General features: G+C 37.0%; 1 pseudogene; it reads right to left on the bottom strand.

The window, feature by feature from the left end:
* Positions 1 to 25,444: 25,444 nt before the first annotated feature.
* On the bottom strand, positions 25,445 to 65,338 carry LOC149264769 (cell division cycle 20.1, cofactor of APC complex-like; annotated as a pseudogene).
* Positions 65,339 to 72,089: the final 6,751 nt, after the last annotated feature.

Here is a 72,089-nt window from a genome sequence, read left to right as displayed (position 1 = left end):
ATGAATGGAAAGAAGCGATGCAAAAGGAGTATGATGCCCTCATAAAGAATGGCACTTGGAAGCTGGTTGATTCTCCATTAGGAACCAAACCAATTGGCTGCAAGTGGGTCTACAAGAACAAGTATAAAGCTGATGGCTCACTTGACAAGCACAAAGCTAGGCTTGCGGCAAAAGGTTTTCCACAAAAGGAAGGGGTCGATTATGAGGAGACTTTTGCCCCCATAGCAAAATGGGCTACCATCTGGACACTCTTTGCCCTAGCAACTCAGAACGGTTGGAAAGTCCATCAAATGGATGTAAAAACTGCCTTCTTGAATGGAGATCTAAAAGAGAATGTTTTTATGTCCCAGCCTGAAGGATTTGCTGTGAAAGGACATGAACATAAAGTATGCAAACTTGTGAAGTCCTTGTATGGCCTCAAACAAGCACCGCGAGCCTGGTATGAAAAAACTAACTGAGCATCTTCTGAAACTCAATTTCAAACATTATGATCTTGATGATGCAACTTTATTTGTCAAGAAAGTTGGCAAAACAATTGTATATCTTGTGGTATATGTAGATGATCTTTTGATGACAGGGAACAATGAAAGCTACATTGCATCCATAAAGAAGGAATTGGGGAAAAGTTTTGAAATGACTGATTTGGGCTATGTTCACTACTATCTTGGTATTGAAGTAACCCAACATCTGAAGTCCATATTTGTTTCTCAAAAGAAATACATTGGAGATCTGTTGAACAGGTTTGGCATGACAGAATGCAATCCTCTTACTATTCCAATGGAACAAAACTTAAAGCTCACATCTATTGAAGGAAAAGAATTTGAGGATGCAACAAAGTATAGACAGCTTGTAGGAAGTCTCAACTACCTAACTACTACCAGACCAGACATTTCATTTGCTGTTGGAATCCTCTCCAGGTTTATGCAAAAGCCTTGTGAGGGACATTGGTCTGCTGCAAAAAGAGTTCTAAGGTACTTGAAGGGAACTCAAGACTTTGGAATCAAGTATACACAGGTGGACGACTTTAGCTTGATTGGATACTCTGATTCAGACTTCGATGGAGACAAAGAAACTGGGGTATCTACTTCAGGATATGCTATGAGTCTTGGATCAGGAGCTGTCTCCTGTAGATCACGCAAACAATCAGTTCCAGCAGATTCCACAACTGAAGCAGAATATGTGGCAGCAGCTGAAGCAACAAAAGAAATTGTGTGGCTCAGGAAAATTCTTGAAGATTTGCAGGTAAAACAAGTACAATCAACTCCACTCATGATTGACAATACCTCTGCAATAAAGTTGGCCAAGAACCCAAAGTTCCATGATCGAACGAAGCACATCAATACTAAATATCATCTGATTCGACATCATGTTGAGGCCAAAACAATCCATCTCTGTCATTGTTCCACTAATGAGCAAATTGCAGACATCTTCACCAAAGCGCTTGGAAGAGAAAAACTTGAACGATTCAGAATGATGCTTGGACTCACCAACATCCCTTCAGATTAAGGGGGGGAATGTTGACACCTAATCATCAGGATTGGGTGAATATAATGTAAATAAATAAATAAGTAATATGAACAGTCATCGGGAGATGAAGTGAACAGTCTCTCCCTCATGTATATAATGAAGACCTACCTGAAGGAATAAGATATATGAATCAATTTTGGTTGAGGAGTTACTGCCTGGTCTGACATTTTTCATTGGTTTATTGGAGCAATTTTCCCTACAAAGTTTAAAGTCCATTTTTCAAATGGCTCTATGAGTACCTAAGGTTGTAGAGACATCTTATTGAATCGATCTTTCCATTTTATGACAATGATCTCATCTTTTGACCTATTCCTTGGCATCCTTGAATAGTATGTGATACCTCGAGATAGAAATCTTTTTATACTATGGAAGTTGCTGCTATTTGTTTCTAATTGATTTTACTTTTGAAACATACTTTGCATGCTAAAAAAGGAAATTGAATTTTGGAAGTTTCTCTTTTGTAACAAGAGCTATAAAAAAGGGGAATTCTATCTATCAGAGACTAGTTTTCAACCAAAATTCTTCTACAATGACGCCAACGACCTAGTTTTCATGACTATAATTTATTATTTGATATTTTTTTATAAGAAAATTAAATTGAATTAGGAAGGGGAGAATAATTGTCCCCATTCACTAATTCCTTATCTGAATGTTAAAGCATATTTTTATAAATTTCTTCTCTTGTTAAGGGCTTATGATATAACTTCAATCTAGGACCATTAACAAGAAAAGAGACACCCTCATCTTCAATGGTATTGATTTGAACTAATCCATTATCATAGACTTCCTATATTTCATATGGACCTAACCATTGTGTTTGAAGTTTTCATTTAAAATTTTCAAATCAAAAGTCAAATAGGAGGGCCCAAATTCCTAGTTTGAATTTCTTTAAATTGCTAAAATTGTCATGCCATTCGGTCCTTTGGTGGTAGATGACATTGGTTATTTGAATTGCATTTTTTCGAACCTCATCTATTTCATTGAGTTGAGCTAAACTTTGATTTTGTGCCACTCTCATATCTAATCCGAATATTGTTGATATTCTAAAGGTCTTTATTTTAAATACTATATGAAGAAAAACTTACTTTACATATACAATTTCATATCATGTGTGACTAGTAGTGTTCCACCACATAGTTTAGTATGTCGAAAGTGTTTCTAGAAGCCTATCTTCCTAATCCTTGTGTTGTAGTTGAACTTTCTTTGTCAAAATTACTTCAAGGACTTTGTTTGTTAATTCTACTTACCTATTCCCTTGTGGGTGATGGATAAGACTTTCGATGATTGATATTGTACTACTCCACAGTCTTCTGGACAAGCTTAGATGTAATGTTTGCACCCTGTTATGTAACATTTCTCTTGGAACACCAGAAGGAGTGAATATATCCTCAAAAAGAAAATTTAAACATAATTTTCAATGGCATAAACTAAAGGTTTAGCTTCTACCCATTTGGTTACATAATCAATACAAACAAGAATATACCTTTTTCATTGGTTTATTGGAGCAATTTTCCCTACAAAGTTTAAAGTCCATTTTTCAAATGGCTCTATGAGTACCTAAGGTTGTAGAGACATCTTATTGAATCGATCTTTCCATTTTATGACAATGATCTCATCTTTTGACCTATTCCTTGGCATCCTTGAAAAGGGTAGGCCAATAATATCCATAAAAAGGGACTTATATAGAGGTATTTTGATAGTAAGATGTCCTTTGCATGGTTCATCATGGCATGCTTTTAATATATCAATCACTTTATTTTCTATTACATGCATTCTAATGATTATGTCATGTCTACTTTAGAAAATTGTTCCATCTATCCAAGAGTATGTTGCATTGGGTTATACAATCCTTTGTCTTTCTCTTTTTGTTAATTTTTGAGGCAACTCCCATGTTGATAAACAATTATCAATATGTACATACTAAGGAGTTTTAGTAACAATTTTAAATAAATGTTCACTTGGAAAGATATCATCTACAAGAATTAATGTATTCTCATTTTGGATTCTAGAAAGGAAATTAGCTAATGTATTTTCTTTCCATTTCTATACAATATAGAAATATTAAATTCCTATAATAACAAGAGCCATCTAGCAATCCAAACATTTTTTATAGGTTTGTTCATTAAATATTTAATAGCATAATTTTTAGTATGGATAAAATTTTCATACCCAGTAATATAATATATGAACTTGTTTATGGCATGGAACGACTACAAGAAACTATTTTTTTGTTACAGTGTATTTTAACTCTATAGGAGTTAAATTTCTACTTACATAATAGATAGTATAAGGAGTTTGATGCTCTATCTATCATAGGAAAACTCCTAAAGTTGTATTTGAAGCATCTACAGAAATGTGAAATCGAAGAGACAAATTTTTTCCTCTTAAAATAAGTTCTTTAAAATTCTTTTGTTTCAGAGTTTTAAAAACAAGTTGACATGAGGGATTCCAACAAAATTTATTTTCTTTGATCAATATTTTAAATAGTCGAAAAACTACTTTGGTAAAATTTCTATAAATTTTCTATAATTATTTTCATGTCCAAGAAAATTTCTTGTATCTTTTTGAGTCTTAGGTGTCGAGAGTTTGGTAATAACTTCAATATTTGTTGGATTGACTCTAATCCCATCACCCAAAATGCAATATCGCCAAAAAATCCCTTCATTAAGAATTATATGACATTCTTCATGACTTAAAGAAATGTTAGTCTCTTAACATCTTATAAGATTTTTTTCAAGTTTTCCTAAAGTTTCATCAAAAGTATTCCCATAGATTGTAAAATCATGCATACAAAACTCAACACAATCATGGACAATGTCAGAAAATATACCTAAAATAGCCCTTGCAAAAGTAACAAGAACATTACATAATCCAAAAGGTAATACTTTGTAAGTGTATGGTTTCCATGGACATGTAAATGTTGTCTTGCCTTGATATTCTAGTGCAACATGTGATTCATTATATCCACTAAAATCATAAAAAAAAAGAAAAGAAAAATATTTCTTGCATACTTGATCAAGTAAAAGAATTGGAAGATGATATTTCATAGTAGCCTTATTTAGTTATCTATAGTCTAATGAAATTTACATTTAACAATTTTTGTAATTCCTTCTTTATAATTTCCTTCATAGTGGGATTCATCCTTCTCTAAGGTTGCCTAATTGGTCTAATATTTTTCTGTTTATATATATATCTTAGGATTTATACCTCTCATATCTATGTATTCCCATACAAAAGAAGAGGTATATTACTTGAGCTTTTTGAGACTCCTCCATGTTAGAGTTAATATCTAGAATTTTCAGGCATTGATCTCTACATCAACACTACCATTTTTTTTGTAAATGTTTCCTTTGATTTCTATTACTTATCCATATAATAGTTTACATGGAAAACTTTCTAAAAGCAAACTTTATGAAGATTTCCAGATGACTTGGTAAATCTTGATTGACCCAAGGTTTTGCATGAGTATTCAAAAGTTCTTTCAAGAAAACTACCAACTACCGATGAGGAAGTTAAGATTCGTCACCACTATAGTTATTGACAATTAAATATTCTTGTTGACCAGTCCTACCAAAAACTATATTTTGTACCCCATTACATAAATGTCTTCTAAAGACTAGTATTTGCAAAAAAATAATAAGATCGTTTACAAAAAAACATAAACTTTCAATATGAGACCCATAGAGCAGTTGCAAAGTGGACTTTTTAGTCCAAGAAAATTACTGGTGACGTTGCAAAAAAGTTGGCATTTGGATATGCTGGAGTTGGATCGTTGATGACTGTCGACACATCACGTTGTTCATTATATTCAGTGTCTGAATGTGAGACCACGTAATGTACAATGCTAGACAGTCTCACCACTATATCATCCAAATTATATATGATGTCTCGAAGAATTCTTTTTATCTCTTCTCGTCCCGTAAACAACTTGTAATTGTCAATTTCCTTATCTCTAATGACCATTATGAGCATAGTATCCAGTTGACGATGATGAGTGATGGAATGAAGAAAATTCATTCTTCTTTTACAGAACTTTCCCTGTGAGGAACCCATTTGAGACTATTTTTGCCAATTTTCGAGTCAAAGAAATAAGCACATTCACCAAATTCCTTTGCCTCTAGATGGTGTATTTCCTTTAGCAATTCTAGTAGGGGTGCATCAAAGAACCCTGCAACTAATTCCCATTTAAATAAATAATGTCCTCTCGTGGAGGAAGGGTCAGGAAAGTTCCCACCCTTGCGATAGGGAAGACACTGTCGTGGAGCCATAAAACCAATGAAACTGCAAATAAAACAAACAAGGATCCTGGCACAGAGACCCACTTGGACTAGTCGAGGATGTGGATACATATGTTCGAAATGAGCCTCAAACTATAAACGAAAAAGAAGACGAAAAACGATGAGATGAAAGTCCTGATACCCTGAAATTTGTGTTACAAAGTGTATGAAGGAAGGTAGAATACCTAACCACACAGTGTTTGGAGCCTGAACCATGAAACAAATACCAAAAATTTGACCAAAGATCAAAGCCACAACCCTACCAAAACCAAATGGAGAATGTACCTTGATAGGTTTGGGTGGAGCTCTCTTTTATTCTCTCTCTCTCATGAGTTTTCTGGGAGCACTCTTAGAGGGTGTGGCATGCTTTGATTTTGGAGAAAGAAGGAAAAGGAAGAGCAAGAAAGTGCAAGAGGGCATTGGGATCAGTAGCTACAACATTTTTATTTGCAGGTACCGAGTTGCATGTTTGTTTTCGTCACTAGTTTTGGCATGCATGTGGTTTATTGGTTATTATATGTGACTGGCATGGAGGATTGCCTAGATTGATAGCGGATTTGCCTAGCCTTGCCATTTCCTGGATAGCCATGGAGATTTTTGGTTTATTTCCTTGTTTTTTTTGTTGGTTCTCATGTTTCCTTAGCTTGGGTTGATTTATTAGTTCTTGGAGGCCTTGGTTGGACAAATCCTCTGGAAGCCTTGTAACGGCTTAGGTTGAGTTGCTAGTCCCGTAGCCTTGGTTGGACAAACGCTCTAGAAGACCTGTAACAAATTGGGTTTAGTTATTAGTCCTGGAAGCCGTGGTTGGAAAAACACTTTGGAAGCCTTTAGTGGGTTGAGTTACTAGTCTTGGAAGCCTTGGTTGGACAACTGCTCTAGAAGCCCAATAATAGTTGTGGGTTGAGTTACTAGTCCTAGAGCCTTGGTTGGACAAATGCTATGGAGTCTAGCAGCAACCGTGGGTTGAGTTACTAGTCCTGGGAGCCGGGTTGGAAAAAATGCTCTAGGGCTCTGGAAGGTTGGGATAGATACCGATCAAATGATGGTTTTGGTGATGTTTGATTGTGAGGTGGAATCATTGTTTCATGGGTTGAGGTGGATGGCCTCTACAATCCCTCGATGGTTTTTGATTGATGTGTTCTATGAGATACCACATTCATGCTTGGAATATGAAACGAGGGTGAATGACCGAAGGGAGATTTGGTTCAGCGATTCTATGGTCGGGTGGAATGTGGAAGTCCCATTTGGTTTTTGATTTTGCATCATTAATGAAAGGTTATTTTTCCTGGTATTTCTATGAGTATTATGATGGATTATATGTGGTGTATATGCCTGTGATTTCATTGATATTTCTTTCCCTATTATGATGGTTATGTATATGTTTTATGACAACAATTATGTATGGATCTCATCATGTTTATACCTGTAAATGAATGAACAATGTATCTATGACCTAATGGATGTAATGGCAGTTAAAGTGATAAGGAAACAATGCTTCATAGAAGATCTCAGATAATTATGAGACCCCTATGCTCAGATATGTTATTTACACATGTAGGTTGCACATTTACTAAGTGTTTGACAAAATGTCTATCATGGTTAGGCTTGGTTAGTCCAAGGTTTTGATCAAGTTCTTTATTAGAGGCTTTTCCTTGGTGTCATTTATTGTCTTGGAAAGTCTCATCAAGTTCTATGCATTGGTTTGGAGACTAGCCCTAAAAAAGTGGCTTAAATCTCGTAGCCTCTAGCACAAAACTAGCTGAAAAAGACTGCAGTCTCTCCCTTGCAGGTATTATGGGAGTGACTATAGGGTTCCAATTGCATGCATGCCTTGTCATGGGAGCGACTTTGGGTTTAACTCATTGAAATGCTAGGTTAACTTAGGGGTTGGGCACCTGGAGTGGTGGATTAGCTCCCGGGGGTTCTGAAGCACCCAAGGGAGGTCTATAAGGTCTTATTTTGTCAACTCCATTGCCTTAAGGTTACCTAGGAGGTTGAGTCTTATCATAGTAGCCTCTCACCGCATATTTACCCCAGATGGGCGATGCCTTGGGTAGATGTGGGAGGAGGGTGTTCAGGAATTTACTTTTTCACTGGAATTCTAACAGTAATATCTATAAATATGATCATTTGTAATGTAACAAAGGTTGGATTTTGGGGCCATTAAAGGACTTGTAATCTATATTTTTGAGCTCCTTATTTTCAGTATATTTAATTAAGGGATTCTTATTTCAACATGCAATAGATTATCTTCTTTGTGAGTACAATTTCTAGTAATTTTCATAATCCATTTCATCTTGGAATTATTTAAATTATATGAAATCCTAGAGAGGCTAAATTGAGGTTCAATTTAACTTGATTCCTTGGAAATATTATATTCAACATTGAGATAGTAATAGTTATAGGATATTTCTATTATCCATCTTCATTGTTAGATTATTTCCCAAGCTTCATATAGTTCTAATATGCTCTTTTGTTGAGCCATTGAATTCCATTTCATTAGATTTCACTCTATATCAGATAGAAAATATATTTAGATTGGATTTGAAGTTATTTGATATATTCTTTTAGTATTCTTTCATCATTATTATCATATCGAATTTGTGAGGGTTGAATGCAGACCATTTAGTTGAAACTTTGAATGGTTAGGGATTCATATCTTGAAGAAATAAGAGTTTGAATCATAGCCAACATCTTTCAACAAATACCTCATATTGATGTCTTGGCACAGTCTCCCAACCATAGATTTTCTTCAAGGAACAACATCAAATTGGCACCATTATTGGGGACGAAGTAATGAAGTTAACTTTCCCTAGGTGTACGACATGACTATATCTATTACTTGATGGTGAACAAGATTTATACATCGAATATTTACTACTTAGCATTCACCTTGATCCGAACTTATGCAGGAATGCAACAATCTTTGTAGTCTTGGAGTACTCTACCTCCATAGATTAAAACCTGTGTTCCTGTAGGATAACCAGTATGCTGGTAGATGTTGTTCTTCAAAAACAATATTGATTTGGTGATCTGTACCTAGGCCAAATGTGTCCTCCTGTTAGGGGTTTTTATAAAAACTTGATAAGGAAGAGGGCTTACCAGCGATTTGGGTTCTAGTTGTATCTGAGAGTAAGATTTCCCATCTGCATTAGATTCGCCGCACATCTTTTTATTCCCATGGATTTTCTTTCGGGAAAATTGAGGTAAATTCTGAGGGGGCGAGATCTGGTCCCGACAGAGTTGCTCATGATACAAAACCCATGCACAAAAGCATAGGTAGGTTCGCCCAGATATTATAGGGCCCATTTTTTTTTTTTGGGCACCGTCCTGGATCCCGTGTAGGGGGCTATCGCCTCATTATCCCCTTTATTGTTGACTAAAAGGATGAAAATTTCAAAAATCATTTGTTAGACATATGGAAAATGCAGTGCTAACTTGCTAAGTACCAATCAGCCATGCATAATAAATTACAGATCATCTGCAAACTCTAAATAAAACTAAGTGACTAAATGTTGCCACATTAAATTTAAGAAACCTGACAAGTATCTCCTTTTAATTACCTTAGAACTTTACGAATATCGAAAACAAGGTTTTGATCTGGTTATTTCTTACTCATCAATAAGGGTTTTGTAGTCTTGGAGTACTCTACCTCCATAGATTAAAACTTGTGTTCCTGTAGGATAACCAGTATGCTGGTAGATGTTGTTCTTCAAAAACAATATTGATTTGGTGATCTGTACCTAGGCCAAATGTGTCCTCCCATTAGGGGTTTTTATAAAAACTTGATAAGGAAGAGGGCTTACCAGCGATTCAGGTTCTGGTTCTATCTGAGAGTAAGATTGCCCATCTGCATCAAATTCGCCGCACATCTTTGTATTCCTAGGGATTTTCTTTCGAGAAAATTGAGGTAAATTCTGAGGGGGCGAGATTTGGATTGTGGAGGAGAACCACTTAATAAATATTCTCAAAGATTGCGAAGGATAGCCACTTAATAAATATTTTCAAAATCAATTCATGAAGATTGCAAAGGATAACCAGTCAATAAATATTTTTGAAGTATGATAACCAATCGTCAGGACTGCTAAGGATAATGGCCACCAGGGTAGGAATTTCAAATGTGACGCATTGGTTAAATTTAATAATTTATTTAATTTAATATCCGTTTCCATCATTTAAATATTTAATGTTTCAAACATTTTAATACATAATTTTCATGAGTTGAAAAACTAAACTATATTTGACTGATAAATAACCCAGTCAAATTTAGAATTTCAAATTACCCAGCAAATCACCCTGTGCATTTTGTCAAATCCCATCTCTGAATAGATCTTTTCAAAGTATCAAATCATCAGGAATGCGAAGGATAACCACTTAGAAAATATTTTCGAATTTTCAACACAAAATGGGAGAATCCGTTTTCCATGTTGTTGCTTTCTTTTCCACTTCCCGTGCTATTGCTTTAGCGTGGCCACATGGGAGGAATCATTCACTACTCTTGATGGCTATTTCCATTTCAAGCATCAAGTCATCTGACTCAAAAGGCCATAACCCATCACTATACAAGATCATATGATTTAGAGGAGGTGAATATGACAAGATAGGCTGCAGGCCAATGTTAATCCAATGCATAGTGAACAAGGTGTAAACATTCATCCCATCATCTATATGAACCTGCAAAGCACTCAAAATTCAAACTGTATCTATTGAATTCAATTTATTTACTTTATCTAATTCCTTTTCTCCAAAATATTACTTAAATAATGAATGAGGACATAAAATGAACAAAATTAGGGTATTCTAAATTTTCATAAAACTTTTTAAATATATAGTTTTTTTGCTTACAAGAAATTTTTTTGCAAACTTTGTGAATACTTCCTCATTAGGGGAAGATGGTAAATGAGGTAAATCAAGTGTTTAATTTTGAAGTACTTTATGTTAAAGGATCAAAAAAGTTGAACTTATGATTTTTTCAATTTTTTTCCTTCAAGTTTAAGTCATAACCATTTAAAGTAATTTTACGAACTTAAAATTTCTCAGCTACTTAATATATAAATATTAATAAAATATTAAATCAATTTTTTTATTAATTTAAAAAAATATATATAAAATCTTTATAATTTCTATTTTTGATTTATAAAATTCAAAAGTGCATTTTTATATTATTAGCATAGTAAATTAGAGTACAAAATTTACTTTCATGGCTTTATTGATTTTGATTAGACTAGATATGATAGCAAGGGGAGTCGGAGAATGCGGAAGATATAACCATACAACAATTATTCCCGATAGGATAAATAACCTTACATAACAAAGAACAACAAAATAGACAGAGAACCTGAAAAGATCATGTCACAGAAGAGGTTGAGTAGGAAGCCCAAAAGGTGTTGCAAGGAAGCCATCTCTCTCATGCATGTGGAAGTCAATATGCTCCACTCGAGCCTCCAAGTTGCACAGATAGTTGTTGATGCATCATTGGTTCTATTTTACCATTTTTTTTTCGAGTAATTTTAGGTGAGTGAAAATTTGTTACATTTGAATGATTGTATTTTCATAATGAAAATATTTTGAATATCCTATAAAGTTTATATTTTAATCATTCATATCTATTATATTTTCGTCATAAGTATTTATTTATTTATTTATATAGTTTTATTTATTAAAATAAGAAATAGATAATTTTGTTTTTTTCCTAATTGATTTATTTTTTTTATATTAATTTGTTTTTAATAAAAAAATCATCTTTTTAGATTTTTTTTTTTTTTTCGTGTGCTTTGATTAACCTCAATTGGTTTTTATAATTTCTTAAACATTCATATATTTTATATGATTCTTCTTGGGTTTTATATTTTTTAATAATATAATATATGAATTTTATATTAGTGATTTTATCTTTTAAAGTATTTATTTATTTATTTAAATTTACTATTTAATTACTTAATTGCACAATTTTTATTTATATGTGTTTTTATTGTATATTGAGAAATTATTTTATTATATACTAAACTAGCTTAAGCTAGAGTAGGGTAGGCAAGGCTAGGCTAGGTACGGTGGGCTAGGGTAGGCTTGGGTAGGTTCGGATAGCCTAGGCTAGGGTAGGATAAGGTAGGCTAGGGTAGGCTAGGTTAGGCTAAGGTAGGCTAACAACTAGACTTGGTTATTGTACGATAGCCTAGGGTAGGTTAGGCTAGGGTAGACTAGGTTAGGCTACAGTAAGGTAATCTTGGATAGGCTAGGGTAGGCTAGAGTAGGGTAAGTTAGGCTAGGCTAGGTTAGGGTAAGTTAGGCTAGGCTAGGTTAGGGTAGGCTAGAGTAGGCTACGTTGGGCTAGGGTAGTGTAGGCTAGATAGGGTAGAGTAGGGTAGGGTAAGGTAGCGTAGGCTATGTTAGGCTACGCTAGGCTAGACTAGGCGAGGGTAAGCTAGGTAGGCAACGCTAGGCTAGGTTATGCTACAATAGGCTAGGTAGGGTAGGGTAGGGTATGCTAAGTTAGGCTAGGCTAGGCTATGGTAGCGTAGGGTAGGCTAAGTTAGGCTAGGCTAGTCTAGGGCAGGCTAGGCTTGCTAGGCTAGGCTAGGCTATGCTAGGGTGTGATAAGTAGGCTAGTCTAGGCTAGGGTTGGCTAGATAGGCTAGGGTAGGGTAGGTTGCGCTAGGGTAAGCTAGGGTAGGCTAGGTCAAGTTGCGTGATGTTAGACTAGGGTATGATAGGCTAGGGTAGGCTATGATAGGCTAGGCAAGGTAGACTAGGCTAGGGTAGGCTAGGCTAGGGTAGGCTAGATAGGCGAGGGTAGGCTAGGCTAGGTTAGGCTAGGGTAGGCTAGGTTAGGCTAAGGTAGGCTAGGGTAGGTAGACTAGGCTAGGCTTGGGTAGGGTAGGATAAGCTAGGGTAGGCTTAGCTAGGTTTGGATATCCTAAGGTAGGGTAGGATAGGGTAGGCTAAGGTAGGCTAGGGTAGGCTAGGGTAGGATAGGCTAGGGTAGGCCTTGTTAGGCTAGGCTAAAGTATGGTAGGCTCTAGTAGGCTAGGCTAGGGTAGGCTAGGGTATGCTAGATAGGCTAGGGTAGGCTAGCTAGGCTAGGGTAGGCTAGCTAGGTTTGGCTAGGTTTGGCTAGGTAAGGCTAGGGTAGGCTAGGATAGGTAGGCTAGGCTGGGCTTTGGTAGGGTAGGATAAGCTAGGGTAGGCTGGGCTAGGCTTGGGTAGGTTACGGATGGGCTAGGCTAGGGTAGGATAGGGTAGGTTAAGGTAGGCTAGGTTAGGCAAGGTTAGCCTAGGGTAGGCTATGTTAGCATAGACTTCGCTATTGTAGGATAGCCAAGGGTAGGCTAGGCTAGGGTAGGCTTGGATAGGCTAGGGTAGGCCACCGTAGGGTAAGCTAGGATAGGCTTGGCTTGGCTAGGCTAGGTTAGGCTACGCTATGCTAGGTTAGGCTAGGCTAGGGTAGCATAGGGTAGGGTAGGGTAGGGTAGGCATGCCTAGGCTTGGGGAGGGTAGGATAGGCTAGGCTAGGCGACGCTAGGGTAGGCTAGGCGATACTAGGCTAGGCTAGGCTAGACAAGGCAACACTAGATTAGGCTATATTAGGCTAGATTAGGATAGGTTACGCTTGTCTAGGTTAGGCTAGATTAGGCTAGTTTAGGCTAGGCTAGATTGGACTAGGCTAGGCTGGGCTAGGCTATATTATGTTAGATTAGGCTAGATTAGGCTAGGCTAGATTAGGCTAGATTAGATTAAGCTAGATTAGGCTAAACTAGATTAGATTAGGCTAGATTAGACTACCTTAGGCTAGATTAGATTAGGCTAGGCCATGCTAGATTAAATTCGGCTAGATTAGGCTAGATTTGGCAAGATTAGGGTAGGCCAGATTAGGCGTGGCTAGATTAGGCTAGATTAGGATAGGATAGATTAGGCTAGGCTAGATTAGGTTATGCTAGGCTAGACTAGGCTAGGCTTGGCTAGATTAGGCTAGATTAGGCTACACTAGATTAGACTAGGCTAGGCTAGATTAGATTAGGCTAGGCGAGGGTAGATTAGATTCAGCTAGATTAGGCTGGATTTGGCAAGATTAGGTAGGCTAGATTAGGCGTGGCTAGATTAGGCTAGATTAGGATAGGATAGATTAGGCTAGGCAAGATTAGGTTATGCTAGGCTAAACTAGGCTAAGCTAGGTTAGATTAGGCTAGGCTAGATTAGCTTAGATTAGGCTAGGCTAGGCTAGATTAGGCTAGATTAGACAAGATTAGTGTAGATTGGGCTAGGCTAGAAAAGACTAGATAGGCTAGATTAGGCTAGGCTAGATTAGACTGGGCTAGGCTAGGTTAGACTAGGCCACGATAGGTTAGATTAGGTTATGGTACATTAGGCTAGATTAGGATACACTACATTAGGCTAGGCTAGATTAGGTTAGACTAGGCTAGGGTAGGCTAGTCTAGGGTAGGCTAGTCTAGGGTAGGCTAGATTAGGCTAGGCTACATTAGGCTAGGCTAGATTAAGCTAGGCCAGGCTAAACTAGGCTAGATTAGACTAGGTAAGCCTAGATTAGGCTAGGCTATACGAGGCTAGGCTAGGATAGGCTAGGCTAGGCTAGGGTTGACTATGCTAGATTAGGCTAGATTTGTCTTGTTTAGGCCAGATTGAGTGAGATTAGGCTAGGTGTGGCTATATTAGGGTAGGCTAGATTATCCTAGATTACGCTATATTAGTCTAGGCTAGATTAGGCTAGGTTGCATTAGGCTAGATGAGGCTAGATTAGACTTGGCTAGGCTAGATTAGGCTAGGCTATGCTACACTAGGCTAGGCTAGGCTACGCTTGGGAAGAATACGTTATATTAGACTAGTATAGAATAGACTACATTAGGATAGATTAGGCTAAGCTAGATTAGACTAGGCTAGGCTAGGCTAGGCTAGATTAGGCTAGGCTAGGCCAGGATAGGCTAGGCTAGGCTAGACTAGATTAGACTAGATTAGGCTACATTAGGCTAGGCTAGATTAGACAAGGCTAGCCTATGCTAGGCTAGATTAGACAAGGCTAGCCTATGCTAGGCTAGGCAAAGCTAGAGTATGCTAAATTAGGCTACGCTAGACTAGGCTAGTTTAGACTAGGCTAGATTAGGCTAGGCTAGATTAGATTAGGCTAGATTAGGCTAGGCTAGATTAGATTAGCCTAGGGTAGGTTAGTTTATGCTAGATTAGATTACGCTAAGCTAGGCTAGATGAGATTATGGTAGGGTAGGCTAGGGTAGGCTAGGCAAGGCAAGACTAGATAGGTTAGGCTTTGGCATGGTAGGATAGGCTACACTTAGATAGGTTAGGATAGGCTAGGGTAGAGTAGGACAGGGTAGGCTAGGTTAGGCCAGGATAGGCTAGGCTAGGCTAGTCTAGGTTAGGCGAGATTAGGATAAGCTAGGTTAGCGTAGGGTATACTAGGTTACGGTAGGGTAGGCTATGGTAGGGTAGGCTATGGTAGGGTAGGCTAGGCTAGAGTATGCTTGGGTAGTCTAGGCTAGGCTAGGCTATGATAGATTATGCTAGTGTAGGGTAGGGGAGGCTAGGCTAGGCTAGGCAAGGCTATTCAAGGCAAGGCTACCCTAGGGTAGGGTAGGGTATGGTAGGATTGGATAGGTTAGCTAGGCTAGGCTTGGGTAGGTTAGGATAAGCTAGGCTAGGCTTGGGTAGGGTAGACTAGGCTATATTGGGCTAGTTTAGGCTAGGCTAGATTAGATTAGGGTAGATTAGGCTAGGCTAGATTAGGCTAGGCTAGATTAGATTAGGGTAGATTAGGCTAGGCTAGATTAGATTAGCCTGGGGTAGGTTAGATTAGGCTAGATTAGATTACGCTAAGCTAGGCTAGATGAGATTATGCTAGATTAGGCTAGGCTAGGGCAGGCTATGGTAGGCTAGGGTAGGCTAGGCAAGGCAAGACTAGCTAGGTTAGGCTTTGGCATGGTAGGATAGGCTATGCTAGGGTACACTTAGTTGGGTTAGGATAGGCTAGGCTAGGCTACACTAGATAGGTTTGGATAGGCTAGGGTAGGGTAGGATAGGTAGGCTAGGTTAGGTCAGGATAGGCTAGGCTAAGCTAGTCTAGGTTAGGCGAGATTAGGATAAGCTAGGTTAGTGTACAGTAGGCTAGGTTAGGATAGGGTAGGCTATGGTAGGCTAGGCTAAGCTAGAGTAGGCTTGTGTAGTCTAGGCTAGCCTAGGCTAGGATAGATTATGCTAGGGTAGGGTAGGGAGGCTAGGCTAGGGAAGGCTATCCTAGGCAAGGCTATTCAGGGAAAGGCTGCCCTAGGGTAGGGTAGGTTAGGGTAGGATAGGATAGGCTAGCAAGGCTAGGCTTGGGTAGGGTAGGATATGCTAGGGTAGGCTTGGGTAGGGTAGGATATGCTAGGGTAGGCTTGGGTAGGGTAGACTAGGCTAGATTGGGCAAGATTAGGCTAAGCTAGTCTAGATGAGGCTAGATTAGTCTAGGCTAGACTAAGCTAGATTAGGCTATATTAAGTTATGCTAGGGTAGGCTAGGCTAGTCTAGATCAGGCTAGTTTAGGCTAGGCTAGATTAGACCACGCTAGGCTAGGTTAGGCTAGATTAGGTTAGGTTAGATTAGGGTAGATCAGGGTAGGGTAGATTAGGCTAGATTAGATCAGGGTAGGGTAGATTAGGCTAGATTAGATTGGGCTAGATTAGGCTAGGCTAGAATAGGCTAGGCTAGATTAGGCTAGATTAGATTAGGTTAGATTAGATTAGGTTAGATTAGACTAGGCTAGGCTAGGCTATGCTAGATTAGGTTAGATTATGCTAGATAAGGCTAGATTATGCTAGATTAGATTAGGCTAGGCTAGGCTAGATTATTCAAGGCTAGGATAGATTAGAATTTCCTAGGCTAGATTAGGCTAGGATATGCTAGGAAAGGCTAGCTAGGCTAGGCTTGGGGAAGGTAGGATGGGCTAGGCTAGGCTTAGGTAGGGTAGGATAGGCTAGGCTTGATCCGGATTTAAACAGGAACGCAACAAATTACAGAGATAACCATATACACAAAGATGCAGTGGAAATAATACTTCATTTCATTAATGGAAAATACTCAAATATGCTTACAACAGAAATGGAAATAAACTAGCTAGGGCGATGGTAGCTTATCTCTAAGAAGAGATGTGATGGCTACATGCCTCTGAACTGTCTTACAATGAGGCTCGGAGGCCTATTTATTGTTGAGAAACAATAGAAAACCCTTCACATTCCAAAACCTAACCCTAGAAGATGAAACGCCAAATTGTGGGCCCCGTTTTTTGGGTAAGTTGGTACATCAACTTCCCGGGGTCGCGAATTGGTCATACTATCTCCGTTTGACGTGCATGATAGCCCGTTGGAAAGATCTCTCTGAGGACTACGACGCAAAAGACGATTTTTATCAAAAAAATCGCTGGGTAGATTTCCCAAAAAACGTCGTTTAGGGCCTCAAAACGGCTCCGGAAGTTCAGGACCCGAAAAACTGCTAAAAATAGTAAGTTGTGCTACAATTAAGGAAACTGAAAATGCTGAGAAAGACAATGGTGGGGGTCCAAGTGGACTTGGCAGGTGGCCACCAATATCCACCTGCATCATTCCTCCCCCCTTAGGAAGCAATGGTCCCCATTGCGTTGAGATCCTCCATGAGATGAGGAAACTTCTGCTGAACTTGTTCCCTGGTGAGCCACTTGCCCTGCTGAAGGAGTTGGCCTGCTTTGACAACTCGATACAGTTGGATATTATGTTGGCGAGTGTTCTTGATCTGTGTGTCCATGATCCGATCAGTTGTAGCTTGTTCCATGCAATCTGGATTTAATTCTGTGGGTTTGAGCTGTTCTGCAATGTCGGATGTGTCTAGCAATGGTGGAAAGTATGGCCGAAGGCGGTCCACATTGAACACTGGGTGCAGGCCAAGGAATGGGGGAATGCTGAGCTCAAATGCATTGTCTCCCATAGCCTTAGTAATGGTGTAAGGACCATATCGGAGTGGTCTCAATTTCCGATAGGCTCCAGTAAGGCGTTCCTTTTGCAAATGCAACCAGACTTTGTCGCCCACCTGAAACTTGTGTGGCACCCGATGTTGATCATGTCGCTGCTTGTACTTGGCATTTGATTTCTCAAGAATTTCATGGACCTGCTGGCGAATATGTTGGATGCGCTCAATGAAGCTGGTGGCCTTATCTGTTTCGGACTGGACATGAGCTGAATTCATGTGAGTAGCTGCAAGTGGCATGGCCACATCAATGGGGCATAGTGGCTGGAATCCCAAACCCACCTGAAAAGGGCTATGGCCAGTGGAGCTGTGAAGAGCTCGGTTGTAGCTATGCTGAACATAGGGGAGGCTCTCGTCCCATGTGCGTGGATGCTTTGAGTTATACATGCGCAGAATGTGCACAATCATCCTATTGACAACCTCTGTCTGGCCATCAGTTTGAGGATGGAAGGCTGTGGACTTCGTGAGTTTGGTGTCCATCATTGACCAGAGACTGGACCAAAATGTGATGAGAAACCGACTGTCCCGATCTGAGATGATAGACTGTGGGATCCCAAAGTGCACCCACACTCGTTCAAAGAAGAGTTTAGCAGTGGCTTCTGCTGTGATATTCTTCTTGCAGGCCATCATAATGGCCATCTTTGAGAACCTGTCGACGACCACAAAAACACAGTCATTTCCATGCTTAGTGGAAGGAAGCCCTGACATGTAATCCATGGAGATGGATTCCCAAGGTCGACTAGGGGTGGGCAACGGGGTGTAGAGGCCTTGCTTCTTAATGGTCGGTTTGGCAATGGCACAGGCAGTACATGATCGGATGTACTTCCCAACATCCTGTCGAAGATTCGGCCAATAGAAATAATTTTGTAGTACTGCCACTATTTTCTCGACCCCGAAATGCCCAGCAGCCCGACTGTAGTGTGCTTCCCAAATCATCTTGGCACGCTCGCTTGAAGGAACACAAAGGTGACCGAGGTGGCATAATAGGGCATCCTGGAGGTGAAAATCTGCAACCTGCCGACCCTCCAAGAGTGTCTGGTATGTGTGGCCGAATTCTGGGTCGCTTTTGTAGAGAAGTGGCCAATCAGAAGTCTCGTGCCCGCAGGAGTTGAGCACGGTGGTTAGCGCCATGATCGGTGGTCGACTGAGGCAATCTGCAACATTATTGGTGCTGCCCTTTTTGTACTTGATATTCAAGTGAAACTGTTGCAGGTATGTAGACCACTTCTGATGGCGATCATTTTGCAATTTCCCTTGGGTCTGTATGAACTGCAGAGGTCAGTGGTCTGTGTGGATGACCGTTTCCTTCCCCAAAATGTAATGCTTCCATTGTCGGCAGGCCTGTACAATGGAATACATCTCTTTATCATAAGTGGGGTACTTCCGGACTGTGTCTGAAAGTGTTTCACTGTGATATGCCACTGGATGTCCATGTTGAGTAAGGACTGCCCCAATAGCATAGTCAGAGGCATCTGTCTCGACCTCAAATGGTTGTTGTAAATCTGGTAACGCGAGCAATGGTGCCGTGCAGAGGCGATCCTTCAACTCCCTGAATGCCTTCTGTTGAGATTCAGACCAAAAGAATTTTGCTTTCGCCCCGCCCTTGGTGACTTGACTCAAGGGCCAAGAAATATGAGAAAACCCCAACACAAACCTGTGGTAGAAGTTAGCAAGACCTAGAAAGCTGCGTAGCTCTGTTAGAGTGGTTGGAGAGGGCCAATCCCGAATGACTTGGACCTTGGCTGGATCGACATGCACCCCCTGTTCATCAATGATGTATCCCAGATACTGAACCTCGGTCATGCCAAAAGTGCATTTCTCCAAATTGGCACATAGCTTGTGTTGCTGCAGTGTTTGGAGAACCTGTCGGATGTGGTGGAGGTGCTCTTCCCAACTCTGGCTGAAGATCAGAATGTCATCCAAGTATACTACTACAAAGGAGTTGGTGAATGGCCGCAAGATGTCATCCATTAGCCTCATAAAGGTTGCAGGAGCATTCGTCAATCCGAAAGGCATGACCAACCATTCGAAGAGGCCCTCCTTGGATTTGAAGGCAGTCTTCCACACATCTGAGGATTGGATTGGTACCTGGTGATATCCTGACTTCAGATCGATCTTGCTGAAATATTTCGCCCCCTTTAGTTGGTCTAGGAGGTCATCAATCCGTGGGATCGGGTACCTATTACGGATAGTGATCTTGTTCAGCGCCCGATAGTCAATACAGAGTCTCCACGTCCCATCCTTCTTCTGTACCAACACGATCGGGCTCCCACAGGGCGATGAACTCGAACGGATGTGACCTTTCTGCAGGAGCTCCTGAATCTGCCTCTTGATTTCATCGTTCTCCAGAACGGAGCGCCGATAAATTGGTCCATTGGGTAGCGGTCCACCTGGGGTCAGATCGATGGAGTGCTTGACTTGACAGTGCAGAGGAACCCCTGCCGGGGAGGTGAATATGTCCTCGTACTCCTCCACAATCTTGTCCATCTGTAGTTGTCGTGCAGAGGGGCCCCGTTTGGAGGCCGCGGCCACTGTCTTCTTCTTTCCTTGAGGGCGTATCATCAGGAAAACAAATTTTCTGGTTTTGGAAATGATCTTACTGCATTGTTTTGCAGTAATCAAAGAGAGGGCGGAAGGTGGTGCTACCTCTGGTATCCTGAACAACTTATTTCCCAATGTAATAATAACTGCACGGGGCCTCGATTCATACACAGCATGTCGCTTCCACAAGTATGGTTGTCCTAGTAATACATCACAAACTTCAAGGGGAGCAATGTCACACAATACCTCATCCGTGAAGGGCTTGATGTTGTATGGAAGGCGACACTGCTGGCTCACGCGAAGATCTCGTCCTTGGTGAAGCCACCCAATGGTGTATGGTTGTGGATGTGATGTGGTCGGTAAGTGCAACCGCTTCACGACCTCTGCCGAAATGAGGTTCTTTTGACTCCCGCTATCAACAATGAACTGTATCGGGGAGCCCTTTACCCACATCTGGGAGTGGAAGAGACGCTCCTCCTCCTCTGGATCTTCGGGTTCATTTTTCTGGATCTTTGCGGTAGCAATAGTGGCGCTGGGGTCCGCATCAATGATCTGCTTCCCTTTTTCATACCCCTTATCGGGTTCTGACTCCGTGTCGGAACATGCATCTGATTCTGAAACCTTTAGCTCAGCCACCAGTGACTGCTTGGCCCGACACTCACTTGTGTTGTGAGTGGAGCTCTTATGGAACTCGCACCATTTTCCAGTGTCCTTTCTCGGCTTCGCGGCGCTGTTCTTTGCTTGCAGCTTCGGCTGGTTGTCTTGGGCTGTCCCGCCTTGGATTTGTCCTTTGTTCTGTGGTTTAGGGGCACCTTTCCCCTGCTTTGGATTCACAGATCCAAAGTCTCGCTTCTTTTGTTTAAACTTCTGCTCGACCTTGACGGCATACCGGTATGCTGCGCCGAGCGAGGGGATGTTTAGGAATTGTATTTCTTCCTGGATGTACTTGTGCAGGCAGCCACGGTATTTGAGTATCAAATGTTGCTCTGAATCCTTGATACCCAACTTTGTGCGAAGGGTATGGAAAAGATTGGTGAACTCCGGCACGTCTTGGTCCCTTCCCTGCCGCAGCGTGGTCCACTTTATGTATTCATCCTCATAGCTCCCGACAGGGTAGTACTGCTCCTTGATAGCATCCCGGAACGAATCCCAGGTGGGTGCGGCTGAAAATAGTGAGCCAGTACTTTCATCCTTCTGCTCGCAGTAGGTTTCCCACCAGTCCTTGACGTGGGGGGCTGCTTTGAGGAGAGCAAAAACAATCTTTTCCCGACTCGAAAATTCATGAACAGAAAAATAACCCTCTAGCAGATTTAACCATTTATCTACGGCATCTGCGTCTATCTGACCTTCGAATATGGGGATTTCAAAATTAACTTGTACCTTAAAGGGTGTGGCGTTTCCAGAGTAGCTGCTGGAAGCCGATGCGTTGCTTCTCGGTAGCCGCTGAAGGATCTGGGCAAAACTGTCCATCATCGCGTTCCGTTGTCGCTCGAGGGCTTCTTCGAGCAAGATTTTGATGGGATCTCCTGCCCCCTCGTCTTTCTTCTCGTCCGCCATGGGAGGCCGTCGGGATTTGCGAGGCTGGTCTTGCAAAGGTTCAACCAGTTCAAGCCCTAACTCCTTATATCCCGACCTTGTTGGGGACATGCAAAGAAAAACAGAGAAAAAGCAGACCGCTCGTATACCACTGATCCGGATTTAAACAGGAACGCAACAAATTACAGAGATAACCATATACACAAAGATGCAGCGGAAATAATACTTCATTTCATTAATGGAAAATACTCAAATATGCTTACAACAGAAATGGAAATAAACTAGCTAGGGCGATGGTAGCTTATCTCTAAGAAGCGATGTGATGGCTACATGCCTCTGAACTGTCTTACAATGAGGCTCGGAGGCCTATTTATTGTTGAGAAACAATAGAAAACCCTTCACATTCCAAAACCTAACCCTAGAAGATGAAACCCCAAATTGTGGGCCCCATTTTTTGGGTAAGTTGGTACATCAACTTCCCGGGGTCGCGAATTGGTCATACTATCTCCGTTTGACGTGCATGATAGCCCGTTGGAAAGATCTCTCCGAGGACTACGACGGAAAAGACGATTTTTATCAAAAAAATCGCTGGCGGTAGATTTCCCAAAAAACGTCGTTTAGGGCCTCAAAACGGCTCCGGAAGTTCAGGACCCGAAAAACTGCTAAAAATAGTAAGTTGTGCTACAATTAAGGAAACTGAAAATGCTGAGAAAGACAATGGTGGGGGTCCAAGTGGACTTGGCAGGTGGCCACCAATATCCACCTGGATCAAGGCTAGGGTAGGATAGGGTTGGCTAGGCTATGCTAGGCTAGGCTAGGGTAGGGCAGGTTAGGGTATGTTAGGTCAGGGTAGGATAGGCTAGGTTCCAGTAGGGTAGGTTATGGTAGGCCAGGAGGCTAGATTAGGTGAGATTAGATTAGGATAGGCTAGGATAGGCTCGATTAGGTTAGATTAATCTAGATTAGGCCATGTTAGATTAGGATAGATTAGGTTAGATTATGATAGATTAGGCTTGATTAGAGTAGGCTAGGATAAGTTAGGCTAGGATATATTAGATAAGGCTAGATTAGGCTAGGCTAGATTTGGCAAGACTAGGCTAGGCTAGATTAGGCTAGGCTAGGCTAGATTACACAAGATTAGATTAGGCTAGATTAGGCTAGGCTAGGCTAGGCTAGCTTAGGTTAGATTAGGCTGGGCTAAATTAAACAAGTCTAGGGTGGGTTAGGCTAGGCTAGGGTATGCTAGGTTAGGCTAGGCTAGATTATGCTAGATTAGATTAGGCTAGTCTAGATTAGACTAGGCTAGGCTAGGCTAGGTTAGATTAGGTTGGATTAAGCTATGCTAGGCTAGGTAAGGGTAGGCTCAGATGGGCTAGGGTAGGCTAGTGTAGGTGAGGGTAGGGTAAGGTAGGGTAGGGTAGGCTTGTGTAGGCTAGGTTAGGCTAGGATAGATTATGCTAGCGTAGGGTAGGGGAGGCAAGGTTAGGTTAGGTTATGCTAGGAAAGGCTAGGCAAGGCAAGACTACTCTAGGCTCGTGTAGGGTAGGCTAGGCTATGGTAGGCTAGGCTTCGGTAGGGTAGGATAGGTTAGGCTAGGCTAGGCTAGGCTTGGGTAGGGTAGACTAGGCTAGATTGGTCTAGATTAGCCTAGGCTAGGCTAGATTGGTCTAGATTAGCCTAGGCTAGGCTAGGATAAGCTAGGCTAAATTAGACTAGGCTATGCTAAGCTAGGTTAGGCTAGACTAGACAATGTTAGTCTAGATTAGGCTAGGCTAGGCAAGGGTAGATTAAAAAAATTCATTGTTGATACCTCATTATCCCCTTTATTGTTGAATAAAAGGATGAAAATTTCAAAAATCATTTGTTAGACATATGGCAAATGTAGTGCTAACTTGCTAAGTACAAATCAGCCATGCATAATAAATTACAGATCATCTGCAAACTCTGAATAAAACTAAGTTACTAAATGCTGCCACATTAAATTTAAGAAACCTAACAAGTATCTCCTTTCAATTACCTTAGAACTTTACGAATAGGGAAAACAAAGTTTTGATCTGGTTATTTCTTACTCATCAATAAATGAATTCATTACCAAAATGTACTGGAAAGTGGCAATAAATAGATGAAACCATGACAGAACTTAATCTACTTTATTGGCACTGAAACCCACACTATTTGGCATAAAGAAAGGTATTCGAAAACACATGTGGGTATGTTAAATTTTAGCACCAGCGAAAATATCAATTAGTGGGGCAAACAGTATGAGAGGCCAAAATCTGACAAGGGTCCCAGAGAAATCAGTCACAACAATTAACACAAACAACGAAGTTTCAAATCAAAGCACAGGCACCGGATGGAAATCAGACAAAACAAAAAAGCCACAACTTAAACTAATTTGGGAAGCAGATGAATATAGGATAAATATGGTTGTTTTAATAAAAAAAGATAAATATGGTTGATCAGTCCAACAAACCAATAACAGATACCAGCAAATGGGAGGAATGATATGATAGATCATAGAACCAATGAGCATGAACAACTTTAACAAAAATTCAAAATATGTAAGGTGTCAGAGGACAAAGATAACTGATCAGACCAACAGTTCCATGAGACAGGATCTTGCAACAAGTGCACAACAAATGATGATGAATATCGCTTGTCCTAGAAGCACATTAGAAGCTCTCAATTTAGTGTCTACTCATTCATGGCTATATCATCAATACCTGGTATGCATGGAGGTCTTTAGTCAGTTTTTCAGTTCTTCTGTCGCAGTCAATATTTTTGTAAGGTTGAGAGTTGTAGCCACAAGTCAGGGTAATTCATGGAGTTCTTTCAAGTTTCAAGCACCTATGTATGTGACTATTTTTCTAATTAATGTCTATTAAAAAATGCTTTACTGATCTCTTGAATGAATATATGTGAGAGATGAATTTTGCAAGCCTATGTAACTAAACTATAGTACAATGTAAAATATTACAAAAAAATTATACAAATGAGATAGCAATATAGATACATAACTAAAATTCTATAGCAATATAGATATAGAATTTATCTCAGGTAAGAAATTACATAATAAGTGCGTCATAGCAAAATGAAGAAGATAAATCATTCAAGAATTACCTATAAGATTGAGTAGAGGTGTGAAGGCTTTTTGTATAATGTGAATCATTCCATGAGTGGAGGAGGCGTGGAGGTTTCTTTGTTGATGTGAATGACATACTTGCTGACACTCATAATGTATCATTTTCAGAACCTTCATTGAAGAATATGGGACTCCAAAGACTTTCCAAAACCATTTTAATTTTTACGATGCAGTTGAAGGAGTGATTCTTGTCTCATAAAGCTATTGCAACATTGTTCCATCAGGTTTCAAAAAAATAAGTTCAAAGTTCATGGTATACGAGAAGAAAGAAAGAAGAAACTGTAGCATATTACATTGAAGAAAGTGGAACATGCTCCATGTCAATCCAACAGCCTGTAGAAGAGCTATGTGAAATAGAAAACAGAACATTTAATTACTACCTTGAGTTAAACATCCTCATTTCATAAATATAGAAAGATGCTTATTAGTGGATGTAAGTATGACACTTGCTGAAAGCCCCATTTTCATCTTTACTCTTCACCCATTTTGAGGTATCAGGAACTCCAAATACTTGCCAAAACCTGAGTGTTTCATCTGCTGCAGTTGATGCAACTGTGTACCCATCAGGGCTCTGAAGAGGTAAGGCATAAGAAGGATCATGAGGACAAATCCATTCATAAAATGAAAGATGAATGCATAAGTACTCATAAAAATAAATCAATTTCCATACCTGTGCCAGATGAAGAACTTGAGAAGTATGACCTGTAAGTTCAGTAATATTCACCATAGATGGGTACTTCCATAAGGTTAACTGGTTCTGACTAAATCCATGTGAACTCAGTAACTCACGTTCATGCCTATTCCAGAGTAATGAACAAACTTGGGAATGAGTGTCTACGGTATTTAAGCAGGCACCTGTGTGAGTATTCCAAAACTTTATAGACCTGTCTGCACTCCCTCCACCAGATGCTAAAAGATTGCTTTTGAAGGGGCACCATGCCAAGGCCTTGACTGCTACACAGTGTTCATCTAAGCGGTGGAGATATTGAGAGGTAGAATTATGGGATGCCATGCTCTGATCCCAAATGTACAGTAGATTGTCATTCCCCCCACTTGCAAGTTGTTGGCCATAAAGAGACCATTTCAATCCACAAACCTCCTAGTCATGCCCTCTGTATGTTTGAACAATGTGCTCTCGCATACGAACATCATGATTGATTATGATCCCATCCTGTCCTCCTGTCATAAGAATAGGACCATTCCAAGCAAGGGCACCAACACGTGCATGATGACCTTTCAATGCTCTTAACTGCAATTTTATCCATGTCAAAATTTGGAGATTGCCATTACATTGGAATGAAAAAACCTTGAAGAGATAAGGAGATTTTATTTACTTGTTTATCAGATCAAGAGTCCCATAGCTATATAACAGAATTATTCAACCCAATGGCAATGTGCCTCCCATTAGGTGCCCAACTAACACTAGTAACAGGGCCTTCTTCATCGTCTGCAATCAAAAGCTCTGATATAGAACTATTTGAAGCATCCCACGGGTATACAGTATTGCCAAGGGCTATGGACAACACATTGTTCAAACTCCAGTCCAGTAGGTTCAAGTAATAATCATCCACAAGGTCTGGTGCATCCAGAGTTCTATCTGCAGACTATAATCAACATGGATAAGTTAAAATATTAAGAAAAAAAAGGTAAATGGCCCAAGGACAATTGTTCTGAGATGGGCATATCCAGTGTACTAATAACGAAAGCCCCAAATACTATTCTGTTTGACTGGACTCCAAGGGTATATTTAGAATGCAAAAGCAGGTAAATATCAATGGCTGGGATTAAAGTTTCATTCACGAAAGGTATTTTTCAGTGCTGAAATAGTTTGTAAATATTTTTAAAAATTGGATTGGGGTGTGGTAGCAAATTCAACATTAAGTGAAAAAGCATAAGGAAATTGTAAACAATCCACCAAATGGACTATTACTGCATTAACAAACACAAGCCATTTTGTACAATCCAAAAGGGCTTAAGGGTTTGGGTTTCTTACACAAGTAAACATCAACAGAAGATCCGGTTCTCAAAGCATTATATATAATGGAATATGATAGTGACCCTTTTTCTGGCCTTCTTCGGCCGCCTTTCGCCCGAGAGGCTTCATGCTCGGACACATAAAGAAGAATGTCGACTTCAAAAGCTGCAACGTTGTCCTGCGGCAGAACAAAATTGGACAACCAAGTTCCAGAAATAGGATCTACCTAAGATTTCCCCCAATGGAAATCTAATCAGAGTTTTTGCATAATAGGGCCAGGTACTTTATGCGCCCTCTACTTTATAACCCATATACAATTTGCACCCCACCCCTAAACCCTGGAAAACCTTGTTTAAATGATCTAGAGAAGGATTTAGATTTGGTTGGGGACGTTAGAGAAAACGAAGGAATTCGTAGGAAATCTAGGGTTTTGATTGATGAAGAAGAGGAGAAAATTTCAGGGCAAGAACTTGCATTGATATTGGCGGCATTGAGATCTTCTTCAGGTGCCAAAAATATCGTAATTAGTTTGTCCCATACTACTTTGGGTGAGACCTCAGTCCACGCTTCATGGACTGTTGCCGAAAGTGCCAGTAGTATAGGGATTTGTTTGGCTAATTAACTTCAAACCTGGGTCAGGCCCCAACAAGCCAACACACACCACAAAACTAGAAGCAACAACAACATGTTTGATTATCGAAGAAGAGAAGATGACCGAAGGAATGATCGCAATACAAGAGATGAAAGAAGAATAAGAGATGCTCCAAGTGACCATGAAGAAGATCATCATCCTCAAAAGAAGTCAAGATACTCCAGTTATGGAAGCAATGTTGGCAATCAATCTGAATATATCCTTATTTAAGCCCCTACTATTTCCTCTCCTCTGGATTCATGGGATGGTTGGTTGGTTGATAGTGGTGCTACTCATCATTTCTCTGGGTATAAGGAAGTTCTCTCTAATTTGGTAGAGAGAGAGAGTCAAATTTGAAAATTTTTCTTGGAGACAACTCCACTAATCCCATTAAAGTCTTTGAGTCCTTCAAATTCCATTTGGAGTTTGGGGAATCTATTTTTCTCCATAATGTGATGTATGTGTCAGGATTGAAGAAGAATTTGGTATCAATATCTACTTTGGAGGACAAAGGGATGAGGGTTGGCTTCATTAGGGGAAAATTTATTACTTGGCTTGTTATATCACCAATGAGAGATGCATTCACATTGGGAATGATATTTGAAGGACTCTACAAGGTTATTGGAAGACCTCTTCTAGAATTGGTACATGATACTAATCATCTAAGCGAGTTTTGGCACCAAAGATTGGCCCATTTACATTATGATGCTCTTCCGAAATTGATGAAATTGGGAGTCTGGAATTCATGATGTTCAAGTCCAACATGATGGAGTATGTCTAGGTTGTGCCAGTGGAAAGAAGACAAGGGTACCATTCCCCTCTAGAAAGAACAAGACAAATGACGTCATCCATCTCATTCATTTCGACTTATGTGGTATGATGCCCATACATTCTATTGGTGTCCATCTCTACTACATCACCTTCATTGATGACATTTTAAGAAATATATGGATATATTATTTGAATCACAAGGATGAAGCTTTCAAAATGTTTAAGGAGTTCAAAGCTTTGGTCAAAAATAAAGCAGGGAAGAAAATTAAATCTTCAGGTCTGATAATGTTGTTGACTACATTTCGAATGAGTTCATATATTTTGGGAAGAATGAAGGTACCAAGAAAGACACGATTGTACCCTATACTCTTGAGCAAAATGGAGTAGTTGAAAGAAAGAACAAGTCTATTGTAGAAGTTTCTCATGGCATGCTCCACGATCAAAAGTTTCGAAAGTTCTTTTGGGGAGAAGCAATGAATGTTGTCGTATATGTTCAAAATAGGGTGCCTCATCAAGAATTGGACAACAAGACCCTTGAAGAAGTGTTCACAGGCATCAAGCTTGATGCTGGTCATCTTTGTATCTTTGGTTGTCTTGCATATTTCCATGCATTGAAGGAAAAAAGAAACAAATTGGAAGCCACGAGAAGAAAAGGTATGTTTGTTGGATATTGTGAATATTCTAAAGCTTTTAGAATATATATTCCTAGTCAAAGGAAGGTTGAAATTAGCATGGATGTGACGTTTTATGAAGATTTTTCCCTTGGGAAAGAAAGGGACCTTCCTCTGCCTCCTCCTCTTGAGAAGAAGAATGATGATATGGATTTTTTAAATGGTCCTTCCATGCTTGAATCTGAGAGAGACATTGTTGATGATCCCATGGAGCCAATGGATCCCTTAGACCCTCCTCCATGTGATCCTCCTACCAGGAAGAGGCCACTTTGGCTTCGTGACACATTACATGATGATGAGAGATGAGTTCTCATTCGAAGATCATTTAGAGAAAGCAAGAAGCCATGTAGGTACTTGGGATATGTTGCATCCATGAGCACTATGCTTCAATACGAACCTACCACCTTTGAAGAAGTCGTGAAAGAACAAGTTTGGAAGGATGTTATGGTTGAAGAATATGAGTTTATTATGAAAAATGATGTATGCGATGTTATGTCAAGACTGAATTGGAAATATGTGGTGACTTTATTCAAGATCAATCATGGAGTTGATGGTAGCATTGAAAAATATAAAGCAAGGTTCATGGCCCAAGGATTCACTCAAAAAGAGGGATAATATTATGATGACATATTTGCACCTATGGCTCAATATACAGCCATTCGTTCAATAGTTTCTCTTGCCGCAATTCAAGGATGGACCCTACATCAGATAGACATAAAGACAACATTCCTCCATGGCATGTTATATGAAGAAGTGTACATTGCGAAGCCATAGAGATTTGAAGTAGAGGATCAAAAATCACATGTTTATAGCTTGAAGAAGGCATTGTATGGCTTGAAGCAATCCCCTAGAGCATGGTATGCCCACAAAGACAGTTATTTGGTGAAGTTGGGATTCGCAAGAAGCAATGTTGATCCCAACCTCTATTTCGAGATAGTCCAAGGTATGTCGCTGATTTTGGTTTTATACGTTGACCATCTATTCTTGACAAGTAGTGAGCCCCTAATGATTGAGTGTAAGAGGGATTGAGCCTCTAAATTTGAGATAAAAGACCTTGCTTTCATGAACTACTTTCTAGGCCTTGAGGTGTGGCAAAGGCCCGGTGAGATTTTCCTTTCATAAGGAAAATATGTCGTGAAGTTATTGGAGAAACTTGGAATGACATATGCAAGTCCTTGCCAACACCGATAGAAATGAATTTCAAGAAGTTATGTGGAGAATTTGCAGGATCTGACTTGGCAAATCCACCCGAGTATAGATAGTTGATTGGGGCTATGATGTTCTTAATGAACACTCGTGCATGCATATGCTCTGTAGTGAACATGTTGATTCAATTCATGACTGAGCCTCTCCATGCACATTGGATTGTTTCTAAACACATTTTGAGATATTTGCATGGGATGATCACCCTTGGTATGAGATACACTACCAAAGATGTTCGACTTCATGGATATACTAATGTTGACTGGGCAGGAAATGTTGTCAAAAAGATTGAGAGTACCTCTAGATGGTGTTTTAGACATGGATCTTCCATGATATCTTGAGTGAGCAGGAGGCAGAAGTCTGTAGCATTGAGTATTGTCAAGGCATAGTACATTTCCACTATCATGGCTAGTTGTGAAGCAGTTTGGTTCAGGAAGCTCTTTAGAGAGCTATTTGAGCAAATCCCAGACACTACAACAATATATTGCAACAACAAGAGTGGGATATGTCTGGTAGATAATCTTGTATTTCATGACAAGCCCAAGCACATAGAGATTCGATATCATTATATTCAAGACATGGTACATAGAGGAGTCGTTAGACTCCATTATATATCGACAAATGAGCAGATTGCGAATATGCTCACCAAGGGTTTTCTGAAAGGGAAGTTCTTGGTCTTCAAATAGAAGCTTGAACTATTGGATGTGACCCTTTACGATAAGGGTATTCATTGATCAAGAACACTAAGCCGACTCTTCCCCCTTGTCTAAGATCCCAAGGTGAGGAATTGAGATGGAGGGCTCGTAGGGTTGAGATATCTCTAGACAATAGGGTCGTAGATATTTCTCCTCTATCCAATACCCATAGGGTTGGAGATGTTGCTCCCCTATCTTGGTCTTCGTAGAGTATACCCCATTTTTCATCATACCCATAAGTTGGGATTATCGGGATTACCACTCCCCGTTTAGCCAACAATTTGAGAGTGTACCTGGGGGTGTACAACCCAATTTAATTATGATGGAGGTGTTCTACCACGTGACTCTTGAGGGTCATTGTTGGTAATATTAGTGGGAAATAGTATGGGTTGAGATGTTCTCCCCTATATCACCTATTGCTTGATTTGGGTTTGAAGATGTTTTGCTCCCCCATGAGATTCTCCATTGAGATGTGCTCCCTGATGTTGATTCAGGCTTATATGTGCTTCCTAATATTATTTTCAGATTAAGATGTGCTCTCCGACGTTATAGAGGGTGGTATTTAATGCTCCCAAATACTTCTTATTTAGATTCGAGAATGTTACAACAAATAGAGTTGAGCAGAGATGGGACATGATATGATGACAAGATACACATGACATAATGTAGTTGGAATTTATCCCTAGATGAGAGGGAGTGTTAATTTGGTAGCTTAGTGACAAATTCCAACTATGGGGATCAATTCCTCTTTTCGAGAGGACCAATTTTGAATATTGAAGTGCTCAATTTGGACAAGGGAAAATCTACTTATGAAGAAAAGCCCACATATGGACATTTGGACAGATCATCCCTAACACGAAATGGTCACCCTTGGAAGCCTATAAATACAAGTGACCTCAAGCTCATTTGGCCCCCACCAAGAATCATCTTATTCTATTCTTCATTGATTCGTTCACACAGGTATAAGGCTAGGTTGAGGAAAGAGGTTCGCACAGGTCTGAAAATATAGGGTCTGGAGCTCGCATGTGTTCTAAGGTTTTGGTTTCTGATCACAAGCTCGTCAAAGGAAATTTTCGACTCTAACTACAAGCTAGCGTGCTCAAGGGTGTGGTTGGAAGGTCTCAACTTCATGCACAACTCTTCCTCTTCGCGATTGGGCTCTAGGGATAAATTTTGAAATATGACCGAAGTTGACTACAGGTAAGAAAAATTGTCTCCGATATATATTGATGCTATAAACATATTTCTGAATGTTGTTGGGTTAATGTTGTTGGATGATTTTGTATTGGAATCATTGTACTCTCTATTGAACATTTTATGACAATCTAATAGAAGAATATTTTTCAAAGGGTTTTCTCACTTGTGGGGTTTTTCCCTGGCCTTTGACCAAATTTGGTGTCTCTTGTTGATTGTCTCCTTTGTCATTGCATTTATTGTTCTATCTTCAATTACTATTGATGATTGCAAATATTATTTTTTATTGAAAGATTGCTAATTGAAGAATTGAGTTAGGCTAAAGCAATTAAAACAACATAGAACAATGCGAAAGTTAGCAATGACATGTTATGAAGTATATATTGCAAGTCATCACACTCTCCAAATTGGTTTAATTGGTTCATTTCTCTCAACTTGTTAATGCTCTAATGTGAAGAACTAAAATAAACCCAAATTTGTGAGCATTACACCTCCATATAACTAAACAACTACAAATTTATGTTTGTGCAACATTGTCATAACCCATTTTCAATTAATTTTTAAAATTAAATAGCAAAACTTTTTCCATTATCATATTGAAAAGTGTACATAAGCATAATCACCATTATGAGAAATGAAGAAAGCAAGCTCTGTGATAAGCTAGCAATGAAGGTCTTCCTAGTTTTTGTTACCTTAATCTCTATACTTTCATGCATTATACTATTAATCACAATTTTAAAAATCCAAAATTTTAATTAAAAAACAATATCACTTGCATAAAACAATATATTTTCTTGTATAGAATGGCTCATTTTTTTTTTTGGGGAAATTCAAATTTCAATTATCAAAATTTATATGTATTTAGCTTTTTCTTTAAATAAAACAAAAAAATAACATTAGTCAAGTCTAAGTCCGTTTCTATATATAAAATTAATTTTAATAAAAATATTTTATTTTTATAAAATTAAAATAAAACATCTAATTAAAATAAATATAATGTATAATTAAAATACATTAAATAAATTCATTTTATCCCATATTTCTTAATTATTTATTGATTTTTTTCCAAATCTAAATAATAATATTATTTTAATATATGATATTTTAAAATTTATACCATCATTGAAATTAAATTATATTAAGAATATTGATAACTTAATTAATTTTCTAAATTTATAAAATTTATAAAATTTATAATATTATTAATGAATTGAAAAATACTATTTTTTTTTTAATAAATTGAAATATATATATATATGTGTGTGTGTGTGTGTTGTTAGTCGACATTGTTACCACTTTTATTTACTACAAAATTTATTTGTGTTTCTCACTTTTTTTTTGAAATAATATAAAAAATAACTTTCCTATATCATTTTCTTCTATTATTTTGTATATATTATTTTTATTTTTATTTATTTAATCTAAATAAAATTAAAAATATATTAAAATAAAAATTAAAAATTTAATTAAAATAAATATAATGTATAATTAAAATATATAGAACAAATATTTTTATTAATATTTCTTAATTACTCATTCATTTTTTCTAAACCTAAATAATAATACCATTATAATATATCATATTTTAAAATTTATACAATCAATAAATTAAGTTTTATTAAAGATATTGATAATTAATTAATTTTCTAAATTTATAACATTATTAATCAATTAAAAATATGTATTTTTTCTCTTCACATATGATATATAATTATGAAACAATTGAAGACAAAAACATGAATAATAAGTCACATATAAATGTTGATGAAAAAGTAGATTACATTTATTGATCATTGATTATAATGCATAGAATTTTAGAAACATCTATAAATTTCTTGGAGCAAATGGTAAAACTCTCTTTTCCAAAATTCACCATATCTAGGAACATCATCTTTTTCTTGTTGTAACTTTTTTAAAAGTATTTTTGTGCTCGTAGTGGACATTGTTACTACTCCTACATTTGCATTTACTCTTTTGATTGCTTCAAGGTTTTCTAACATTTTTGAACATCCATATAATCTTATACTACAAATGTTTTTGAGATTCCAATAAGTTTTTGGCAAGATCGTTAATGCTTCATAAAGCAACAATGTAAACTTTTCAAGTTTGGGCATTTCACCTTCTTGTATCATGGGAAACTCTTCTAATTCTTCTAACTCAACCATTGAAAATGTCTTGAACATATGAAATGCCCCGATCTCGCCAAACTCAGGAATTCTTTTTAACTTGGGACATCATACCCTATCTAATTTCATTAACCCTCTAATATTTTGTAAATGTGGAAGTTCTTCCAACATATAACACTCCCATAATTGAAGAGGATTTAAATTTTGAAATTGATAAAATTTATTTTCCATTTTAACTATGTGAGAGCTCTCTAATGATAACTTCTTCAACATTGACATATTAGTAATATCTTCTGGTAAAAAAGTTGTGAAGGTGATCTTCACTTCCAATGTTTCCATCTGAAGCATCCTCCCTAAAATGCCCTCCAAAAATGTTTCTCCATTGTTCTCTAAGTCTAAATATTTTAGTTGTATTAAATTCCCCAAGTCATTAATAGAAGCATCTTTTTGACATCTTTTCAACTCTCAATAGCTCCACGCACTAGTAGAAACCAAGAGGGATTGCAAAGAAGTGATTTGTGATATGACATGCGATATGCCATGCGGTAGACATTACAAATCATCACACTGTGCAAGGTATTAATACTTCAGTGCTCTCAACTTATGAATGCCCAATGGTAATTTTGTAATTCCATACCCACAAAGATCAAGAACTTGGAGATTTACAAGTTTGGAGACAGATGTTGGTAACCTTTTTATTGGCACACACTCTAATCCTAGGCATGAAAGTTGTTTCAAACACTCAATACTCTTGTGCAATGGTTGGATGGACGTGCGACTCAAATCAAAAACCTTGAGAGGGATCATGCTCCCGATCACCCTTCTTGGAATTTTTCTCAAATTGTTGTTTCCATCCAACAATAATGTGCAGATTTCTGGAGCTTTGAAAGACTATGGAATAAAATTCAACCAGTTTCCAGTCAAAAAAATCCAAGTGCATTCTACACATTCATTTGCATCCAACGCTGTCAAACCCTTACCTATGCCACAATAGAAGTTCTCTTTCTTCTCAGCAATTTGTATTCCCCAACTACGCACAATATCGTGCATCGCACACACCAATCAATATATCTCAGTGTTGGTTCAATCAAGAAATGGTCGACTAAATTATTGAGGTTGATTCTTCCGATTTCGATTTGGTCATGGCCATCTTGATCTTGTAGCAACCCTTCTCCCAAACCAAAGAAAATAATGTTGTCTACAAAAATAATTTCGTCTTGTGGGAATGCAACAGTCAAGTACATAAAGCATAATTCAAGATTAATGTTGTAGTTGGCCAATGCGTTGTAACTCAACTTGAGGCAATCATAAATACCTTGAAGGTATTGGTTGTTGGCGTTTGACAACCTATGGACTGCCAAGTTCCATTCTTGTGCATCGTTAATGTCTGCCATTGCCCTCCCTACTACTTTGATTGCCAAGGGAAGCCGTCCACATTTTGTAAAAACAACCCTCGCCTTTCCTTCATCTATGTTTGCTAGCAGATTTCTATTGTTATGTGGAAAATCATGATAAACAAACAACTGCCAACTATCATCCTTAATCAAATCACCTAATGTAATCAATGTGGATTTATCTGCATTTACTCCCATCTCTAGCAACGTTTTCTGGTTCCTTGAACTCACAAAATTTTGGAGGTGGAATGGTTGGTTAGCCGAAGTAGACCCAATTCCTCTAGTAATCTACCACCCTCCTACCATACATCATCCAAGAACAACGAAATCTTTTTCCCCTGCATACTCTCATGCAACCATATTTTTATGGCTTCTTCATTCATATTTTGATCTGGATTTATGTTTACTTGCATGGCTATTTGGGAAGAGAGTTGATTCCTAAGATTTGTGAAAGATGGAGACCGTGAAATAGTCAACCAAAGAAATAATCAATTGGAAAATAAATCCCTCACCTTTTTGCTACTGAAGACGGTCTTTAGGAGGAGTGTTTTACCATAACCATCATTTCCAAGCATGCTAATGCACTAAAAGGAAGACTGAGCCTCTGCCTCGATCACTGACTTCTCTAGTGCTACAAAAACATTGTGTTTCCCCATGATAAGGGGTTCGTTGATAAAGAAACATCTTGAAGCATCAAGGTGGGTGGGTGTGGTAGAAGTAGAGGATGAAACTAGAAAGGCACAAAACTTGTTGATTCTTGAAAGTCTCCTCAATTTAGACCATGCTAATTAAAGGAACTGATTGGATATGCTCTCTGATTTCTGAAATCAAACGAGTAATCCCTGCACTCATTTTATAATGAGAAACCATGTGACACTTTGTTATCGTACTACATTGATGCGCTATTGTTGATGATGGTCAAAGAAGCCCATCTGACTCCTTAAGCCATATATTAACAACCACAAGTCTCATCTTATTGTTGCTTTGGGGAATGTGAATTTTCTTCCTATTTAATTCCAGGTGGTAGTGATGGATCTCCTTTAATTTTGGCTCAATTTCCATTACCAGGTGCTTTAGATTGGCCAATTCTTTCTTGGAACAGAGAGACATGTTAATGTTGTTAACTAATCCTTCGGGATTGTTATTCTATAATATGTAATTATTTTTACATTCCATTTTTATAGTTAATAAGTTACCGAGACACAATTGTCTCATACCTAGGTTTCATATGCATAAACAAGTAATTTTATCACTAATATGATTTTATTTCATTGTGGAGTGTATTCAGGCTTGTACAGTGGTATCAGAGCCCGATTGAGTTGTTTCTAAACTCCATGTATTTGAAGTCAGTGGCGTAATGACGACGCAAAGCATGAAGTCTGTGAGGACAGATGAGTGCAATAGAAGGTTAGCCCAGTGGGTTGCTCAAATATTGACTCTTTGTAAGTTTTATATATTTGTGTCATAATGAAAGATGATTGGAGAAATTCAGTGGTATAAAGTTTTTTTTTACATATTCTTGGAATTTAAAATACATGTTGGAGTTTTGAGTGCTTGTTGTTTTCAATAAAAATTTCCAAGACTGTGTCGAATGCCAATCACTGGACTAGTTGCTAAATGTCGCAGTTCCATGCATCCAAGGGCTGTTTTTTGTTTTAATTTTGTGAGGCTTTATTTGCATTTACCATAGTAATTATGAGTTTAAAGACAGTAAAATTTTTGAATGATAGTATTCTCATTTATAGGAGTTTAATGACAGTAAAATTTTTGAAGGATAGTATTTACATTTACAAGAGAAAAACAACATTTAATTACAATAAAATAAATTTTTGAAGGATGCTTAAAATGAAGGGTATATATTTTTGGTGGTTTGAATTAAATTTTTAATTGAAGAGTGGTCAATTTTATGGTGATTTGAAATACTTATTTTTTTAAGAGGCCATTGGTAAAATAAAATATTTGGAGGCTAATCAAATTTGAGCTTAACTATTTGCTGAGCTATTTTTGAAACTTACCATTAAACCACAAAGCCAAATTTGTTTGAAACAAGAGGAGAAACAAATTTATATCTTTTCAGAGGTAATGCATATATTTTGAATTTGAAAGGATTTGAAGAATATTTGGTTACATAACAATTACGACTTCAATAGTTTCCATAGTTGGAGTTGTTCTTAATGGAAAGGAAAATTGTCGAGAGTGGTTTAGAAAGCTTAATAGTGCCCTTGTTTTTAAATATTGGTGGGTAGTTTTTCAAGGCAAGAAGGATAGTGATGGAAAAGAAATTACATTGGAGCTTCCTGATAACGAGAAATAGTGTGCAATTTGGGAGACAAATCACAGCAAGGCATATGCGTTAATAACTCCATTAGTGATAGAAGAGGTAAGTCGGTATATCATTTCATGTGTTACTGCATTCGAAGCTTTAAAGAAGTTGAAAGAATTGTATGATTCACTCTCAGAACTCGAAATTATTCAGTTGTTTTTGAAGTTGTTCAATTTGGATATGAAAGATAATGATCCATTGAAGAGTGCTTCTGAAATAAAATCCATTTTTCATGATATAAAAGCCACTGTAATTGAAGTAGATTTACAACTTACAACTTTTATAAAATTCCTTCACACTATTTGAAATCTCTCCAAGCTAGTGGGTAGTCAAAAGACATTACATTTGATAAACTTGTAAACAAAATAGTCGAGAGAGAAAAGGCCTTTGGGAAGAAAGAAGCCCCATCTAACTCTAATGTAGAAATTTTGTGCCTTTCACAAAAGGATCAAAAGTATCATGTTGAAACTTCTAGAGGTGATAAAAGTAGTAGAGGTCATGGTAGAAGAAATTATAGAGGCAGGGTGGGAAATCAATTAGGGAGATAGACAAAAAAATGATAGACAATAAAGAAATTTTAATGACAAAATAATTATCAAATGTTTTAGATGTGGTAAAATTGGTCATACGACTGCTAACTGTAAAATCCCTTGGGAGAAAGTCAATGAAAGGAGAGAATAGTGGAATGAAAAGAAAGATCAACCACCACCAAATAAGGGAAAAATATCAAAGTCTACACATTACATTGTTTCTCACTGTAATTTTAATATTAATGATGTTTTCAACACTACATTTTCTTCATGGCGAGATAGTTGGATTTTGGATTCAGGAGCCACTTTTCATATGACATTTAGGCGAGATATTTTTGAAACTTTCAGTGATGATATTGATGGTGTTATTTACTTTGTTGACAAGTCTCAAATTAAACCATCTGGAATTGGTTCTATTCATTTGAAGATACTGAATCTTGGAGATTATGTTCTACAGGATGTACTTTATATTCCACAGTTTTAGCGAAATTTGATGTCTCTTATCCATATTTGAAAACCAGGGCATTCTATTCATGTATTTGATGGCATCATCGAGATAAGAAGAGCATCTGATCATGTAGTTATTATGACTGATGTGGAAGAAGGTACACTTTTAGAATTAAATGGTACTTAATCCACTAATTCTCTTGAATGTTCTGCTCTTTTGGCACATAATAGTGACATCTTCTCTCCTAGCTTGTCGTGGCATGCTCGATTTGGTCACATCAATTATGGCAACTTCAAAATTATGAAAAAGAAATGTATTAAAGGTCTTCCTATAGTTCCAAGAAATATTACACCTTGTGATGCTTGTATTTTGGGAGAACATTGTAAACAACCTTTTCATAGTTCTTCTTTCAAATCTTCATGAAAATTAGTTCTTATACATTTAGATTTATGTAGACCAATGCCTGTTGCAACTACAAATGGAAATAAATATGTGTTGACATTTATTGATGATTTCTTGAGAATGTGTTGGGTGTATTTGTTGAAAGATAAGTCACAAGTGTTTTAAGTTTTTAAAACTTTTCATTTGATGATTAAAAATGAAACTCAACAGAATATAGGAATTCTCAGAACTGATAATGGTGGCGAGTATACTTCTAATGCTTTTGAACATTATTTAAAGGACAACGGAATCAAGCATCATACTACCATACCTTATAATCCACAACAAAATGACATTGCAGAACGTATGAATAGAATTTTGTTTAATATGGTTAGATCTATGATGTTCTTTAAGAATGTTAAGTTGATGTTTTGGGTAGAAGCAGTGCTTCGTGCAGCTTATATTCACAATCGTTGTCCTTCTTCTGTCATCAATAGTGAATCTCCTTATGAAATTTGGTATAATCATCTGCCTTCTGTTCAACATTTTAGATTCTTTGGTTCTCTATGTTATGCATTAATTCCTAAACATCAGCACAACAAGTTGCGTGTTAGGAGTCGCAAATATATTTTCTTGGGATATTCTACTACTTCCAAAGCTTATAGGTTGTATGATGAGGAGAACAAGAAATTTATTCTTTCCAGAGATGTTAATTTTCTTGAATTTCACACAAATAATTCCACCATTGATAGACAACTAGCTCATTTGGAGAAATTTGCATATAAGAAGTTCTATTTTGAATCTGATAATGATGTTCCACACACAAAAGCGGGGGTTCCCATTCCGGATCAGTCTTTGGTTCTTCCATATTTGACTCATGAGAATATTATTGCTGAAGAAAATTTGGATGATAGTAATGTTTCTACATGACCAGATATTGCTCTTGAAGAGCATGTTCTTGAGCCCGTTTTTCAAGATGAGCAACCATCACAAACACTTCAACAACATTTACAAAGATCCACATGTGCTCAGAGATTTCCAATCAAGTATGATGATTTTAAATAAGAAGTTCTTCTAAAGGTGATGTTACTTCGAGTTTAGGTAACATTTCTCATGATTGCGGATTCAATCATTGTACAATTAGCGAACCTAGTTGTTTTGAAGAAGCTGCTAATTGTGATGCATGGAATGATGCAATGAAAAAGAAATATGATGCACTTATTAAGAATGGACCTTGGAGGTTAGTGGATCCTCCTACAGTTGTTGGTTGCAAATGGGTGTATAAGATCAAATACAAAGCAGATGGTTCGCTTGATAAATACAAGGAAAGTCTTGTAGAAAAAGGCTACACTCAGAAGGAAGGTGTTGTCTACAAAGACACATTTTCTCCTATAGAAAAATGGGGCACAATTAGAACTCTGTTTTCTCTTGCAACTCAGAATAGTTGGAAGATACACCATATGGATGTTAAAACTAATTTTTTGAATGGCGATTTGAAGGAGGATGTTTATTTGTTTCAACCTGAAGGTTCTGCTATTAAAGGCAAAGAGCAAAAGCTATGAAGGTTGGTTAAGGCTTTGTATGGACTAAAACAAGCATCTCGTGCATGGTATGAAAAACTACGTGAACACCCTCTCAAGTTGAATTATAAGTTATTTGATGTGGATGATGCAACTCTTTTGTTAAGAAAATTGGAAAGACCATTGTATATTTGGTTGTGTATGTAGATGATTTGATGATCACATTAAATAATGATGGCTATATAGCGTCTGTTAAAAGAGAATTATTGAAAGTTTTTGACATCACAGATTTGGGTTTATTACATTATTATTTAGGGATTGAAGTTGATCAGAAACCAAAATATATTTTCATTTTTGAAAAAAAAGTATATTGGACAAATTTGGGATGCAGGATTGTAATCCTGTTGCTACTCCTATGGAGTAGAATTTGAAGCTTACTTCCACTAAAGGAAGTATGTTTGAAGATCCAACAAAGTACATGCAACTTGTTGGAAGATTGAATTTTCTAACTACTACTTGATGTGACATAGCTTTTGTTATAGGGATACTTTCCAGGTTTATGCATCATCCATGTGAAGGTCATCGGAATGCAACAAAGGGAGTGCTCAAGTATTTGAAAGGCACTCGAACATATGGCATAAAATATTCCAAAGTTGCAAATTTCCATCTCACCGGTTATTCAGATTCTGATTTTGATGGTGATAAGAAGAATGGATTCTCTACTTCTGGTTATTTGATGAGTCTTGGATAACAACCATCTATTGGAGATCACGTAAGCAATCTGTTCCTGCTGATTCTACCACCGAAGCCGAATATTCTGCGACAACTCAAGCTACAAAAGAAATCATTTGGCTTCACAAAACACTTGAATATTTGCAGGAGAAACAAAAGGATTCAACTCCACTACTCGTTGACAATTCTTCTACAATTCAGTTGGCCAAGAATCTCAAGTTTCATGATCGAAGCAAGCATATTAACACAAAAATATCCCTTGATTCGACATTCTCTAGAGGCCAAAGTTATTCACTTGACAAATTGTCCTACTTCAGAGCAAATCACAAATATATTTACAAAGCCACTAGGATGTGAAAAGTTTAAAAAGTTCAGAATTTTACTCGGCATGTCAGATGTCCCTTCGGATTAAGGGGGGAATGTTAACTAATCCTTCAAGATTGTTATTGTATAATATGTAATTAGTTTTACATTCCGTTTTTATGGTTAATAAGTTACCGAGACACAATTGTCTCTTACCTAGATTGCATATGTATAAATAAGTAATTTTATCATTAATATGATGCTCTTTCATTGTGGAGTTTATTCAGGCTGGTATAAATGTGATCGATAATTTGGTGGATAGCCATGTCTATTCCCATACCAATAAATCCATATATTAAACCATGATCAACCATGATATGGATTTCAGTAAAGAGGAACAGAAATACGTTCAGCTCCCTTAATAGCACAAAATAACAAAACCCCAGACCTATGAATATCAATATTGAAAAATCTCAAAATGAAAATTTCTCTCCCACCAATGGAATCCTCAACCAATAATAATTAGAACTACAACAATAAAGACTTGAATAAGGGAACTAGGAATTGTGTAACTAAAAACAAACTCAGGATTTTGAACACTAATGTTGAACTTTTGTAACTGATAACTCTAATACAAAGATAAGACCAAAGAATTGCACATTTATAGTTGTGCAACAACGTAATAGTTAAATTTTCTAATTTCAATAATGAAAAAAAGATTCTTTCTTTCTTTTTCCAAGGATGTAAAAAATCATAATTGTCATTACAGCAAGCAACCAAAATGAGATTCGTAATAGCTTGTGCGGTATTAGATCTAAGACTTTTGTGATCCATATTGTAGATAAATGTCTTTCGGATTACTCACATCATTAGGATTTGGTCGACGTTTCGAACAAACTAATGTGGTTCATCCTCAGGACAAGGTGAGAAAATCATTCAATCTTCAAGAATAAATAGCATGGATGCATCATTGCCCAGAGTTAGCCATTGGAAACTAGCCGTTGGTGATTAGTTAATCAAGAAAAATCCAAAACGACAGTAAGGAATTATTTATTAAAATATCAAAATTTAGTAATAAAATAGTTGTTAGGAAGCATAATTATATATATTAATAATGGATAATAATACTATATGGGTTGGGATTTAGTTACAAGGTATTATTTAAGAATGGGTCATAAATTAACGAGTTAAAATGAGTTATAACTATTAAAAATAGTTGTTAGGGGTTTTATATAACCTAATTAATAAAATATTGAATAATAATAGGGTTAAGAGTAAAAAATATTATAAATTTATAAAGTGGTTAAGAATAAGATAAAATTATTATATATCAAAAAGAAATTAGGAGCTTAATAAATATATATTTTATTAGGAGCTAATAAAGTAAATTAATATATATTTTATTATAGATTAAATTGATTTATAATATTATTATTATGAATTTAATAAAAGGGGAAATACAAGCTACAAAATATGATATATTTATAAAGGATATGAGAGAACTTAAATTAATAATGATAAACAAAGAAACAAGAATATGGAAAAAAAAAAAAAAAAAAAAAAAGGGAGAGGAGACAGGGGGTGTGGAATCACGAAGAAAGGGCCGGAACCGAGCTCGGACTTAATTTCCAACCATCATCCCTATTTAGATTTTTGGCATGTCTCTCAATCTCTATCACCTCCCTAAGCTTCTTATGGTGGAAATGATCAACCCTAGCAATAACTCGAGAATCCTCAATGCAAACATGGTGCTTGGATTTCTTCGCATGTTTAGCTAGAGTCGATGAGCAAGACCGATTGTGCCTGATATCAACAGCATTCTCATGAATCCTCTAGTTAATTGGCTGACCCGTTTCTCCAATATATGAAATACCACAAGAACATGGAATAAAGTAAACATCTTTTGTGTCCTTAGGGTCAACAAGGCGTTTGATCGAACCAAGAGAATTTCTGATGGTATTGAGAGGTTTGAACGAAGAGGAAACAATATTCTTTCTAAGAATATGGGCAATCCTATCTGTGGTCCTTAAACGAGAGATGAACCTTGGAGATAGGATCAACACGAGCAGTTTTAACTCTTAACACTTTGTTGGCCCTTTGAAATAATTTATGACCCATTCTTAAATAATACCTTGTAACTAAATCTTGACCCATATAGTATTATTATCCATTATTAATATATATAATTATGCTTCCTAACAACTATTTTATAACTAAATAAAGATATTTTAATAAATAATTCCTTACTGTCATTTTGGATTTTTACTGATTAACTAATCACCACCGACTAGTTTCCAAAGGCTAATTTGGGGCAATAATGCATCCATGCTATTTATTTTTGAAGATTGCCTGGTTTTTTCACCTTGCCCTGAGGAGGAACCACATTGGTTGGTTCGAAATATCGACAAAATCTTAATGCTGTGATTAATCCGAAAGACATTTATCAGTTTATACGATAATTAATAATAACAGCCCTTCGAACTACGGATGCTTTCTTTTCTATTATGTAAATCAAAAAAATCTTCATTTGATAGCAAGCCAATATAACATAATGATTTATCACGTATTCTGTTTTTTTCCTTTAGCCAATTTTTGTTCAGATGCTAGAGTGACGATAAGTTATAAATTTGTGTTTTATAATTTACACAGAAATTTTCAAAAATGCTAAATCCAGTAGTTATATATATTCACACCACATTTTAAAGTACAACAATCAGTTCAGGGTTATCTTACTCCATTCTTTTTAATCCCAAGAATAAGTTAAAGAAGAGCAGCATAACTTTTTTAATCCCAAGAATCAGATAAAGAAGAGCAGCATAATGAGATTCCATTACCATCAGCCCCACTTTCATACATCAACGACGATGGAATGGCAGCGAAGTTACCATTTCACCGAATAAGATTAAGAATTAAGAGAAAATATTAAGAATTAATATCGATTTTTCTTTTCCGCAATTTAAGAGAAAGTTCTGGGAATTTCTCATCAAAAGGAAAGGACAGATCATACCGAGAGCCTTTCCTGCTCCCGCTGCTTTATTATGTACGATGTGAATGTGCACATTTTTCTTTTGAAAGCAAATCAATGTGTTACAACAATTTTTTATGGAGTTGTTTTTAGTGTGATTTTTTGGCAGTTTTTATTAATTTTTTATGGAGTTGTTTTTAGTGTGATTTTTTGGAAGTTTTTATCGTAGGTTTTTGGGTGTAATTTCTCTAAAATCAGACAAGAATTTATTGAAATCACAAGTTTGATGGGTAATCCTTTGCAATCGAAATGCCCTAGAGATTTTCCAGAGTGTTGAATCCATATATACAATAAAAAACTAGTTTAAATAACACAAAATAAAAATTTCACTAGACCAAAAAATCCCACTAAAAATAATTCCATTTTTTTTTATTTCCCGACCAATGTAACACAATTTTTTATCACGTTTATTTTTTTTAGATTTCCCGACAATCAGTTCATGGTTAGGAGTTCAAAAAAAAGGGCAGCATAATCAAATTCCATCACCAACCACCCCACTTTAATACATCAACATACATCACCCGACAAGATTCTGTTTGGAATAATTCAAAGGGATCGGATAATTTTCATTATGTGACTATTAAACAATTTTTTCGAATTTCATTTAAAAGAAAATATTAAGGATTTTTATTTTTATTTGAATAAAGCTATAAATATATTTTCAAAATATTGTGAATTTTCTATTTTTGATATAAAATTTAAAGCAATTTTCCTGCTTAGTATAATTTTATTTTATACTCTTTAACTTTATAGACATTAAAATAATTTTTTTTTCTTTCTTTCTATATTCTTTTTTTTTAACTATATTAAATATTTTCACTTTCTGAACTAAAAAATTATTGGTAATTTTCTTCAGTAAATGTAAAGAAAACACAAGTAAAACACATATGTTTAGTTTGAAAAGAGAATATTTTTCTGCGAATGAGCTTCACGACTTTGTTTTAAAATTGATAACTTCCATTGAAAAGAGAATCTTTTTCTGTGAATGAGCTTCACGACATTGTTTTAAAATTGATAACTTCCATTGGTCGGGAATTTTCTAAAAGCGTCATATTTAGGTAAAAAAGCAAAACTCCCTCTTATTTCAAAATTATTCCATTTCTTTCCTGAGCTTAAATTGAAGCATATTTAGTTTGAAAGGAACTCTCTCGACTTTAGTTTACTCCAATAATTTGCATTATATTATTTAGTCATTTTGTATTCCTTTACATTTCAATATGCAAAACTTTTTAATATTTATTTAATAAAGGAAAAAATGTTTTTAAAGCAGTAATATTAATATATTTATTTTAAATATATATATATATATATATATATATATATATATATATTATTTTTAATTTTTTTAATATAATTTTTATTTTTTATTAAAAAATATTTATTCATTATTAAAAATATCAAGCAAATCTTTTTATGAGGGGAAATTTTAGGAATTATTTGTATTTAGAAAATTTTGATTCTTATAAGCTTTTAGTAGATCTAAAATTGAAATGGATCTATGCTAGTTTTGAGTTACATACTCATAAGATATTTTAACTATCATAACTTTTTTCTTACTTGCTTTATATAATATATATGTAGTTAACATTGAAATATATTATTTTTGGATTCACAATCTCTACATTAAAATGTAAAATTATTAAATTATTTTTATTATTATTATTATTTTAAATGTTACATATCAACTCCATATTAAATATTGAAAGAATTATAAATCCCCTATATCTTGAATTACAAAAAACTTATAAATTTAATGGGAACTTTCTCTTTCTTTTCTTAATACATTTTGAAAGCATTTTTTTTCAAATAATCACTTATCTTCTTAAGTATTAAAAACCTATTTAATTTTGTGATGAATAATTGAAAACTTAAATATAAATAATATTATTAAAAATTTATATGTATATTTTTAAATATTTAAATAAAACAAATTACAAACTCAAGAGTACATATCCGTAAAAATATTTAATATTAAAATTTAATTTATTAAAAAAAATTATAAATTATTTCATACACAATATCAAAATTCATTAAAACATAAATACAACTTTTTAGAATTTCATTACTTTGAAGTACAAATATAATATAAATTGGAGTTAATTCAACTATATATTATTCATTACGATTCATTCTCTGTGAGCGTTAGAACTATAAAATTGCAAATGTCAATTACAAAACGTATATGTTTTAAAGATTATAAGTCCTTTAACAAAAACCCACGCATGTTTCAAAGTGTAAAGTGTCTTTCCCGTTATATACTATATCATTATAAGATTATTCTATATATAAAAGAGGTTGGTAATAAATATGTTTGAAGGTTTATGGTTGAAAATTTATATAATGGAAGCATAATGTGATATATTTTGGTCGTAAGGTATTTCTTTCCGATTTTTGTATTTTTGTATTTTTATTTTTTTTTTATTTTTTTTGTCTTACGTGTTTTACTATGATCTGTCTGATCTGATATTAGACAATTAAAATCAAAAATCTTGTTATAATTGAAACAATAACCATCGAAACTTAATCTTTTTCGGTTGCTTATCGCAGCATGAGAGGGCTTGGTGTGCAGGAAACATCTCCTTCGACACCTCCACCATGGTATTCCACGGACCGAGATTCTACACCTTCACCATGGTATTCCACGGACCGAGATTCTACTAGCAAGGTGAAACGAAGCTTTTATGAGGGTTGTCTGGTAAGTTATTTGAGACTCTCGAGTTAGATTTTTCAGGATTCAAATGTCTGAGAGGTGTTGATAAGGGGCTCAGGGCATTGGGGATTCAACATGCAAGATTTGGTAATAAATGGGTCAGGCTTTGAGCTGCAATGTCTCCAATGAAAATTCCTTCTTCTCTGTTGTCCACCAACGGGATTTGCAAAGGGTGGAGGCTGCTCTCTTGAAAGGAAACTATGTCAAATTTGTATTTTTGTTGTTTGTGACTGAACAGGCAAGGTTCACACTGCCTCAAGATTTAAACAAATCCGCCCTTGTTTGTATGTTTTTTCCCTTACACAAATCCACCCTTGTTTGTATGTTTTTTTCCCTTATAGACGACCAGGGAGCATGCCACTACACCTTGCAAACACAAACAATTTCCTTTCAAACACAACCAATTTGTTGTAATGAGTGGGTCACTTGTCACAATTAGTTCTGAGACTAAAAATGTAAAAGGGTAAATATAGAACTATGTGTATGATGTTTTTATTGGTGGTCGCCCAAGTACAGAGACATATAACTCAAACCAAGGATTTGATCTCCAAGAATGAAAACTCGGCCACTTCATAAAATGGCTACCAGCTTTGATGAATTCGGTCCTTCGACACATAAATTTTCCCTCAAAATAGTTTTGGAAGTGATGAAAAATTCATCTTCCAATCCAAATATTTCGACCTTCCAATAAGCCACAAGAATTTCTGCTATTCAATCCCAAATATCAGGTTGTACACAGTGATCTAGAATATGGGTGTAACCCTCTTGAATAACTCAACCTCAATCTGAATTTAGTAGAGAATGATTCATCCCTCCTTAGATCAATCACAAACTCAACAGGGATTTTCTAAATAATTTATCTATCCTTAGGAACTCGAGTCTCTGATGTTTAGCTTTTAACGAATAAAACCTTAAGGATATGAAATCAATATTAAGTAAGACGACCACCATATGAGGAGTACCACTTCAGAAATCAACCTCCTGAAATGGATGATTCAGCATGTTACAAGTGGCCCAGTCAATATCTACAACTCAGATCACTCTATATTGCAAGAATTTGCCAACAAAGTCATTACAGTGGTTGTGGGTCTTGAGAATGAGAAATTTCAGAGCATAAGTGAAAGTCCAATTGCAGGCCAAGCGTGGGTGGCTCAAAGGATTACTCCTTACTACCGTTAAAACTTAAGAATTCTAATCATCGTAGGGAATGAGGTCCTTACAAATAGTGATGGGTCGTTAGACTCTGCTATGCTACTCATCGATGGTGGGAGGGTGTTGTCTTTATTGCTAACTGTGGTGCAACAATTTTCTTGTATTCAACAACTTTTTGTGTACTCTAATCGTGATCCCTCTCCAGTTAATATTAGTGTAGTTGTTGTCTTAAGTGGGAAACTTCCTTATGCCAAGAACTTACAAAACAAGTTGTGAGAGTCTTAGGAGGTTGTAAAGCATGCACAAATGATGCCTATTTTTATAGGTCATGATAAAGTGGATGATGTTGTCATTTACAAACGTGGAGAAATATATGTTCTAGTTTTTCATTCTACAATTCCTGAAGAAATGGAGGATGTTTTTTAATGGTTGTCAGTAACCCTAGAACTTGAGGGCAAATTCTCTTAATTACAAAACCTATTTGCATAAAATTCTGGAGCAAAATTTCAACATTAACATGGTACCTGTAGTTGATCTGAGGAAATGCAGGAGTTTTGGTTAATACTAAAAACTTGAGTGTTGAAAAGATTCATATTAATGGTTGTCTTCTAGCCCTATGAGCATTATTATGGTTTGTAAAGGACATATTGACATAAATTATGACTTGATTAGATGGCCTAGTTGTGTGCATGGATACATTTCAGCATGTGAGTGAGCTTGTCTTTCTCACCATGCATTGGTTGATTTGAGCTACCTGAATGAGATCTATGTGGCAAAGGATTATATGCATGACATGAATTGTTTATTAGTTACTATATGGATGACAAATGTGCAGTTGTATAAGGTCAATTGATGCCCTTGATGATGATATGTTAATGATACATGGGTTTCTATATTATTTTGTTCTTTGTGATGGTTTATGAGCAGTTTAAAGTTAGTTTACACTGCTGGTCCAAAGCTTGAAAAATGTGAAGGAGAGAGCTATGACACAACTATATAAGACCTTGTCATTTTTATCATATTCTATTCTATCCTAGTTAGTCAAGAATAGTTGACATTCATTGCAAACACATTGATATTGCCTTTTAAACACAAATAGTTTGTTGTAATGAGTGGGTCACTCATCACAATTAGTTCTGAGACTAAAAATGTAAAAGGGTAAATATAGAACTATGTGTATGATGTTTGTTATTGTTGGTTCCCTAAGTACAAATAAAAATAACTCAAACTAGGGATTTGATCTCCAAGAATGGAAACTCGATCCCTTAAGAAATATGACTACCAACTTTGATGAATTCGGTCCTTCAACAGATAAATTTTCCCTCAAAATAGTTTTGGAAGTGATGACAAATTCAACTTCCAATCCAAATATTTCGACCTTCCAATAAGCCACAAAATTTTCTGATATTCGATCCCGAATATCAAGTTGTACACAGTGATCTAGAATATGGGTGTAACCCTCTGGAATAACTCAGTCTCAATCTGAATTTAGCAGAGAATGACTCAACCCTCCTTAGATCAATCACAAACTTGATAGGGGTTTTCTAAATAATTTATCTATCCTCAAGAACTCAACTCTTTGATGTTTGGCTTCTAACTAATATAACCTTCAGGAGATGAAATCAATGTTATGTAAGACAACCATCATGTGAGGAATATGACTTCAAAAATCAGCCTCCTGCAATGGATGATTCGACCTGTTACAAGTGGCTCAGTCAAGATCTACAACTTAGATCCCTCTATATTCCAAGCATTTGCCAATAAAGGCATTACAGTTGTTGTGGGTCTTGAGAATGAGAAAGTTCAGAGGATAAGTGAAAGCCCAACTATAGGCCAAGCTTGGGTGGCTCAAAGGATTGCTCCTTACAACCCTTCAACCTTAATAATTTAGATCATTGTAGGGAATGCGGTCCATACAAATAATGATGGGCTGTTAGACTCTGCTGTAGTGCCTACAATACAAAACATTCATTTTTGTTTGGTTTCTTTAGGATTGTACGACAAGATTAAGGTATCTACTCCACATAGTATTCCTATCCTTTCAAGTTCTTTTCCTTCATCCTTCACAACTTCTAATAGTTTGGTATGAATTATGAAGCCTCTCCTCAAATTATTGGATGATACAACTGCTCCATTCACGGCGAATGAATATCCTTATTTTGCATACAGAGACATTTCCAAAGAAGTTTCATTGGACTATGTGATGTTTGGGCGGTCTCCATGGGTTTTAGATCCAAAAGGGTTCACCTATAACAATATGTTAGATGCTCAAATTGATTCCATTTACTCTGTTATGGATTCTTTGGGTCACAATGATACTATCCATGTAACTTTCTTTGAAACCAGTTGGCCTAAAGGAGACACTGATGATATAAGAGTGAATCCTAAGAATGCTAGAAACTATAACACCAGAGTCATCAAACATTTAACTTCCAATGCAGGAACTCCAATGAGGCTTAATAGAGTCATAGAGAACTTTATTATTTTTTATATTTTTAATGAGAACCATAAGCTAGGGCCAACCACTGAGAGGAACTTTGGGCTGCTAAACATGGATGAATATGATGTAGATTTGCATTATTTGTTTTTGTTTTTCATATTTAATCTGATTCAATACATCAAGTTTCCATAGCTTGGGCATTGGACATGAAATTATTCTTCTATATTCTAGTTTATGCAATATAATCCCTCTGATAATGTATACCATGTCAAGTCGAAAAGAGCATGAAATTGGTTACTTTCTCTAGAATTATTATTTTCACATTAATAATTTTAAAAAATACTAAAAAACCAAAAACGTTACTTGTACAAACCCTAATAATTTTTGTTTCTCATGTCATACCCATCTTGCAATTCTTTTTTTGGTAACGTAGGAGTATATGATACTTAGGATCAAAAGAAAGACAAACTCTAGCACCATTCTTCTTCTTGAAATTATTCAAGAATACAGTCCATGTGTTAAGTTCCATCAATGTAGTCTTGATGTTAATATGTTCCACCTCTAAGTCATATGAAATTGCCAATGCAAGAAGTATTTCTTCTTTCTTCTTTTTATCATAAGTGAAGGTTCCTTTTTTATTTATTTAAGGAAACATCAAGAAGTAATTGGACATTATGGTAGGTAAATACTTCATGTATGTGAAGCAATCAATCTATGGAGTTATGTACTAGGCAAACTCCTTTCTTTGCCAAAGCAGAGGCATTGGACCAGGCAAAGGCTTCATTACACAAGGTATGGCAAGGAATACGTCACTCACATAAGGCACGTGAAAGTAACGTCTTATAAGGTCCTGGGTCTTGAAAGATCCAAGAAAGCAGGCATAACACATTCTCTCCTTTTAGGGCCTTTAAGAGTGAATAGAGATATAAATTACCAGAAATTTTGATATTTTTTTCAAATAGTTACTTCATGTAATCACTTTCTATTCTAGTCTTAATTTTAAGCATTTTCCAACAAAGGCACTACAGTTGTTGTGGGTCTTGAGAATGAGAAAGTCCAGAGGATAAGTGAAAGCCCAACTGTAGGCCAAGCTTGGGTGTCTCAAAGGATTGCTCCTTACTACCCTTCAACCTTAATAATTCTGATCACCATTGGGAATGAGGTCCTTACACATAGTGATGTGTCGTTAGAATCTATTGTAGTGCCTGCAATACAGAGCATTCATTCTGGTTTGGTTTCTTTAGGTTTGGATGACAAGATTAAGGTATCTACTCCACATAGTATGCCTATCCTTTCAGGTTCTTTTCGTCAGGCATCCACAATTGCTACTGGTTAGGTACTAATTATGAATCATCTCCTCAAATTCTTGGATGATACAGGTGCTCCATTCATGGTGAATCAATATCCTTATTTTTCATATGGAGACAATCCCAAAGACGTTTCATCGGACTATGTGTTGTTTGGGCGGTCTCAAAGGATTTCAGATCCAAAAGGTCTCAACTATAGCAATATATTAGATGCTCGAATTGATTCCATTTACTCTATTATGGCTTCTTTGGGTCATAATGACACTATCCATGTAACCGTCTTTGAGACCGGTTGGCCTTCCAAAGGAGACACAGATGATATAGGAGTGAATCCTGAGAATGCTAGAAACTATAACACTAAATTTATCAAACATATTACTTCCAATGTAGGAATTCCAATGAAGCCTAATAGAGTCATAGAGAACTTTATTATTTTTTCAATTTTTAATGAGAACAATAAGCTAGTTCCAACCACTAAGAGGAACGTTGGGCTGCTAAACCTAGATGGATATGATGTAGATTTGAGTTGTGGTTAGTGTGCATCTCCTCCTCCACCATATTCACCTCTTGCAAGCCCACTGCCTAGCCCAATTTCTTTATTCTCAAGACAACCAAAAGGTTCAAGGGGAGGCCTTGGCAATGTTGTTTATTGCATTGCCAAACAAAGTTCTGATCCATTTGTTCTTCAAGAGTCTTTGGATTTTTCTTGTGGGCTGGGTGGTGCCGATTGTGCTTCAATTCGTCAAGGTGGACCTTGCTATAATCCAAATGCCATCCATGCCAATGCTTCAAAGGAAATGAATAGTTCCTATCAGATTCACGACAAAAACTGTTGGAATTGTGATTTCAAAGGCACTAGTCTGGGCACATTTTTTGATCCAAGTAAGGATTCCACTAATTTTCTCTTCTAGGAAATGTCTTCCTTTAATTTTTCCTTTTTTTTGGCTACTTGAAACATATGATGCATTATTTGTTTCTGTGCTTCATATTTAATCTGATTCAGTACATCAAATATCCATAGATTGGGCATTAGACATGGAATTATTCTTCTATATTCCAATTTATGCACTATAATCACTCTGATAATGTATACCATGTCAAGTAGAAAAGATCATGAAATTGGTTACTTTCTCTGGAATTATTATTTTCACGTTAATAATTTTAAAAAATATTAAAAAACCAGAAAAGTTACTTATACAAACCCTAAGAATTTTTGTTCCTCATGTCATACACATTTTGCAATTCTTGTTTCTAGTAGCGTAGGAGTATTTGATACTTAGGATCAAAAGAAAGACATGAACTTTAGCACCATTCTCATTCTTGGAACTGTTCCAGAATACAGTCCATGTGTTAAGCTCCAACGATATAGTCTTGATGTCCATCTGCTCCACCTCTAAGTCATATGTAACTTCCAATGAAAGAAGTATTTCTTCTTTATTCTTTTGATCGTAAGTGGAGGTTCCCTTTTTTTATTTAAGGAAACATCAGGAAGTAATTGGACATTGTGGTAGGTAAGTACTTCATGTATGTGAAGTAATCAATCTACAGAGTTATGTATTGGGCAAAGTCCTTTCTTTGCCAAAGCAAAGGCATTGGACCAGGCCAAGGCTTGATTACACAAGGTATGGAAAGGCACATGTTACTCAAATAAGGCACGCGAAAGTAAGGTCTTATAAAGTCCTGGGTCCGAAAACATCAAAGTAGGCAAGCATAGCGCGTTATCTCCTTTTAGGGTCATTAAGGGTGAATAGAGATATAAATTACCAAGCATTGTGAATTTTATTTAAGATAGTTACTTCATGTAATCACCTTCTGTTCTAGTGTTAAAATGAAAAGAAACAATTTTTGAACTTGATATGAGAGCTGAGATTAAGTTGTGTTTCCATTGATTCTGTCTAGATAACTCTATTAATTTGGGGTGAAAAGAGAAAAAATAGGAAAGGAGTTCAATATTGGCTCTCTTTTTCTTAATCTAACATGGTTGAAACAGGTACAACATCATTTACCGCTATGAATTGAAACTTAGGGTAAGTACTTGAAGTTTGTGCTAGAAAAGGCTAGGGAAGCTCTTGCTGGCCATAACTTAGGTTCTATTGTACTGGAAGTTGCCTGTGCAGAAATCTCAAAATTGGCTTCAAAAATGTCCACTAAATGCCTCAATAATGTTTTTTTCTTTTTTACATGAAATTCCATCATTATACAAGTAACAACAACATATGGTACATGATATGCATAACCTTAATCAACAATATCAGGTCACATATTATTCAATGGAGAGTTGTTTGACATCAAATGAGAGTTCTGAAAAGAATCTAGATCGGAATATGGGAACGTTGGAAAGAAAATATTGAGAACATTAAATAATAGAAATGTACCTTTTTGGCAGACTGAGACCAGAGAAGATGTCATTTTCTGAGAATTGAGTGCCACACAATTGGGTTGGGAAGAAAATTTAAAACAAGATGAAAAATTTATGTCCTTTACAACTAATCCAAAACATTCAGACAAGAATTCAATTCCAACCAAAGGAAATTTATGGGAGAGGACCACAATTTTTAGGGTACAAACAAAATAAAATGGCTATGGCATGTCTAATGCAAGGGAAAAATAGATGGAAGTAAATGGATCATGTGTATGACAACAAGTAATTAAATGAGAAGTGCCTAGGAGCTTCTCTTTGCATGAATTTTTCCACAAGGGTGAATTGGTAGGGCTTCATAGGGATGAAGTTGAAATTCCTTCAGTTAGAAATAACAAGCTTTCCAAGCTCACTGAATAATTAGACTTGAATGCTAATGATGACACTAGTATAGAATCCAATTGTAGGGAGTTCGATTTGAATGGTTTTGAATGGATCATATGACAATTAATTTTAGCAAATCATTTAAGAAATCTATACCTTCAATCTTTGACAAAAACCTTCATCATTCACTAAATCCTAGGTTCATGAATCAGAATCAAGAGTGTGATTTTATGGTTCTTGATATATTATCTAGAAGTTGAACTGCTAAAATATTTAGACAGGCCACTGGGAGCTTATTCAGCATATGTATTTATAATACCACTACCTAGATATGAAATTCGGGGAGCTTATATTGTTTCTCCAGTGAAGATTTGTGTTTATGTTTTTCATACACTATAGGCTAAGCACAAGCTATCGTAACCCACTGGATTGGATAATTTGTATTGTTTTGAAAGTATGGAGTAGAATGCTTATATTAAGTGAGTAATGTGAATGAAATTTTGATGTGGTGTCAAATTTGTATATTTTAGAGAATACATGAATTGGTATATATGCAGCAACAACATATGGTACAGACTATGAATAGCCTTAATTACTAATCTCAAATCACAGATTATTCAATGGAGATCTATTTGACATCAAATGAGAGTTATGAAAAGAATTTATATTGGAATATGCCGAACGCTGGCAAGAAAATATCGAGAACATTACAAAATAGAAATGTACCTTTTTGGCAGACTAAGACTAGAGAAGATGCCAATTTCCAAAATTTGAGTCCCACACAATTAGGTTGGGAAGAAAATCTGAAACAAAATGAAAAAATTGTGTCCTCTCCAACTAATCCAAAAGATTCATACATGAATTCAATTCATGATATTACCTCAGTTTAGATGCCTTTGTATAGATATCAGAACAAAAGAAAAAAGTTGTACTGCGGGTGATGATGGCATGCACATTATGATCATACTATCACCTGGGAATATTGTCAATACCCTGTACTACTGGGCTTCACATGTCACAACTCTATTATAATGTCTAACTCTATTATAATGTGTAACATATATGTGAATGATCATTATCAACATTTGTAGCTCAAATGTTAAAAAGTAGCAAACAATGCCCTCAGATTGACACTACGACTCCATATGCCCTCATTTCTCCTCGACACGATTAATTATCTGATTCATATAAAGAATCTCTCTATTCGAGTAAGTGTGGCAATTTTGATTACTTCATGTTTGTTGAAATAACATGTATGGTCTTCAACATGGTTTTTTATATTGTTTGCTCCTCTTCTGTAAGTAGAAAACGAAATCCTACAAAACACTCAAATTCCAACTGTATGATGACATGGTGTGCATTCTGGTTTAAATTAACTGGTTTTTTGTATTTTTCCCTTTTGTTTTGTATTTCACTTATACAACAAAGAAACATAGTTCTTAATCTTTTGTATGCTTTCAAATTGTTGAATTGGATTCCAATTGTATGATGACATGGTGCGTATTCTGGTTTCAATTAACTGAGCTTTTATATTTTTCCCTTTTGTTTTGTATTTCACTTATACAACAAAGAAACATAGTTCTTAATATTTTGTATGTTTTCAAATTGTTGAATTGGTTTTGAGTGTTAACCGCATACAAGATTTTTTCTCCAGATGTGTGTAGGTCACACATTCACTATTAATGCTACTCTTTCCTACGCCACTGCTTTATGTCGTTTCCTTTGCAACATTTAGTGGAATTGCTAGTATATTGCTTTGTCTAACGATTTTCTATTTGTTTTTAGGTGATATTCTTCTTTAAGTTAACATTTATCCATTTTTATATCAATTTATTATTACTATTACATAATGGTATGATCTGATAATGAGATCTAAGACAAATAATAAGGTATTACAGACTCATGTGCCTGGATTTGCCTATGTTATTTTATGCAATGGATTGATAAGATTGTGAAATACACAGACAATGAAGCAGTAAACAAAAACATAATAGAAAAAACATAACACACCAAATTTAATAAGGAGTTCACCCAATACTCCTGGGCTACATCTCTTGGTCTAGCTTTCAGTGGTGACCTCTCTATTATGTCTTCAAGTAGAGTTTTACAATAGTATGAGCTCAATTTGAGACTCACACAACAGAATACAAAACAATGAGGCTTTACTCGGATCCCCCAAGTCTCTTCTGAGCACACAGACTCCCCTCACTGGCTCTTTGTCTCTGATGCTCTATCTCAGCACTGCCTTCAATACTGCTTCCTTTGTTTTCTCTTTGTCTATGGCTTTAAAGCCATTCTGCTCTGCCTGTTCATTTCTACTTCTCGACTTTCAATCTCCCGGCCTCTGTCCGCTCAAATCCCTCTTCTAGCATTAAATAATCATTTCATAACACATTAAGGGGAGGTGGCCACCTTTTCTGCAATGGATGAGTGCATCGGGCTTATGAAATCCCTGAAACAGTAGCTTTCTGTTAACACATAGAAACACAGTCAAACACAGGAAAAGTCTACCAAACATTGCCTATCGGACTTCAAATGTCCATCAATCTGCCTTATACTCCTATCGAATTCGCCTTTGTAGCGATATCACATCTCCACCGTTGATCTCGGAGATCTAGATCCAATGGTTGAGATCCATTTCGGGTGGCTCTTTCGTTTGGGAGTTAACCGCCCAATGACGGTGGTGTTCTCTCTCCTCAGCTTGGACACGTGGCCGCCGTTGTATGGGATCGGGCGGAGCCCGGCCCAAACCACTTACCTCCTTTGGCCCGCCCGAAATCCCGCTTATATCGCGATTTCCCTTTTATATTAAAAATGCATAAAAATGAGAAAATCCTACCTTTTCGGACTTGAAATAGTGTTCAATGGCATTAATAAACCCTTTCAGGTCCATTTTATCACATCGGCGCTTTATCCTTTGTATTTTGTTTAATAAACGAAATACGCAAATATAAAGGAAATTGTTGTTTCCTGAAACTCAAATTATATCGAATATGCTTTATAATATTTATCAGGTCTAGAAATTGCATCATATACATGTATATGGATAAAGCCCCGCTCCATTGCATTTGTCGATAGTGATATTGTGATGCAACATGGGCCATTGATCTGCGCGCTTGATCGACGGTCCTCGTTGACCCCGCTCATTGCAGTCGCATATGTCATGGGGTCTCCGCCGATTGCCTCCCTTTGCCACCGTTGATTACGCTTTACCAATCAAATCTGGACCATTGATTGGCCAGATCCGATGGCTCCTGTGCATTCACTATTCATGCCTCCGATAAGCCTGTTTTCCACGGTTTCTTGGTGTTTTTAGCTCCCAATAGTGTAATCCGACTTTTCCATAGGTTTTCCTTATGTGATTGTTTTGGTCTTTTGAATGATTTTAAAGACTTAGAGAGTATTCTAGGATCCATTTGGATCACACCTTCCCACTGAAAAAGGATTTTGGACCAGCAAAAGCTGGTTTTAAGCATAAATCAAGTGAGGATACAACTTCCCCACTTGACCAATCTCTATCCATTTTGCATTGCTAGGTTTTGAACCTTTGAGTCCAATTCTTAGGTACTCAAAATCCCCTCTACGCGTGGTTCTCACCTTCCTGTCTAGAACTGTATCTTCCTGCAAGTCATTGAGATATTCAGGCAACAGATCATCAATAGAAGGCAACTGACTTTGCTCTTCGGGATCTTCAATCAAAGAAGGTTCAAATAGTCTCAAGCTCTCTGCATTTACCACTAAATAGATGTGCATGTAAGCTGGAAAATCAAGGTGGAAAGCATTCTCACCAATTTTCTCAAGTATCTTGAAAGGCCCATACCTTATTGGCTTCAGCTTCTTTCCTTCACCTTGGACTTTGTCCTTGCTGATATACAGGCAGACCTGATCACCAACTTGGAAGTTATGCTCCATCTGATGCTTTTCATGCCTTGCCTTGTACTTGGCTTGGCTCTTTTCCAGCTATTCCTGCACTGCCTGGTGAATTACTTGGATCTGTTTAATGAACTTGGTTGCTTTGTCCACATCACTATGTCCATCAACCGCTATGTCTTTCCCAAAGACAAAATCCAAGGGAGACTTTGGTATAAAACCAAAACAAGTCTCAAAAGGAGATCTTTGTGTAGAAGAATTCTTAGCATGGTTGTAAGCATGTTGCACATAAAAAAAATGCTCATCCCAAAGCTTGGGATGCTTGCTGCAATAACCCCTGAGCAACTGGATCACTGTCTTGTTGACCACCTCTGTTTGGCCATCTGTTTGTGGATGAAAGGTTGTGCTCTTCTTCAGTCTAGTGTCCATCAATTCCCACAGACTTGACCAAAAATTCCCAACAAATCGGGAATCTCGATCAGATACTATGGAAGTGGGTAACCCAAAGTGCACCCAGACATGCTGAAAGAACAAATTTGTTGTTTGTTCAGCTGTAATCTGCTTGTTACAAGGTATTAAAATACACATTTTGTTGAACCTGTCCACAATAACATATAAATAGTCATGACCTTTTCTAGATTTTGACAATCCACCAACAAAGTCCATGGAAACACTTTCCCAAGGACGAGAAGGAACTAGAAGTGGAGTGTACAAGCCTAGTTTTCTATTGTTGGGCTTGCTTTTAGCACACATGATACACCCTTTGACATATCTAGAAACTGTTTCATGCATTCTTAGCCAATAGCAGAATCTTTGCAGCTGTTCAACGGTTTTACATACCCAAAATGACCTAATATCAGATAAGTATGTGCTTCCCTAATTATGTTCTCTTTCAGTTTGTGGTATGCATAGCTTTCCCAAATGATACAAGAGTTGGTCCTTAACATAATAATCTAATTCTTCTACCCTTTTGCCATGACATAAAGCTGCATATACATCTTTGAAATCTATATCTTGAGCACATTATTCAATGTAGCTTTCATGCATTACTGTGTTATGCTTAATTATAGTAGATGCATTTATGATTGGTCTCGAAAACATATCTGCAACTTTATTATGTATGCCTTTCTTATATCTGATGACTAGATGAAATTGTTGTAGAAAACCCATCCACCTATAGTGTCTTGATTGCTGCAATTTAGTTTGTGAGTGCAAATATTGAAGTGGTTGATGATCAGTATGTATAATTGTTTCCTTTCCCATTAAGTAATGTTTCCACTTCTTTACAATCTATACTAATGCATACAATTCTTTATCATATGTGGGATAATTAATTACTGTAGAATTAAATGTCTCAGAATGGTAGCATATGGGTTTACCATGTTGCATCAACACTGATCCCATGGCATAGTCACTGGCATCTGTTTCGATCTCAAATGGTTTTTGAAGATCTGGAAATGCTAGTACTGGTGTTGTACTAATTTTTTTCTTTCAAGGTGTCAAAGGCTTTCTGTTGTTTGCCTCCCCACTGAAACACCTTGTTCAATCCTGTCAAAGCATGTAAGGGAGCTGCAATTAAGGAAAAGTTAGCAATAAACTTTCTCCAATATTGTGCTGCTCCTAGGAAGCTTCTAACTTCTGTAGCATATTTGGGTTTAGGCCAGTTTACAATGACTTCAACCTTAGAGGGATCTATCTTCAATTCACCACCCCCTACAATATGACCCAAATAATTCAAAGATGTTTTTCCAAATTCACATTTTGATAACTTAACATAGAGATTTTCTTTTTTCAAAACATCTAGAGTCTGCTTTACATGCTTCAAATGTTCTTCCCATGTTTTACTGAAAACAAGAATGTCATCTAAATATACAATTACAAAATCATCAATAAAAGGCTTGAGTACATCATTCATAACTCTCATGAAAGTGGCAGGAGCATTAGTTAAGCCAAAAGGCATAACTAGCCATTCATACAACCCTTGCTTTGTTTTGAAAGCAGTCTTCCATGCATCTTGTTATGCTACTCTGACCTAATGGTAGCCACTACGTAAGTCCAACTTGGAAAAGTAAACAACTTCTTTCAGTTGATCCAATAGATCATCAATGCGAGGAAGGGGATAACGATTCTTGATCGTTATTTTATTCAGTGCTTTGTAGTCAATGCACATCCTCCACGATCCATCTTTCCTCCTCACCAACACGATTGGAGATCCGCATGGTGACGTGCTTGGTCTTATGAACCATTTCTCGAGCAGCTCCTGTACCTGCTTCTTGATCTCCGTATTCTCTAAAGCAGATAACCTGTACATTCCAATGTTAGGCAGTGGAGCATCTTGCTACAAATTAATATCATGTAAAATTTCCCTTTTGGGTGGCAGACCTTTAGGTTCTTAGAATAAGATATCATATTCTAAAACAACTTTTTCTAAATTAGCTTTCTATTTAGCATCACAGCCCTCAAATACATTGTTTTATCAGGGTTCTTTTCCTTTAAAACCATCAGTAAAATTGCTTGCATGAATTTACAGTTCTTTTCATCTGCCCTGAGTTTATGAGAGTATAATTATTCTTGAGTTTATGAGCTCTTACAATATATTCTATTCCATCTTTAATGAGTTGATACTTATTTTCAGCTCTAAAGAAAATGGCTTTTCTATCATACAAGTAAGGACTTCCTAAAACAATTCCACATATATCCAAGGGAACAATATCTAACTCAACCTCATCTACAAATGCTGACCCAAAAGAAAACCTAAGTTCACATTCTCTAGTCACTTGTATCTTTGCTTTATCACATACCCAACCTAATGGATATGGCTTCTTGTGAGGTGTGGTTAGTAATCCCAGCTTCTTTACAATTGCTTCAGAAATCAAGTTTAATTGTGAGCCAATATCAAACAAAGTATCAATCTTTTGATGCTTGGAAATAACTCTAATATGAAAAAGCTCATGGCTTTTCCTCTCATTTTCTTCATTATCAATAGTTTGTGCAGAATTACTCATAGATGCTTCAGAATTTTTACCTATTATACTTGTCGCTGTGATTGTTGCTTCATCACCTGAGTTTGACCCCAAATCCTTCTGTATAGCAGCAACAATCTTCTTCTTCTTGCTATCAAACTTCTTGGGTTTCAGCTCCAGATGCAAAGACCAACAATGTTCATCATCATGTCCATCCTTCTTGCAGTGAGTGCATGAAGGTTTGGCCTTCTGTACAACATTTTCCTTCCTCTCTTTCCATTTCTGCTTCCTCTTTTCCTTGTTCTTGCTTGCAATGGGTTTTGATGATCCCCCAATCTCTAGGTTCACACTCTTGCCTCTACCCTCTAGATGTGTAGCTCGAACAGATACCTCATCTATGCTAGTAGGGTTAAACATGAGAATGGTGTGCCTCAAATAGTTGTGTAGACCGCCTATATACTTCAACAAAGTTTCAGGTGAGTCTAAAGAAATGCCTAGAATTAAAGCTCTTTTTCTAAATTTTTGGGTGTAGATTTGTACACTTTGCCCCTTCAATTGGCGAAGAGTTTGCCAACTCATTATAGCTTGCTGCATATAAGCTAGTGGATAGAACTTTTTTTTAATGGCAGAAACAAATTCACTCCAGACAGAAAGAATTTTACCATGCTTCTTCAAGTCAGCTTGTGTCCTGTCTTCCACCAGACTAAGCTAGTTCCTCCAAGGTGTAGGCTAGCTAGCTAAATTTTACTCCTGTCTGAGTCAATATTCTGCACCCCGCAATACACATCAATCTGTCTAATCCATTTATCTAGCTTTTCTGCATCTAATTATCCATCATACACTGGCAAATAAAATTTTACATCTAATTTAATCAAAGATGTTTTCTTCTTTTTATTTTCAGGACTATCAGGAGGTGTGGATAGAGGAGGCTCTTTTCCTTTCCCTTTTCCTTCAGAATGGTCATCTAGAAGAGGTTCCTCGGTTCCTTTGTCTTGTTTGGAGGTTGAAGTATCTTCACCTCGCCCTTTCTTAAATTCTCGGTACATCTCTTCTACCATGGCTCTCATGGTCATGAAATTGTCCATGAACTGAGAGTCTGATTCCAAGGGATTTTCTTTGGGCATTTTCCTCCTAGGATAGAGTCTACCAATTTTTGAGTTAGCCTCAACCAATTCTCCTTCTCCTAATTTGAGCTTTAACCTAGTTAGAATTCAACAACCTATCACAAGCTTGTCTAACCTTAGCAACCTAAAGCTCTGATACCACTTGATCTGATAATGAGATCTAAGACACATAATAAGGTATTACAGACCCATGTGCCTGGATTTGCCTATGTTATTTTATGAAATGGATCGATAAGATTGTGAAATACACAGACAATGAAGCAGTGAACAAAAATATAATAGAAAACACATAACACAGCAAATTTAATAAGGAGTTCACCCAATAATCCTGGGCTACATCTCCTGGTCTAGCTTTCAGTGGTGACCTCTCTATTATGTCTTCAAGCAGAGTTTTACAACAGTATGAGCTCAATTTGAGACTCACACAACAGAATACAAAACAATGAGGCTTTACTTGGATCCCCCAAGTCTCTTCTAAGCACACAGACTCCCCTCACTAGCTCTCTATCTTTGTTGCTCTATCTCAGCACTGCCTTCAATACTGCTTCCTTTGTTTGCTCTCTGTTTGTGGCTTTAAAGCCATTCTGCTATGCCTGTTCATTTCTGCTCTGTCCGCTCAAATCCCTCTTCTAGCGTTAAAAAATCATTGCATAACGCATTAAGCGGAGGTGGCCACCTATTCTGCAACGGATGAGTGCATCGAGCTTGTGAAATCCCTGAAACGGTTGCTTTCTGTTAACACAGAGAAACACAGTCAAACACAGGAAAAGTCCACCAAACATTGCCTATCGGACTTCAAATGTCCATCAATCTACCTCATACTCCTATCGAATCCACCTTTGTAGCGATATCACATCACCACCATTGATCTAAGAGATCCAGATCCAACGGTTGAGAACCATTTCGGGGAGCTCTTTCATTCGGGAGTTAACCACCCAATGAGGTTGGTTTTCTCTCTCCTCAGCTTGGACACGTGGCAGCCGTTGTATGGGATCGGGCAGATCCCGGCCCAAACCACTTACCGCCTTTGGCCTGCCCGAAATCCCGCTTATATTGCGATTTCCATTTTATATTAAAAATCCATAAAAAAGTGAAAATCCCACTTTATTGGACTTGAAATAGTGTTCAACGGCACTAATAAACCCTTTCAGGTACAGTTTATCACATCGGTGCTTTATCCTTTGTATTTCGTTTAACAAACGAAATACGCAAATACAAAGGAAATTGTTGTTTCTTGGAACTCAAATTATATCAAATATGGTTTATAATATTTATCGGGTCTGACAATCACATCGCATACATGTATATGGATAAAGCCCTGCTCCATTGCATTTGCCGATAGCGATATTGCGATGCAATGTGGGCCGTCAATCTGCGCAATTGATCGACAGTCCTCGTTGACCCCGCTCATCGCAGTCGCATATGTCATGGGGTCTCTGCCGATTGCCTCCCTTTGCCACCATCAATTGCGCTTTGCCGATCGGATTTGGACTGTTGATCAGCCAGATCTGACGGCTCCTGTGCATTCACTGTTCATGCCTCCGATAAGCCTGTTTCCCACTATTTTTTGGTGTTTTCCGCTACCGATAGTGGAATCCGACTTTTCCATAGGTTTTCCTTATGTGATTGTTATGGTATTTTGAATGATTTTAAAGACTTAGAGAGTATTCTAGGATCCATTTGGAAATACGATTGCGAAATACACAGATAATGAAGTAGTAAACAAAAACATAATAGACAACATATAACACATCAAATTTAATAAGGAGTTCACCCAATACTCCTGGGCTACATCTCCTGGTCCAGTTCTCAGTGGTGACCTCTCTATTATGTCTTCAAGCAGAGTTTTACAACAGTATGAGCTCAATTTGAGACTCACACAATAGAATACAAAACAATGAGGCTTTACTTGAATCTCCCAAGTCTCTTTTGAGCACACAGACTCCCCTCACTGGCTCTCTGTCTACATTGCTCTGTCTCAGCACTGCCTTCAATACTGCTTGCTTTGTTTGCTCTCTATCTGTGGATTTAAAGCCATTCTGCTTTGCCTGTTCATTTCTGCTTCTCGGCTTTCCGTCTCTCAGCATCTGTCCACTCGAATCTCTCTGTTAAGCGTTAGCAAGCATGGAATAATGCGTTTAGGGGAGGTGGCCACCTGTTTCACAATGGATGAGTTCTTCGGGCCTTTGAAATCCCTGAAACGGTGCTTTCTATTAACACAGATAAACACAGTCAAACACAGGAAAAGTCCGCCAAACATTGCCTATCAGACTTCAAATATCCATCAATCTGCCTTATACTCCTATCAAATCTGCCTGTAAATCAATATAACATCTCCACTGTTGATCTGGGAGATCTAGATCCAACGGTTGAGATCCATTTTAGGCAGCTCTTTCGTTCGGGAGTTAACCACCTATTGAGGGTGCTTTTCTCTCTCCTCAGCTTGGACACGTGGCAGCCATCATATGGGATCGAGCGGAGCCCGGCCCAAACCACTTACCGCCTTTGGCCCGCCTGAAATCCCGCTTATATCTTGCTTTCCCTTCTATATTAAAAATGCATAAAAATGTGAAAATCCCTCTTCTAGCATTAAAAAATCATTTCATAATGCATTAAGGGGAGGTTGCGACCTATTCTGCAACAGATGAGTGCATCAGGCTTGTGAAATCCCTGAAATGGCTACTTTCTCTTAACACAGAGAAACACAGTCAAACATAGGAAAAGTTTGCCAAACATTGCCTATCGGACTTCAAATGTCCATCAATCTGCCTTATACTCCTATCGAATTCACCTTTGTAGCGATATCACATCTCCACTGTTGATCTGGGAGATCCAGATCCAATGGTTGAGATCCATTTTGGGTGGCTCTTTCATTCGGGAGTTAACCATCCAATGAGGGTGGTTTTCTCTCTCCTCAGCCTGGACACGTGGTAGCCGTTGTATGGGATTAGGTGAAGCCCGACCCAAACCACTTACCGCCTTTGGCCTGCTCGAAATCCCGCTTATATCGCGATTTCCCTTTTATATTAAAAATGCATAAAAATGTGAAAATCCTGCTTTTTCGAACTTGAAATAGTGTTCAACGGCATTAATAAACCCTTTCGGGTCCATTTTATCGCATTGGCACTTTATCCTTTGTATTTCGTTTAATAAACGAAATACGCAAATACAAAGGAAATTGTTGTTTCTCGGAACTCAAGTTATATCGAATATGGTTTATAATATTTATCGGGTTCGGCAATCGCATCGCATATATGTATATGGATAAAGCCCCGCTCCATTGCATTTGCCGATAGCGATATTGCGATACAATGTTGGCCATCGATCTGCATGCTTGATCGACCGTCCTCGTTGACCCCGCTCATCATAGTCGCATATGTCATGGGGTCTCCGCTGATTGCCTCCCTTTACCACCGCCGATTGCGCTTTTCCGATCGGATCTGGACCGTTGATCGGCCAGATCTGACGGCTCCTGTGCATTCACTGTTCACGCCTCCGATAAGCCTGTTTTCCATTGTTTCTTGGTGTTTTCGGTTGCCGATAGTGTAATATGACTTTTCCATAGGTTTTCCTTATGCGATTGTTTTGGTCTTTTGAATGATTTTGAAGACTTAGAGAGTCTTCTAGGATCCATTTGGATCATGCCTTCCCACTGAAAAAGGCTTTTAGACCACCAAAAGTTGGTTTTTAAGCATCAATCAAGTGAAGATACAACTTCCCCACTTGCCCAATCTCTATCCATTTTTCACTGCTGGGTTTTGAACCTTTGAGTCCAATTCTTGGGTACTTAACATCCCCTTTGCACGTGGTTTTCACCTTCCTATCCAGAATTGTATCTTCCTGCAATTCACTGAGATATTCAGGCAATAGATCATCAATAGAAGGCAACTGACTTTGCTCTTCGGGATCTTCAATCAAAGAAGGTTCAAATAGTCTCAAGCCCTCTGAATTTACCACTGAATAGATGTGCATGTAAGTTGGCAAATCAAGATAGAAAGCATTCTCACCAATTTTCTCAAGTATCTTGAAAGGCCCATACCTTATTGGCTTCAGCTTCTTTCCTTCACCTTGGACTTTGTCCTTGCTGATATACAGGCAGACCTGATCACCAACTTGGAAGTTATGCTCCATCTAATGCTTGTCATGCCTTGCCTTGTACTTGGCTTGGCTCTTTTCCAGCTATTCCTGCACTGCCTGGTGAATTCCTTGGATCTGTTTAATGAACTTGGTTGCTTTGTCCACATCACTATGTCCATCAACCGCTATGTCTTTCCCAAAGACAAAATCCAAGGGAGACTTTGGTATAAAACCAAAACAAGTCTCAAAAGGAGATCTTTGTGTAGAAGAATGCTTAGCACGGTTGTAAGCATGTTGCACATAACACAAATGCTCATCCCAAAGCTTGGGATGCTTGCTGCCATAACCCCTGAGCAACTGGATCACTGTCCTGTTGACCACCTCTATTTGGTCATCTGTTTGTGGATGAAAGGTTGTGCTTTTCTTCAGTCTGGTGTCCATCAATTCCCACAGACTTGACCAAAACTTCCCAACAAATCAGGAATCTCAATCAGATACTATGGAAGTGGGTAACCCAAAGTGCGCCGAGACATGCTGAAAGAACAACTTTGTTGTTTGTTCAGCTATAATCTGCTTGTTAAAAGGTATTAAAATACACGTTTTGCTGAACCTTTCCACAATAACATATAAATAGTCATGACCTTTTCTAGATTTTGGCAATCCCCCAACGAAGTCCATGGAAACACTTTCCCAAGGACAAGAAGGAACTGGTAGTGGAGTGTACAAGCCTAGTTTTCTATTGATGGGCTTGCTTTTAGTACACATGGTACATCCCTTAACATATCTAGAAACTGTTTGATGCATTTTTGGCCAATAGCAGTATCTTTACAGCTGTGCAACTATTTTTCTTACACCAAAATGTCCTGATATCAAAGAAGTATGTGCTTCCCTAATTATGTTAACTCTTTCAGTTTGTGGAATGCATACCTTTCCCAAATGATACAAGATTTGGTCCTTGACATAGTAATCCAATTCTTCTACTTGTTTGCCATGACTTAAAGTTGCATATACTTCTTTAAAGTCTATATCTTTAGCATATTGTTCAATGTAGCTTTCATGCATTACTGAGTTATGCTTAAGTATAGTAGATGCATTTATGATTGGTCTAGATAACATATCTGCAACTTTATTGTGTATGCCCTTTTTATATCTGATGACTAGATGAAACTGATGTAGGAAACCCATCCACCTATAGTGTCTTGATTGCTACAATTTAGTTTGTGAGTGCAAATACTGAAGTGGTTGATGATCAGTATGTATAATTGTTTCTTTGCCCATTAAGTAATGGTTCCACTTTTTCACACTCTATACTAATGCATACAATTCTTTATCATATGTGGGATAATTAACTACTACAAAATTAAATGTCTTAGAATGGTAGCATATGGGTTTACCATGTTGCATCAACACTTCTCCCATGGCATAGTCACTGGCATTTGTTTCAATCTCAAATGGTCTTTGAAGATCTGGCAATACTAGTACTGGTGTTGTACTAACTTGTTCTCTCAAGGTGTCAAAGGCTTTCTGTTATTTGCCTCCCCACTGAAACAGCTTGTTCAATCCTATCAAAGCATGTAAGGGAGCCACAATTAAGGAAAAGTTAGCAATAAACTTTCTCCAATATTGTGCTGCCCCTAGGAAGATTCTAACTTCTGTAGCAGATTTGGGTTTAGGCCAGTTCACAATGACTTCGACCTTAGAGGGATCTATCTTCAATTCACCACCCCCTACAATATGACCCAAATAATTCAGAGATGTTTTGCCAAATTCACATTTTGATAACTTAACATAAAGATTTTCTTTTTTCAAAACATCTAGAGTCTTCTTTACATGCTTCAAATGTTCTTCTCATGTTTTACTGAAAAAAAGAATGTCATCTAGATATACAATTAAAAAATCATCAATAAAAGGCCTGAGTACATCATTCACAACTATCATGAAAGTGGCAGGAGCATTAGTTAAGCCAAAAGGCATAACTAGCCATTCATACAACCCTTGATTTGTTTTGAAAGTAGTCTTCCATGCATCTTGCTCTGCTACTCTGACCTGATGGTAACCACTACGCAAGTCCAACTTGGAAAAGTAAACAACCTCTTTTAGATGATCCAATAGATCATTAATGCGAGGAAGGGGATAACGATTCTTGATCGTTATTTTATTCAGTGCTTGGTAATCAATGCACATCCTCCACGAACCATCTTTCTTCCTCACCAACAAGATTGGAGATCTGCATGGTGATGTGCTTGGTCTTATGAACCATTTCTTGAGCAGCTCCTATACCTGCTTCTTGATCTCTGCATTCTCTAAGGCGGATAACCTGTACATTCCAATGCTAGGCAGTGGAGCATCTTGCCGCAAATGAATATCATGTAAAATTTCCCTTTTGGGTGGCAGAATTTTAGGTTCTTGAAATAGGATATCATATTCTGAAACAACTCTTTCTAAATCAGATTTCTGTTTAGCATCACAACCCTCAAATACATTGGTTTTATCAGGTTTCTTTTCCTTTACAACCATCAGTAAAAATTGCTTGCATGAATTTACAATTCTTTTCATCTGCCCTGAGTTTATGATAGTATAATTATTCTTGAGTTTATGAGCTCTTACAATATATTCTATTCCATATTTAACGAGTTGATACTTATTTTCAACTCTATAGAAAATGGCTTTTCTATCATACAAGTAAGGACTTCCTAAAACAATTCCACATATATCCAAGGGAACAATATCTAACTCAACCTCATCTACAAATGTTGACCCAAAAGAAAACCTAAGTTTACATTGTCTAGTCACTTGTAGCTTTGCTTTATCACATACCCAACCTAATGGATATGGCTTCTTGTGAGGTGTGGTTAGTAGTCCCAATTCTTTACGATTGCTTCAGAAATAAAGCTTACCTGTGAGCCACTATCAAACAAAGTATCAATCTTTTGATGCTTGGAAATAACTCTAATATGAAAAAGCTCATGTCTTTTCCTCTCATTTTCTTCACTATCAATAGTTTGTGTAGAATTACTAGTAGATGCTTCAAAATTTTTACCTTTTATACCTGTAGCCGTGATTGTTGTTTCACCACCTGAGTCTGACCCCAAATCTTTTTGTATAGCAGCAACAGTCTTCTTCTTCTTGCTATCGAACTTCATGGGTTTCAACTCCGGATGCAAAGACCAACAATGTTCATCATCATGTCCATCCTTCTTGCAGTGAGTGCATGAAGGTTTGGCCTTCTGTACAGCATTTGCCTTCCTCTCTTTCCATTTTTGCTTCCTCTTTTCCTTGTTCTTGCTTGCAGTGGGTTTTGATGATCCCCCAATCTCTGGGTTCACATTCTTGCCTCTAGCCTCTAGATGTGTAGCTTGAACAGATACCTCATCTATGCTAGTAGGGTTAAACATGAGAATTAAAGCTCTTTTTCTAAATTCTTGCGTGTAGCTTTGTACACTTTGCCCCTTTAATTAGCAAAGAGTTTGCCAACTCATCATAGCTTACTTTATATAAGCTAGTAGATAGAACTGTTTTTTAATGGCATAAACAAATTCACTCCAGACAAAAAGAATTTTACCATGCTTCTTCAAGTCAGCTCGTCTCCTGCCTTCCTACATACTAAGGCAGTTACTCCAAGGCGTAGGTTGGCCAGCTGAATTTTACTCTTGTCTGAGTCAATATTCTGCACCCTGTAATACACATCAATCTATATAATCCAGTTATCTAGTTTTTTTGCATTAAATTCTCCATCATAGACTGGCAAATCAAATTTTACATGTAATTTAATCAAAGATGTTTTATTCCTTTTATTTTCAGGGCTATCAAGAGGTGTGAATAGAGGAGGCTCTTTTCCTTTCCCTTTGCCTTCAGAATGGCCATCTAGAAGAGATTCCTCTATTCCTTTGTCTTGTTTGGAGGTTGAAGAATCTTCACCTCGACCTTTATTAAATTCTCAATACATCTTTTCTACCATGGCTCTCATGGTCATGAAACTATCCATGAACTAAGAGTCTGATTCCAAGGGATTTTCTTCAGCCATTTTCCTCCTAGGATAGACTCTACCAATTTCTGGGTTAGCCTCAACCAATTCTCGTTCTCCTAATTTAAGCTTTAACCTAGTTAGCATTCAACAACCCAGCACAAGCTTGTCTAACCTTAGCAACCTAAAGCTCTAATACCACTTGATCTGATAATAAGATCTAAGACAAGTAATAAGGTATTACAGACTCATGTGCCTGGATTTTTATTTTATTAAAAAGAATATACTTACTTTATTATATTAATTTTTTATATAAGATATTATTTCTATTATTATTTATTAATTCTCATGTTAATTTATTATTATTATTAGACATCATCAATAATGGTAAAAAAAAATCTACCTATACTTTATTAAAGAGAATATACTTGACTTACTACACTAAAATATTTTTCATAAGGTATTGTCTCAAACATTTTGTTGAAGCTATCCATGACTACCATCAAATGGCCACAACCCCTACTTATGATCCAAAATTCTCATAAAATTTTGTATTTAAATTAATTCCCATTATCTTCTCAGAATTAGAAGTTATCATAATGGATGCAGGATGACCACTTTTTGTAAACTATCATGGTATCAATTCTGAGATTTATATAAACACTAAGTATTATGTATCAAAATATACTAATTAAGGCTAATGAATATCATGAAATGTAGAAAATATTCAACCATAACATTTATTGCCAAATATTATTAGTTGCAATATAATTTACAAATATATATGTACTTCATGC

Source organism: Pinus tabuliformis, chromosome 6 (assembly GCF_031772625.1).
Source record: "Pinus tabuliformis cultivar Carrire ecotype Pingquan chromosome 6, CPIR1, whole genome shotgun sequence".
NCBI classification, from domain to species: domain Eukaryota; kingdom Viridiplantae; phylum Streptophyta; class Pinopsida; order Pinales; family Pinaceae; genus Pinus; species Pinus tabuliformis.
Note: the sequence above shows the minus strand (reverse complement) of the source record. Positions and strands in the feature narration are given on the sequence as shown.